The 72,089-nt window shown below is 42.6% G+C and overlaps 2 pseudogenes; both read right to left on the bottom strand.

Annotated features, from left to right (window-relative positions):
- Positions 1–33,245: 33,245 nt before the first annotated feature.
- Positions 33,246–33,812, bottom strand: LOC132418223 (ferritin heavy chain pseudogene; annotated as a pseudogene).
- Positions 33,813–47,542: 13,730 nt separating this feature from the next.
- On the bottom strand, positions 47,543–51,478 carry LOC138413965 (ferritin heavy chain pseudogene; annotated as a pseudogene).
- Between the last annotated feature and the right edge of the window lie 20,611 nt (positions 51,479–72,089).

The raw sequence follows: 72,089 nt of genomic DNA, 5'->3' as shown, positions 1-72,089 counted from the left end.
AGTCTTTATTTTAATATCTATTTTGTCTGATATGAGAATTGCTACTCCAGTGTTCTTTTGGTTTCCATTTGCATGGAATATCTTTTTCCATCCCCTCACTTTCAGTCTATATGTGTCCCTAGTTCTGACGTGGGTCTCTTGTAGACAGCATATATATGGGTCTTGTTTTTGTATCCATTCAGCCAGTGTGTGTCTTTTGGTGGGAGCATTTAATCCATTTACATTTAAGGTAATTCTTGATATGTATGTTCCGATTCCCATTTTCTTAATTGTTTTGGGTTTGTTTTTGTAGGCCTTTTCCTTCTCCTGTGTTTCTTGCCTAGAGAAGTTCCTTTAGCATTTGTTGTAAAGCTGGTTTGGTGGTGCTGAGCTCTCTCAGCTTTTGCTTGTCTGTAACAGTTTTAATTTCTCCATCAAATCTGAATGAGATCCTTGCTGGGTAGAGTAATCTTCGTTGTAAGTTTTTCTCCTTCATCACTTTAAATATGTCCTGCCACTCCCTTCTGGCTTGCAGAGTTTCTGCTGAAAGATCAGCTGTTAACCTTATGGGGATTCCCTTGTGTGTTTTTTGTTGTTTTTCCCTTGCTGCTTTTAATATGTTTTCTTTGTATTTAATTTTTGACAGTTTGATTAATATGTGTCTTGGCGTGTTTCTCCTTGGATTTATCCTGTATGGGACTCCCTGTGCTTCCTGGACTTGATTAACTATTTCCTTTCCCATATTAGGGAAGTTTTCAACTATAATCTCTTCAAATATTTTCTCAGTCCCTTTCTTTTTCTCTTCTTCTGGGACCCCTATAATTCGAATGTTGGTGCATTTAATGTTGTCCCAGAGGTCTCTGAGATTGTCCTCAGTTCTTTTCATTCTTTTTTCTTTATTCTGCTCTGCAGTAGTTGTTTCCACTGTTTTATCTTCCAGGTCAGTTATCCGTTCTTCTGCCTCAGTTATTCTGCTATTGATCCCTTCTAGAGTATTTTTAATTTCATTTATTGTGTTTTTCATCATTGCTTGTTTCCTGTTTAGTTCGTCTAGGTCCTTGTTAAATATTTCTTGCAGTTTCTCTATTCTGTTTCCAAGATTTTGGATCATCTTTACTATCATTATTCTGAATTCTTTTTCAGGTAGACTGCCTATTTCCTCTTCATTTGTTAGGTCTGGTGGGTTTTTATCTTGCTCCTTCATCTGCTGTGTGTTTTTCTGTCTTCTCATTTTGCTTACCTTACTGTGTTCAGGGTCTCCTTTTTGCAGGCTGCAGTTTCATAGTTCCCGTTGTTTTTGGTGTCTGTCCCCAGTGGCTAAAGTTGATTCAGTGGGTTGTGTAGGCTTCCTGGTGGAGAGGATTAGTGCCTGTGTTCTGGTGGATGAGGCTGGATCTTGTCTTTCTGGTGGACAGGTCCACGTCTGGTGTTGTGTTTTGCAGTGTCTGTGGCCTTATTGTGATTTTTGGCAGCCTCTCTGCTAATAGGTGGGGTTGTGTTCCTGTGTTGCTAGTTGTTTGGCATAGGGTGTCCAGCACTGTAGCTTGCTGGTCGTTGAGTGAAGTTAGGTGTTTGTGTTGAGATGGAGATCTCTGGGAGATTTTCGCCGTTTGATATTGCGTGGAGCTGGGAGGTCTCTTGTGTACCAGTGTTCTGAAGTTGGCTCTCCCACCTCAGAGACACAGCACTGACTTCTACCTGGAGCGCCAAGAGTCTTTCATCCACACGGCTCAGAATAAAAGGGAGAAGAAGTAGAAAGAAAGAAAGAAAGAGAATAAAAGAAAATAAAGTAAGATAAACTAAAATAATGTTATTAAAATAAAAAATAATTCTTAAGAAAAATTTTTTTTTTGAAAAGTAAAAAAAAAAAAAAACGGATGGACAGAACCCTGTGACAAATGGTGAAAGCAAAGCTATACAGACAAAATCTGACACAGAACCATACACATACACACTCACAAAAAGAGGAAAAGTGGAAAAAATAATAAATCTTGCTCTCAAACTCCACCTCCTCCATTTGGGATGATTCGTTGTCTGTTCAGGTATTCCACAGATGCAGGGTACATCAAGTTGATTGTGGAGGTTTAATCCGCTGCTCCTGAAGTTTCTGGGAGATATTTCCCTTTCTCTTCTTTGTTCGCACAGCTCCCGGGGCTCAGCTTTGGATTTGGCCCCACCTCTGCGTGTAGGTCGCCGGAGGGCGTCTGTTCTTTGCTCAGGGAGGACGGGGTTAAAGGAGCCGCTGATTCGGGGGCTTTGGCTCACTCAGGCCGGGGGGAGGGAGGGGCACGGATACGGGGCGAGCCTGCGGCGGCAGAGACCAGCAGAAGGTTGCACCAGCCTGAGGCGCGCTGTGCCTTCTCTTGGGGAAGTTGTCTCTGGATGACGGGATCCTGGCAGTGGCGGGCTGCAAAGGCTCCCGGGAGGGGATGTGTGGATAGTGACCTGTGCTCGCACGCAAGTTTCTTGGTGGCAGCAGCAGCAGCAGCCCTAGCGTCTCATGCACGTCTCTGGGCTCCGCTCTGTTAGCCGCGACTCACGCCTGTCTCTGGAGCTCCTTAAAGCAGCGCTCTTAATCCCCTCTCCTCGCGCACCAGGAAACAACGAGGCAAGAAAAAGTCTCTTGCCTCTTTGGCAGCTCCAGACTTTTTCCCAGACTCCCTCCCGGCTAGCTGTGGGGCACTAGCCCCCTTCAGGTTGTGTTCACACTGCCAACCCCAGTCTTCTCCCTGCGATCCTACCGAAGCCCAAGCCTCAGCTCCCAGCCCCCGCCCACCCCGGCGGGTGAGCAGACAAGCGTCTCGGGCTGGTGAGTGCTGGTCGGCACCGATCCTCTGTGCGGGAATCTCTCCACTTTGCCCTCTGCACCCCTGTTGCTGCGCTCTCCTCCGCGGCTCCGAATCTTCCCCCCTCCGCCACCCCTGTCTCCGCCCACGAAGGGGCTTCCTAGTGTGTGGAAACCTTTCCTCCTTCACAGCTCCCTCCCACTGGTGCAGGTCCCATCCCTATTCTTTTGTCTCTGTTTATTCTTTTTCCTTTTGCCCTACCCCGGTACGTACGTAAGGAGTTTCTTGCCTTTGGGGAGGTTTGAGGTCTTCTTCCAGCGTTCAGTAGGTGTTCTGTAGGAGTTATTCCACGTGTAGATGTATTTCTGATGTATCTGTGGGGAGGCATGTGATGTTCGCATCTTACTCTTCCGCCATCTTTCCCCTCTCTGCCCCTACTCTTTTCTTTCTCCTTCTTCCCTCTTCCTTTCCATCTCCCCTTTCCTACTAGTGGAGCCTGTTAACCACTAGTTTGTTCTTTATATCTGTGAGTCTGTTTCTGTTTGTTACATTCAATCATTTGTTTTATCTTTTAGGTTGAAATATAAGTGATAACATACATTATTTGTCTTTCTCTGTCTGACTTATTTCATGAAGCAGAATACGCTTCAGGTCCATCCATGTTGTTGCAAATGGCAAATTTCATGTTTTTATAGCAGAGTGGTATTACATTTTAGTATTACGTACACACATCTTTATCCATTCATCTGTTGATGGACACTTAGGTTGCTTCCATGTCTTGGCTATTGTAAATAATACTGCTGTAAACATTGGGGTACATGTATCTTTTCAAATTAGTGTTTTTGTTTTCTTCAGATATATGCCCAGGAGTAGAATTGCTGGGTCATATGCTAGGTCTATTTTTAGTTTTTTGAGAAACCTCCATACTGTTCTCCATGGTGGCTGCACCAATTTACATTCCCACCAACAGTGTATAGGGTTTCCTTTTCTTCACATCCTTGCCAACACTTCCTATTTGTGGTCTTCTTGATGGTTGCCATTCTGACAGGTATGAGGTGATTTCTCAAGGGTTTTTGATTTTCATTTCTCTAATGATTAGCTATGTTGAGCATCTTTTCATATGCCTGGTGGCCATCTGTATGTCCTCTCTGGGAAAATGTCTACTCACTTCTTCTGCCCACTTTTCAATTGGGTTGTTTGGGTGTTTTTCTTTGTTTTTTTTTTGGATATTGACTTGTATGAGCTGTTTACATATTTTGCATATTAACCCCTTATCACTCATATCATTTGAAAATATTTTCTCCCATTCATTTGGTTGTCTTTTTGTTTTGTTGATGGCTTCCTTTGCTGTGCAAAAGTTTTAAGTTTAGTTAGGTCCCATTTGTTTATTTTTTCTTTTGTTTCCTTTGCCTTAGCAGACAGGTCCAAAATACTGCTACCATTTATGTCAGGTAATGTTTTCTCTTCTATGAGTTCTGTGGTTTCTGGTCCTGCATTTAGGTCTTTAATCCATTTTGAGTTTGTTTTTGTATATGGAGTGAGGAAATGTTCTAATCTCATCCTTTTACACATAGCTGTCTAGTTTTCCCAGTACCACTTATTGAAGAGACTGTCTTTTTTCCACTGTATATTCTTGCCGCCTTTGTTCTAGATTAATTGACCATAATGTGCATAGCTTTATTTCTGGGCTCTCTATTCTGTTCCATTGATCTATGTGTCTGTTTTTGTGCCTATTTTAGCTACTGCTTTGATACTGTAGCTTTGTAGTATAGTCTGAAGTCAGGGAGCATGACAGCTCCAGCTTTGTTCTTTTTTTCTCAAGATTGCTTTCGCTATTCAGTGTCTTTGTGGTTCCATATGAATTTTAGGATTATTTGTTCTAGTTTTGTGAAAAATGTCATGGGTATTTTGATAGGGATTGCATTAAATCTGTAGATCGCTTTGGATGATATGGACATTTTAACTATTAATTCTTCCCATCCATGAACATGGGATATTTTTCCATTTCTCTGTATCATCTTCAGTTTCCTTCAGCAGTGTTTTTATAGTTTTCAGAGTGTAAGTCTGTCACCTCCTTGGGTAAGTTTATTCCTGTGTATTTTTTGATGTGACTTTAAATGGGATTGTTTTCTTGCTTTCCCTTTCTGATAGTTCACTCATTACTAATTCAAGTTTACTACTAGTGACCAGTCTGTTCACATTGTTTATTTCTTTCTGATTCAGTCTTGGAAAATTGTGTATTTATACAAGTTTATCCATTTATTCTAGGTTGCCCAATTTGTTGGCACATAACTGTTCATAGTATTATGATTTTTGTATCTTTGTGGTATCGGTCATAATTTCTCCTCTTTCATTTCTTGTTTTGTTTACTTGGGTCCTCTCTTTTTTTTTCTTGAGGAACATGGCTAAAGACTTATCAGTTTTGTTTATCTTTAAAAAAAACAGCTCTAGGTTTTATTGATCTTGTCTACTGTGTATTGAGTCTCTATTTCCTCTCTGATATTTATTATTTCCTTCCTTCTACGGACTGTGGGCTTTGTTCTTATTTTTATAATTCCTATAGATGGTAGGTTAGGTTGTTTCTTTGAGATTTTTCTTGTTTCTTGAGGTACGCCTCTATCACTATAAACTTCTCTTGTAGAACTGTTTTCGTTGCATCCCATAGATTTTTGTTGTTGTTATTTTGGGGGGGCATGCACTGCGCAGCATGTGAGATCTTAGTTCCCCAACCAGGGATCTAACCCACACGCCCTGCATTGGAAGCATGGAGTCTTAACCACTGGACTGCCAAAGAAGTCCCCTCATCCCATAGATTTTGGAAAGTTGTGTTTCCATTGTCATTTGTCTTGAGGTATTTTCTGATGTCCTCTTTGATTTCTTCATTAACCCATTGTTTTAGTATTTTCCCATTTTTCTTCCTGTAATTGATTTCTAGTTTTATACTACTGTGGTCTGAAAAATGCTTGATATAATTTCTGTTCCCTTAAATTTGTTGAGGTTTTTTTTATGGCCTAGCATGTGATCTATCCTGGAGAATGTTCCGTGTATACTTGAAAAGAATGTATATTCTGCGGCTTTTGAGTAGAATGTCTTATAGATATCTAAGCCCAACTCTTCTAATATGTCATTTAAGACTACTGTTTCCGTATTGATTTTCTGTCTGGATGATCTGTCCGTTGATATAAGTGGGGTGTTAATGTTCCCTACTATTATCGTATTATTGTCAATTTCTCCCTTTATGTCTGATAATACTTGCTTTATATATTTAGGCGCTCCTATAATAGGTGCATATATATTAACAAATGTTATATCCTCTTCTAGTATTGACGTTTTATCATTATATAGTGCCCTTCTTTGTCTTTTGTTATAGACTTTGTTTTAAAGTCTCTTTTGTCTGATGTGAGTATTGCTACCTCCACTTTGTTGTCATTTCCATTTGCCTGAAAAATCTTTTTCCATCCCTTCACTTTAAGCCTGTGTTTGTCTTTAGCTCTGAAATGAGTCTCTTGTAGGCAGCATATAGATGGTCTTGTTTTTTTTTTTTTAATACAGACATCCACCCTTTTTCTTTTGATTGGAACCTTAAGTCCATTGATATTTAAAGTGATTTTTGATAGGTATGTACTTATTGCCCTTTTGTTATTTGTTTTCTGGTTGTTTTTATAGTTATCCTCAGTTCTTTTCTTCTTTTAGTTTATTCCCTTGTGGTTGGATGGTTTTCTTTAGTGACATGCTTGTGTACCTTTCGCTCTAGTTTTTGTGTATATGTTGTAGGTTTTTGATTTGTGGTCACCCTGGGGTTCAGATATGTTGACCTGTAACTATATCTACTTGTTTTAAACTCGTAGTTATTTAAATTCAAACACATTCTAAAAGATCGACAGTATGTTAACTCCCCTCCCCTACATTTTGTGTTTTTGATGTCATATTTTACATCTTCGTATTTATACCTTAATGGTTATTGTATTTATATTTGATTTTTCAATTTTTTGTCTTTTAACATTTGTACTAGCATATTTAAGTGGTTGATCCGCAGCCTTTACTATATATTTGCCTTTACTAGTGGGATTTTTTCCTTTTCTATAGATTCTTACTTCTTGTTGTAGCCTTTGATTATCTACCTAGTGGAGACTCTTTAACATTTCTTTTAGGGTAGGTTTAGTATTGATTAATTCTTTTAGTTTTTGCTTCTCTGGGAAGTTCTTTATCTCTCTTTCAATTCTGAATGATAATCTTGCTGGGTAGAGTATGTTACGTTGTAGGTTTTTCCCTTTCATCACTTTAAATATATCATGTCTCTCCCGTCTGGATTGCAAAGTTTCTGCAGAAAGATCAGCTGATAGCATTATAGGTGTTCCTTTGTATATGACTCTGTTTTTCTCTTGCTGACTTTAGAATTCTTTCTGTGTAACTTTTGCCATTTTAATTATGATGTGTCCTGGTATAGGTCTTTTTGCTTTCATCTTGTTTGGGACCCTCTGTGCTTCCTATGCCTAGATAACTGTTTCCTTCTTCAGTTCTGGGAAGTTTTCATCCATAATTCTATCAAATTCATTTTTGACCCCCCCCTTTTTTTTACTCTTCTCCTTTTGGGACCTCTATAATGAGAATGTTAGTACACTTGATGTAGTCCTAGAGGTCCCTTCAATTGTTCTCATTTTTTAAACCTGATTTTTTTTTGTTCTGATTAAGTGGTTTTCATTATATCATCTTTCAGATTACTTATTCATTCTTCTATATCACCTTGTCTGCTGCTAATCCCTTCTAGTTTTGTTTTTTTTGTTTTTGTTTTTTTTCATTTCACTTATTGTATGCTTTGGCTCTGACTGGTTCTTTTTATATTTTCTAGTTCCTTGTTAAAATTCTCACTGTGTTCATATATTCTTTTTTTTTCATATATTCTTTTCTGTAGTTCAGTTAGCATTTTCATTACTAATTCTTTGAACTCTTTATATGGTAAATTATTTTTCTGTTTCAATATTTTTTTCAGAGTTTTTTTCCTTGTTCTTTTGTGTGAAACAAATTCCTTTGTCTTCTCATTTTGTTTAATTTTGTCTCTATGAAATTAAGTGAAACAGTTACCTATCCATTCTTTAAGGAGTGTTGTTGTGTGGGAGCATCCCTGTGCAGTTTGTGTGTGCCCAGTAGCTTTGGTGGCATAGCTGAATCTGAAATGAGCACAAGTCACATCTTCCCCCAGGGTTTCCTGGCAACTATCACCTTGGTGGGCAATGGGGCTGGAGATGGAGGAGCTCGAGTCAGAGCCAGATATGAGGTGGGGCTTCTGCCGTGCTCAGTGGCCAACACCACCCTATTAGGGGTGGGGTTGTGTCCCAAGGTGCTGGAGCAGAAGACTAGAAAGTCGGCTCTGAGCTAGTTATGTTCCCTCTAAGTGTATGCTATCCTTTCTCCCAGCATCGGCAGTTTTGCCCTGGAAGGGAGCAGTGCTGGATCAGGAGGGGCCAGAGTGGGTTCCTGGTGTGGGCTGGGCTTCTGCTAGGGTGGTCCCAGCACACCAGTCTGAGTTCCAGATGTTCCTGATCTGCTGCCTCCTGTATGCCAGCAGTGGCTGCCCTTTCCCCACTGAGATGTAGTGCTGGTTCTGAGCCAGCTCCATACCCCCCAACTATGCACTCTCTTCAGCAATGGCAGCCTTTGCCCTAGTGGGGTGCTGCACCATGGAGCAAGATGGGCCAGAGCAGGCACTTTGTGTGGACTGGGGCATGCACTGGGGTGGTCACAGGGAACTGGCCAGGGTCCCAGTCAGTCTCAATCTGCTTCCTCCACCTTGTTATGACAGCAAGCAAACGTGTACATGAGTGAAATCTAAGTTTCTCACAGCACCCTTGCCAGTACTATTGGTCTTCAAACCAGCCAAGGGGACTCATCTTCCTGGTGTCATACCCTAGGTCTGGGGTGCCCAATATGTGGTTTGAACCACTCACTCCCCAGGGAGGACCTCCAAGCACGTGTAATCCTCCCCCTTCTGTGTTCCCTACTAAGGGCACAGGTCCCAATCCTATTGCTTCTCTTCCCTTCCTTCCTGACTGTGTGTATCTTTCTTCCAGCCTTCATTGTAGAAGAGCCTTTCTGCCAGTCTCCAGTTTGTTTTGAATGAGAATTACTCCACGTGTAGATGTATTTTTCATCTGTTCATGGGGGGAGGTGAGCTCAGCCTCCTCCTACTCTGCCATCTTGATCTCCCAGTAGCCTACTGCAGGTATTTAAAATTCTCTGGTTTTATCATTGTGAAAGCATCTCCTGTTTTTATCTTCCAAGCATTCCTCACAATCTCTGGTTTGCTAACTATATCCTTTGTCATTTGTGTACGTGTAGATAGTAGTTTTTGTGTCTAGTCCACCACTATGAGTAAGTTATCACTTTTTACTTTTTGAAAATACAAATACTTATTTTTTGAAAAGTTAATGCATCTGTATGGCTTAAAACCCACATAGTTTTCTCTCTCTAGTCAATCAATGGCGTATTACTTGTTGTAATCAGGAGAAGAAAGAGGAAGAAAAAGAAGAAATAATACTCATGTTAAGAAAATCATAGACACATAAGAGAGGAATCTTTAGAAACATATTCTTCAGAAGCATATTATTTTTGAGTACATGTGGAGCATTTACCAAGACAGACTGTATTCTGGGCCACACAACAGGTCTCAATAAATTTTAACAGATTCAAATCATGTGAGATATGTTCTCTGACCACGATGGAATTAAACTAGAAATCATTAACAGAAAGATGTCTGATAAATCCCCAAATATTTGAAAACTAATAGTAAAGTACACTTCTAAACAATCCAAAGGTCAAAGAAGAGATTAAGGGGCATTAAAATTATTTTGAATGGAATGTAAGCAAAATACAACATATCAACATTTGTGAGATGGAGCTAAATCAGTGCTTAGATGGAAACGTATAGCCCTAAATGCCTATATTTTAAAAAAAAAGGAGTCTCAAATAAATTATCTAACTTCCAACCTTAAGAAACTGAAAGAATGAGGAACAAAATAAATCTAAATCAAACAGAGGGAAGGAAGAGTTTGTTGCAAGCCAGGAAGTGTTTTATAACCTGGGACAAAGCTAAGATGTTGAGGACTCTGAATAAAGCAACGGTGAAGCATGTCTACTGTTATTGGGGATTGGCCCCAGGGAGAGGCCAGTGGACCATATTTAGGGTCTGTGGTTGAGCTGGTCATTTCAAATAGAAGTCTCAGTGAGAACTCTTTCTACCATATGGTGACAAAAGATACTGGATCAAAGACCTAGGACAGACTGAGGGTTCCTTTTAGGCTTTGGGCCAAGGTAAATTGAGGTGACTACCCAAGGCTTGGTCCTTTGAATGACATGTACCTGTATGCCTGGAAGCAAGTGACTGGACAAAAAGAGCCAATTCAAAATCATATATCCTTCTTGTCAGTTATCTTTCTAACTTCCTGCCCCTAGGGAAAAAAATGGAAATCCAACCTTCATGCTAAGATTGCCCTTGAATAATGATACTTCTCCTTTCTAGATTTTCCTTGATGTTTCTTTTAATGTTATTTTACCTGTGTCAAAGTGTTCAGAGTAAGAAGAGAGCTAACAGCATAATTTTACTTAGGCTCTGCCCTGGCCCTCTCACTGGGGAGGATCTACATATTCATATAAAAAATGAAGAAGAATAGACATGTGCTGCTGCTTTCTAGAGGTGATGTAATGGTTTCTCCCCAGGCCAAATTCGACATAGAATGTAAATTTAAAAGAGGAGTGGTAGTGATGGTGGTGGTCATAATGGTGGTTTGGTGCATGTCAGAGAGAGAGAGTGTGTTTGTGTGTCTGAGTGTATATAGGCTAAAGTCACAGTCCAGGGAGTTCTGGAGAGTTCAAGTTGACAGTCTTAAGAGCTGTGATAAGGACACAGAATTTAAGTTAACAAGTCAAGATTGCTTAGATATTATCATATATGCCCATCAGAGCTGAGATTATGTTCACCTTTCATTCCTTTAGTTTCACTCTCTCTTTCCTTTATTCTCAGTTTTACTCTTCCTCTTTCCTTCAGTGAGTAACTAGAGATCCAGAAAGTGAAGTGATTTGGGGAAAGATGAAAAAATCATATTTATTTAGCAACAGAACAACCTAAGGAAAGTGGAAGAATTAAAGTGGCATAGTGTCAGAACCCGAACCAGACAAAGCCATCACAAGAAAAGAAAATCACAGACAAATAACATTAATAAACATTGCTGCAAAAATTCTGAACGGAACACTAGCAAACTGAATTTAGCAACATATAAAAATGATTACATACCATGATCAAGTGGGCGTTATCCTAGGAATGCAAGGCAGTTTCACCATATGAAAATCAGTCAATGCAGTGCATCATATTAATAGTATAAAGGACAAAAACAACATCTCAATAGATGGGGGAAAAGAATTTAACAAAATCCACCACGCTTTTATAAACAAAACAAAACCAAAACCAAAACCAACTAAGAAGAAAAGGAAACTTCCTAATCCCCCACAATTAACATCATACTTAAAGGTAAAAAACTAAGTATTTCCCCTAATGTCTGGAACAAGCCAAAAATGTCTGTTCTCAGCACATCTATTCAACATTGTAGTGGAGGTTCTAGCCAGGTATATTAGGCAAGAAAAAGAAATAAAAGGCATTCAAATAGGAAAGAAAGAAGTAAAATTATACTTTTTCTTGGAATCATATGATATGTAATTATATCTCAGTAAGGTTATTTATTTAATCAAAGGAACAGTGTGTCAGCCAAAGATCAGGCTGTGCAATGGAGATGAAATTCAGAGTAGTGACTACGCAGCTCATTTGTCATGAAATAATATTACTTTCATGATTTGGCAATACTGAAGGAAGCAAATTTTCATGTTAATGATGGCTTCTTTTCTACCACCCAGCAGTATAATAAGATGAAGAAAGCATTCAGAAAAAGGGGCTTAATACTTCTTAAGGGAAAAGGAACCTGGTAAAATTGAATTCATCAATAGTTACTTGTTAATTTCTGTATGTGAGGCTCTGTTCTAGGTATACCATAGAAGAAAGAAATCCTTGAGAAACAAATTCCTAGCCTATAAATATTTTGTCCTTAACATAGGTTAAATTTGACTTTTCGGCCATAGTCATAGTAGATGTACTGTTTGTTTTCGCTTTTGTTTTTCCTGTAACATGCTTTATTCATCCGTCTTGAACAGTGGCTCTTGGTGGCCACTAGATGGAAGCCTAACAACACCCCACATTTTCAAATGCTTTTTTTTTTTTTTTTTTTTTTTTGTAATCACTTGATTTGTTCAAACTAGATTTGAGGCATGAGCAAAAGCTGTCATTGGCTTTTTTTTTTTTAAGCTGTCGTTGGCTTTTAAAGTCTGAATTGTCATCTGTGTTTATTGCATAATTGCCCAGTGTGAGTACTTTATTGTTGCTGTCACTCATTGCAGTCATCCAAACCATAAGTCAGTCTAGGTCTGCCACCTGTTTGGAGACCCAAGATAGAGTGAGCTTGGGCTCTTACCATTCACCTTCTCCATGCCACTCCAGGAACTCTGTTGTACTCTCTTTCCTTGTGGTAGGTTGTATTATTTACTCACATTTCTTTCTTCCCTCCCTGTCCTAATCATGACTTCACTGGTGGTGGTAAATACTTCCTTGCTCCCTGATTTTGGGTGTCCCAAGTCAACTTTTTTAGACAGTAGTATGTGAGAAGACATAAGGTTTGCCAAATTTGACCAAAAGATGTAAATGTCCCTGCATGGTTGGGCTTGGCCTCTTATGTATCTTGCATCCACCATTTGAAGAACATGTCCTGGGCACATTGCAGAATAATGGGACATGTAGAACAGACATGAATCCAGCCCAACTAAACTCAACCCATACATAGCCAAACCTAGCAGGTACCAGCTGACTCCAGCAAAAGTCATTCTGTAGACCTGTGAATGAGATTTTGAGGTTGCTTGCTAGACAGCTTTACTGCAGCAAAATTGCCTAAGGCAGCTCCCCCAAAATGCAAGTTTCATACCTGTTATACTAACAGCAGCCAGAATTTTGTTACTCTCAGTTATGCATACAGTGGCTATTAGCCATTGCAGATTGGTGCCTGGTAAAGTCAATTTTCATGTTCTAATTCACCTTAGCAAATGGTTTAATAAAAATTTGTCAAAGAGGAACTTTACCTTTATGTAGTTTCTAAGACTCAGTTACCATGAAAACCAGTAAACTTCAAGGAGCAACATGGCACTGTATTATACACACAAAGAAAAAAGTACCTCCTAGGTGCAAGTTATTTGGCTTTATTTCTTTTTTTTTTTTTTATAGAACATGTACAGTCTGTTTCATTTATAAAGTAACTTGCGGTGGAGATGGTAGACAGGCACATGAAAAGATGCTCAACATCACTAATCATCAGGGAAATGCAAATCAAAACCACAATGAGCTATCACCTCACATCTGTCAGAATGGCTGTCGTCAAAAAGCACAGAAGTAACAAATGTTGGAGAGGGTGTGGAGAAAAGGGAACCCTCGTGCACTGCTGGTGGCAATGTAAATTGGTGCAACCACTATGGAAAACAGTATGGAGGTTCCTCAAAACACTAAAAATGGAGCTACCATATGACCTCGCACTTCCACTTATGAGTATACATAGGAAAGAAACAAAAACACTACTTCGAAAAGATACATGCACCCCAATGTTCATAGCAACATTATTTACATTAGCCAAGATGTGGAAGCAACCCAAGTGCCCATCAACAGATGAGTGGATAAAGAAGATGTAATGTATATATGTATATATATATATACACACATACATATATATGTATATGTATATACAATGGAATACTACTCAGCCATAAAAAGAATGAAATTTTGCCATTTGCAACAACATGGATGGACTTGGAGGGCATTATGCTAAGTGAAATAAGTCAGACAGAGAAAGACAAATACTGTATGGTATCACTTATATGTGGAATCTAAAAAATAGAGCAAACTAGTGAACATAACAAAAAAAGAAACAGACTCATGCATATAGAGAACAAATTAGTGGTTACCACTGGGGAGAGAGCAGGGAGGAGGGGCAATATAGGGGTAGGGGATTAACAGGCACAACCTGGGCTTCCCTGGTGGCGCACGTGGTTGAGAGTCTGCCTGCCAATGCGGGGGACACGGGTTCATGCCCTGGTCTGGGAAGATCCCACATGCCGCACAGTGGCTGGGCCCGTGAGCCATGGCCGCTGAGCCTGCGCGTCCGGAGCCTGTGCTCCGCAAAGGAAGAGGCCACAACAGTGAGAGGCCCGCGTACCGCAAAAAAAAAAAAAAAAAAAAGAGGCACAACCTATTATATATAAAATAAGCTACAGGGATATATTGTAAAACACAGGGAATATAACCAATATTCTATAACAACTATAAATGGAGCATAACCTTTAAAAACTGGGAATCACTACATTGTACACCTGCAACTTAGGTAATATTGTATATCAACTATATTTCAATTAAAACAGGAAAAAAAAAGTAGCATGTGGTAGGCAGAATAATGTCCCCCCAAAGATATTTACACCCTAATCCCTGGAATTTGTGAATATATTACTTTACATGCCAAAAGGGAATTAGTCTGTGTGATTAAATTAAGAGCTTTGAAATGGGGAGATTGTCATGAATTACGTGGGTGGGCAAAATCTATTCACATGGGTTCGTAAAAGAGGAGAGATTTTCCCAGTCAATAGTCAGAGGAAGATGTAACTACGGAAGAATAGTGATAGAGATGGTCATTGCTAACTTTGAAGACTGAGGAAGACGGATACAAGCCAAGGAATGTTGGAAACCTCTAGAAGCTGGAAAAGACAAAGAAACAGATTTTACCCTGGAGCTTCCGGAAGGAATTAAGTCCTGATTACACCTTAATTTTAGCCCAGTGAGACCTGTGTTAGACTTCTGACCTACAGAACTATAAGAGAAATGTATGTTGGTTTTTTTGGTTTTTTTCCCATGGAACATGTTCCTTGATTTGATTTGATTCACAATGTTGTGTTAGTTTCAGGTGTACAGCAAAGTGAATCAGTTGCACATATATCCTTTTTTTTTTTTTTTTTTGTGGTACGCGGGCCTCACTGATGTGGCCTCTCCCGTTGCGGAGCACAGGCTCCGGACGCACAGGCTCAGTGGCCATGGCTCACGGGCCCAGCCGCTCTGCGGCATGTGGGATCTTCCCGGACCGGGGCATGAACCCGTGTCCCCTGCATCGGCAGGCGGACTCTCAACCACTTGCGCCACCAGGGAAGCCCTATCCTTTTTTTTTTAAAGATTATTTTCCTGTATAGGTCATTATAGAGTATTGAATAGAGTTCCCTGTGCTATACAGTAGACGCTTATTAGTAATCTGTTCTATATATAGTAGTGTGTATATGTCAATCCCAATCTCTCAATTTATCCCTCCCTGCTGGTAACCATAGGTTTGTTTTCTACATCTGTGACTCTATTTCTCTTTTGTAAATAAGTTATTTGTACCATTTTTTTTAGGTTCCACATATAAGCGGTATCATATAATATTTGTCTTTCTCTGTCTGACTTACTTCACTCAGTATGACAGTCTCTAGGTCCATCCATGTTGCTGCAAATGGCATTATTTCATTCTTTTTTATGGCTGAGTAATATTCCATTGTACATATGTACCACATCTTCTTTATCCATTCCTCTGTCAGTGGACATTTAGCTTTCTTCCATGTCTTGGCTATTGTAAATAATGCTACAGTCAACATTGGCATGCATGTATCTTTTCAAATTATGGTTTTCTCTGGATGTATGCCCAGAGTGGGATTGCTGGATCATATGGTAGTTCTCTATTTAGTTTTTTAAGGAACCTCCATACTGTTCTCCATAATGGTTGTACCAATTTACATTCCCACCAACAGTGTAGGAGGGTTCCCTTTTCTCCACACCCTCTCCAGCATTTATTGTTTGTACACTTTTTGATGATGGCCATTCTGACTGGTGTGAGGTGATACCTCCTTGTAGTTTTGATTTGCATTTCTCTAATAATTAGAGATGTTGAGCATCTTTTCATGTGCTTTTTGGCCATCTGTATGTTTCTTTGAAGAAATGTCTATTTAGGTCTTCTGCCCATTTTTCGATTAGGTTGTTTGTTTTTTTTGATATTGAGCTGCATGGGCTGTTTGTAAATTTTGGAGATGAATCCCATGTCATTTGTTTCATTTGCAAATATTTTCTCCCTATCTGTGAGTTGTCTTTTCGCTTTGTTTATGGCCTTTTATGTTACCCTTGATTTCAATACTGTACTTCTGACTTACAGATGACATTTCTGTATATATATGGAGGTGGTTTTCCATCCTTTTTCAATGGGAAAGATCAATAGCATATTGTCAAGGTAAAGAAGAGATTTGGATTGCCTTTCCTTGTTGGACTAAAACTAGTTTTAGGGAAAGGTGTTTGACCCCCTTCTCCTAACCTAGTTTTCCTTGGTCAATTCAACTAATAGGCATTACTATTTCTATATGCTTATTTCCAACGAGAGTGTACTTTGTGAGGGCTGCACAGTATTTTATCCCCCCCTCCCCTCTCAACAGTTTGGAACACATAATAGGTCTCAAATAATTGTTTAGTAGATTAACTACTAGTTACTTGGATTAACTAAACCAGCACTTCAAATGTGGCCCACAATTACCCACTGCCATTTTTTTCTATTATTATTATTTTTTAATTGAAGTACAGTTGATTTACAATGTTGTGTTAATGGCAAGTATTCCAAATTACAGGTAAGAATTTTTTTTTCTATTCATGCTGGAGTCAAGGGAATAAATAAATAAGCTCTTTGTTTCCCTCTTGAGCCAAAAACCAGTTGAGACATAAGACACAAGAATCAAACAGATAAGCGAGAAAAATAACAGCTTTGTCACTCTAAGATTGAATTGTACAATGAAATGGAACATATGGCCATAATGAGTCCCCCAGAACCTCCCTGCCTGACAGCATGTCTGAGAATGCAGCCTCCCACTTGCAGGGGGAAATCATTCCCGGGGAACTTACCACAGGGAGTTTGTGAGAGAGGGTGAATCTTTGGGGTGGCGGAGGAGAGAGAGAGAGACAGACAGACGGATGGACAGAGAAGGGGTAAAGCTACAGAGCCACACTGTGTTTGTTGGGTCTCCTGAGAGGGCGACTCTGAGACACAGGAGTGCAAAACTTTTATTGAGAGGTAAAGTTTTGAAAGATAAAAGAAGGAGAAAGCACAATTGGGCAGGAGAGCCTGGGATCTCAATGCACATTTGACAGAACGTCTGCCAACCCATTGGGGAGCTCCACAGCAAGCACTGTCTATTAAAGGGGTACCACCTTGGGCTGAAATGCCAGGCCTTGGAACTTCTCCTATGTTCAGTCATTGGTTGGGGCTGCCCAAGAAGAACATGGCTTTCAAAATCTGGAGGCTGTCAACTAACTTCACTCGTTGCAACTCACTGTCAAGTTCTTTCTTGAAGGGGGATCTGAGTGGCATCCCTCCAGGGCTGCCACACAGACCTACTGTGTTCCTTTTCCTACTGTCTCTGATTAGAAAAGTTACTCTTTCATCCCTGAAGAGGAATGGACAAGGGAGCAGAGAGAAGCTGGCTATGTTGCTCCCATGTGTTTCTTTCTCAAGGGATAAAGTGGAAACACAGAAAGAAATACCAGTTAAGGAAAGGTCCTTTACACAAACGTGAGACATAAGAAATAATTCCCTCTGCTTCTTGCAACCAATACCATGTCATCCCACTTGCCTTCTCAAAAGGTCCTGTTAACTGGAGACCTTTTTATGTTGCCGAGCTAGAGATCTGGAGGGGACTCTGCGTAGCAAGAGGAAAGAGAAAATAAGTAGGGGTGAGGATGACAAGAATGGAGCCAATGACGCTGGGCACTGTATGGAGGAAGGACAGAGAGAAAATCATTGTATCAAAGAAGGCTAAGAAGGGATTTGGGAGAAGATAAATGTCAGAGATATTAAAGTTGATTACTTTGGGTAGCATGATATCAATTCCTTCTTGATCTCCACTGTGGAATCTTAAGAAAGGCTACATTGCCCTCAGCTGCCCTTGTGCGAGTGGATTCTTCACAGGATCCTCGATGAGGTATTGACATGTATGCCTGGAGGAATAGACCACGCAACAGAACTGAGTAGCTGAGACACAGTCTACCTTAGGTCTGCGTGATGCCCAAACCTATGCTCTCAACTGCTCAGCTTATACTGCTGTTGGTTGGCTTCCAAGGAGGGTGGCAGTGGTTCACAAAGTCAGCGGAACAGCTTAAACATTCTTTTGCCCTGAATATGCCAGAATTGTGGAGTTCCTTCTCTAATGGGCTTGTGTTCCAAAACCCGGGGTGTGGACCCAGAGAGTAGAGACACACTCTTCGTTTTCCATAGTTGCTCCAGAGTAACTCTGCCTGGTTAGTCAACCCCCAAGGGTTGACGTGACTTGCCAAAGAAGATAGCCGTGATCCTTCCTATCGTTGCATTCAGCCGTTACCGTGGAGTTTCTCCTGGGTCCCCCCTGGAACAGGTTACAGGTGATCAGAAGCAGTCCCTCTGGGCGGAACTACAAGGCCAAACAGCCAAAGCAAAGGAAAGAAGATGCAGTCTCTGGTGAAGAGCAACGGAGAGAAGCTAAAAGCACAGATCCTGGATATAGAAAGTGAATACCCTCCAATCCTCCCATCACCGCCATTATTGTTATGACTAATAACAGATCAGTTGGAGGAGTCAGAAAAGGTCTGTTTCTATCTCTTCCTTTTCCCCTAGGCTGCAGTGAGTATTGCTCGCCCTGCTTCTGTCCAAACCCCGCTGCGTCTGATTCTCTCCGGTCCTCATCCCCTGGCCTCATTGCCCACTTTTCTTCTTCCGCCGCTAGTCCACTTTCTCCTCTTCCATAGGCCAGCCTTTGGTCTCCTCTTACAATAAACATGGCAGCACAGAGCACGTAGTGTACTGAACTGCCACAGACAGAGGCCAAACAAGAACGGGACAAGTATTGACCTCACCTCTGGTGAGCAAGCCCCATGTTTCCTTTTTATTTTATATATATCCATATATATATTTTAAAATTGCAGTATAGTTGATTTACAGTGTTGTGTTAATTTCTGCAGTATAGCCAAGTGATTCAGCTATACATTATATATATATATATATATATATATACACACACACACATATATATATACATATATATTCTTTTTCTTTACATTCTTTTCCATTATGGTTTATTATAGGATATTGAATATAGTTCTCTGTGCTATGCAGTAGGACCTCGTTGTTTATCCATCCTATATATAAAAGCTTACATCTGCTAATCCCAGCCTCCCACTCCATCCCTTCCCCACCCCCTCCCCCTTGGCAACCACGAGTCTGTTTTCTACATCCGAGATTCTGTTTCTGTTTCATACATAGGTTCCTTTGTGTCCTACTTTAGATTCCACATATAAGTGATATCATATGGTATTTGTCTTTCTCTTCCTGACTTACTTCACTTAGTATGATAATCTCTAGTTGCATCCATGACGCTGCAAATGGCATTATTTCATTCTTTTTTATGGCTGAGTAGTATTCTATTGTATATATGTACCACCTCTTCTTTATCCATTCGTCTACCGATGGAAATTTAGGTTGTTTCCATGTCTTGGCTATTGTAAATAGTGTTGCTATGAACATAGGGGTGCATGTATCTTTTTTCATTATAGTTTTGATTATATATGCCCAGGAGTGGGATTGCTGGATCACGTGGTAATTCTATTTTTGGTTTTCTGAGGAACCTCCATACTGTTCTCCATAGTGGCTGCACCAACTTACATTCCCACCAACAGTGTAGGAGGGTGCCCTTTTCTCCACACCCTTTTCAGCATTTGTTATTTGTAGACTTTTTAATGATGGCCATTCTGACTGGTGTGAGGTGGTACCTCACTGTAGTTTTGATTTGCATTTCTCTTACAATTAGTGATGTTGAGCATCTTTTCATGAGGCTCTCGGCCATCTGTATGTCTTCTTTGGAGAAATGTCTACTTAGGTCTTCTGCCCATTTTTGGATTGGGTTGTTTGTTTTGTTGTTGTTGAGCTGTATGAAGCTCCATGTTTCCTTAATTCTCAAAAAGGAAACCATTGAACAAAATATAAGCCAACAAAAGTAAGCTATCATCATGACAATTCTAACATGTTCCATGTTAGGATTCCATGAAGTATGGTTGCCTCATGAGGCGTACTTCAGAAAAGAGGTTAGCTGTTTAAAATATGTATTAGTACGCATCCAACACCATGGAGAGGAAGGTTGGTTGGTTTCTACAGGACCAGTTCCACTTATTCAGAAAAATTCCTATAGTAGAAAATTTACTCATTAATTCATATTACCTTATTGTGACTATCACTTGGGAGAAAAAAGGAGTAGCAGATGCTGTTGATGCCCCACTCATATCGCCTTGACATCTCCCATGTCCATCCATGCTGCCCAACTTCCAGCTGCCAGCACCTGCCACTCTTTGCCTGAATCCTCTGTCTGGACACTGGAGCCCTGTCTGCCCTCTGCCCTCCCAGAAGCAGCCCTCACCCAATGGCCGATGGAGTTACTGGATAAATATCCCCACTCCCTTGCCTCAGGAGTAGAATAAATCTGAGGCCTGTTCTATCAGGAAGTTGCCCTTAGTGATCCTTGTCATCGATGCAAATTTTACTGGCTTCCTTCCCTTCCCTGCTTTTTACACTTCTACTTGTTACTGGTATTTCCAGGGATTTTCTGCCAAGTAAATACTTGGCATTTAAACCGTTTTCTCAGCGTCACTTCTGGAAGAACAAAAACCAAGAAAATTTGCCTGACCCACTGCTTACTAAGCAGCCTTTTGATGTGTAGTAGAGTTACATTAATGGCTAATTCCTGGTAGGACGTTCTTGGGAGGTAATCTGTCCTGGTCATATGTGAGTCTTATCTGGCTGATGAGTGACTCTTGGAAATACTGTTGGTGTAAGTCAATCTTCTAGAACAGGGATTGGCAAACTACAACCTGTGTGTCAAATCTGACCAGCCAGCTAGTTTCATAAGTAAAGTTTTATTGGGACTGCAGCGACACCCATTCATTTACATATTCTTTGTGGCTTTCACACTACAGTAACAGAGTTGGATAGCTGTGACTAAGACCATAGGTCTGTAAATTCTAAAATATTTACGCCTTAGAGAAAAAGCCTGCTGATCCCTCATGTAGAACTGTTCACATTTGGGTTCACTGAGAAAAAGCAAGCCATGTATTTGTAAAGACGAGGGTCAGAACTTGGACCAGTGGCTTCTCACCAAATGGCAGCAGCTCAGCCTGAAATCCAGACTGATCACCACCCTCTCAGTTTGTCCCAGTGTTTGGTTATAGCATGTCCAGAATCATGTCTTGAGAATTCTAGAGTAAAAATGAGCAGGAGGGCATGGGCTAGAAAGGAGTATTGAGAAAGTGTCTTTGATTTGATTTTACTTTTTTGTTTTGTACAAAGATAAAACCATTTTTATGTTATGTATTTTTTCACATCTTTATTGGAGTATAATTGCTTTACAACGTTGTGTTAGTTTCTGCTGTACAACAGGGTGAATCAGCTATATGTATACATGTATCCCCATATCCCCTCCTTCTTGAGCCTCCCTCCCACCCTCCCTATCCCACCCCTCTAGGTGGTCAGAAAGCACCGAACTGATCTCCCTGTGCTATGCAGCAGCTTCCCACTAGCCATCCATTTTACATTTGGTAGTGTATATATGTCCATGCTATTCTCTCACTTCGTCCCAGCTTCCCCTTCCTCTGCTGTGTCCTCAAGTCCATTCTCTACGGCTGCATCTTTATTCCTGCCCTGCCACTACGTTCATCAGTACCGTTGTTTTAGATTCCATATATGTGCTTTAGCGTATGTTATTTGTTTTTCTTTTTCTGACTTACTTCACTCTGTATGACAGACTCTAGATCCATCCACCTCACTACAAATTAACTCAATTTCGTTTCTTTTTATGGCTGAGTAATATTCCATTGTATACATGTGCCACATCTTCTTTATCCATTCATCTGTCGATGGACATTTAGGTTGCTTCCATGTCCTGGCCATTGTAAATAGTGCTGCAGTGAACATTGTGGTCCATATCTCTTTTTGAATTATGGTTTTCTCAGGGTATATGCCCAGTAGTGGCATTGCTGGGTCATACGGTAGTTCTATTTTTAGTTTTTTAAGGAACCTCCATACTGTTCTCCATAGTGGCTGTATCAATTTTCATTCCCACCAACAGTGCAGGAGGGTTCCCCTTTCTCCACACCCTCTCCAGCATTTATTGTTTCATAGATTTTTTGGTGATGGCCATTCTGACGGGTGTGAGGTGATACCTCATTGTGGTTTTGATTTGCATTTCTCTAATGATTAGTGATGTTGAGCATCTTTTCATGTGTTTGCTGACAATCTCTATGCCTTCTTTGGAGAAATGTCTGTTTAGGTTTTCCACCCATTTTTGGATTGGGTTGTTTGTGTTTTTGATATTGAGCTGCTTGTGTATTTTGGAGATTAATCTTTTGTCAGTTGCTTCATTTGCAAATATAGAAAGTGTCTTTTCAAATGTGGTTCATCCGCACACTTGAAAATTTCTCTCCAAAAAACGTTCTTTCTTGATTGACATGGTGCTTGCTTATCATCCCATTGTGCTATACCCTCTTGGATCTTAGAGGCTCAGCATTAATTATTAACCAATTTGAAACTGGTTAATGGAGGTCCTCTGTATGTGATCCTACGCTGTGGATGCCCTGATTCTAGCTAACTTGAGCTCCTTCTGCATAGAGACACTTTCTGTTCTTTCTTGTCAACTGTCTAACCCCCAACAATTGATCAAACAGTATTCTATATATAATAAATGCTCAGTAAACTTTGTCTCATGTCCATGACACACAGACTCCTACCCTTGAGCCAACATGGTAATAAAACTGGAATCATATGCCAAATATGAAGTAATTGTGCATAACGGGTGAGCGATAAGGAATATAGGTTGGAAATATGTGAACACAGTGGGTGAAATCCTTCGTCCTGGCCATCCAGGCTTATATTCAGACATTCGAATGGAACAAATTGCTAAGTCACAAAATTTTAATCCTGAGCCCTTCCTGAGTAGGTAATAATGAAACTAGAAAAGAAAGAATAAATCTGACCCCTTTGGGAAATTAACCAGATTCCATAAACTTTATGTCTTGTTATGAGATCCTTTTGGCCAGAGACTAATTACTAAAAACTTGTTTTTGCTCTATCATCCACAATCTAGTAGGGGGATAAAATAGGTACGCCAATAACGACCTTTAGAAAGACATTTAGAAACGACGTTGGAAAGAATAGCCTAGCACTACATTTATTGTCTCGTCTGTCTCACTTCTATGCATTTTTTAAACCACTGTGATCTGGCCTTTATGTTCAGTTAGGTTCAGCTTACCATTTTTTTTAAAGTTCCTATTACATGTATACTAGTGCTTAAGGAGAGGGGAAAAGACCCCACATACTCCCTGCCGTCAAGGATTCTATAGCCTATTAAGGAATGTGTATAATGTGCACGTGTATAAAAAAATTGTCATACAGAGTGGTAAGTGTGATTGAAAGAAATGAAGTAGGAGTTGTATTGCCTGTGTTTAAGGGTGGATTTTAGGTTGAGTGTTCTGGAAACAGAGCCCGAGACAGGGGTTTATTGAAGGAGTATACTCAGGGGAAAACTGTATACAAGTAAGGGAAGCCGAATAGGGCAGGAGAAGGAATCAAGAAAGGATACGATCTTAGGCAAAATCTAACCTTGGCTTGACACAAGGCAGATTCTGGAGCACAAATCTCACTGCAGAGACAGGGCAAAGAGTTCAGGCTCTTTTGCCTCTATCATTGGCCATCCCAGTTAGCCAGGGGCACTCCTGAGAACATCACAGACGTAAGCTGTCAGCTGCAGCACGCACAAGCAGCTGGGGGTTTGGCTGTCCTGGCTGGTCAAATTGATCTGGGCAAAGCACCAATAGCATCTACAAAAGGAGGGTTAGAAAAAACTAGATGATATGTTTATCCCTTTGGACAGCTCAACATCTGAGCACCCTTCCTGTTTGGTGAAAAATGTGAAGGCTGGAAACACTCCCATTTACCATTGCAACAAAAAGAATACACCTAGGAATGAACCTACCTAGAGGAGGTAAAAGACCTGTACTCAGCAAACTACAAGACACTGATGAAAGAAATCAAAGATGACACAAACAGATGGAGAGATATACCATGTTCTTGGATCGGAAGAATCAATATTGTGAAAATGACTATATTACCCAAAGCAATCTACAGATTCAGTGCCATCCCTATCCAATTACCAGTGGCATTTTTTTACAGAACTAGACCAAATAATCTTAAAATCTGTATGGAGACACAAAAGACCCCGAAGAGCCAAAGCAGTCTTCAGGGAAAAAAACGGAGCTGCAGGAATCAGACTCCCTGACTTCAGACTATACTACAAAGCTATAGTAATCAAGACAATATGGTACTGGCACAGAAACAGAAATATAGATCAGTGGAACAGGATAGAAAGCCCAGAGATAAACCCATGCACCTATGGTCAACTAATCTGTGACAAAGGAGGCAAGAATATAAAATGGAGGAAAGACAGCCTCTTCAATAAGTGGTGCTGGGAAAACTGGACAGCTACATGTAAAAGAATGAAATCAGAACACTCCCTAACACCATACACAAAAATAAAGTCCAAATGGATTAAAGACCTAACTGTAAGGCCAGACACTCTAAAACTCCTAGAGGAAAACATAGGCAGAACCGTCTATGATATAAATCACAGCAGGATCCTTTTTGACCCACCTCCTAGAGAAATGGAAATAAAAACAAAACTAAACAAATGGGACCTAATGAAACTTCAAAGCTTTTGCACAGCAAAGGAAACCATAAACAAGACAAAAAGACAACCCTCATAATGGGAGAAAATATTTGCAAACGAAGCAACTGACAATGGGTTAATCTCTAAAGTATACAAGCAGCTCATGCAGCTCAATATCAAAAAAACAACCCAATCCAAAACTGGGCAGAAGACCTAACTAGACATTTCTCCAAGGAAGATATCCAGATTGGCAACAAACACATGAAAGGATGCTCAACATCACTAATCATTAGAGAAATGCAAATCAGAACTACAACGAGGTATCACCTCACACGGGTCAGAATGGCCATCATCAAAAGTCAACAATAATAAATGCTGGAGAGGGTGTGGAGAAAAGGGAACCCTCCTACTCTGTTGGTGGGAATGTGAATTGGTACAGCCACTATGGAGAACAGTATGGAGGTTCCTTAAAAAACTAAAAATAGAACTACCATATGACCGGCAATCCCACTACTGGGCATATACCCTGAGAAAACCATAATTCAGAAAGAGTCACGGGCTTCCCTGGTGGCGCAGTGGTTGAGAGTCCGCCTGCCGATGCAGGGGACACGGGTTCGTGTCCCGGTCCAGAGGATCCCACATGCCGCAGAGCGGCTGGGCCCGTGAGCCATGGCCGCTGGGGCTGTGCGTCCGGAGCCTGTGCTCGGCAACGGGAGAGGCCACAACAGTGAGAGGCCTGTGTACCGCAAAAAAAAAAAAAACAAAAAAAAAGAGTCATGTACCACAATAGTCATTGCAGCTCTATTTACAATAGCCAGGACATGGAAGCAACCTAAGTGTCCATCGACAGATGAATGGATAAAGAAGATGTGGCACATGTATACAATGGAATATTACTCAGCCATAAAAAGAAATGAAATTGAGTTATTTGTAGTGAGGTGGTTGGACCTAGAGTCTTTCATACAGAGTGAAATAAGTCAGAAAGAGAAAAACAAATACTGTATGCTAACACATATATATATGGAATCTTAAAAAGAAAAATGGTTCTGAAGAACCTAGGGGCAGGACAGCCATAAACACGCAGATGTAGAGAATGGACTTGAGGACACGGGGAGGGGGAAGGGCAAGCTGGGACGAAGTGAGAGAGTGGCATGGACATATATACACTACCAAATGTAAAATAGGTAGCTAGTGGGAAGCAGCCGCATAGCACAGAGAGATCACCTTGGTGCTTTGTGTCCACCTAGAGGGGTGGGATAGGGAGGATGGGAGGGAGGGAGACGCAAGAGGGAAGAGATATGGGGATATATGTATATGTATAACTGATTCACTTTGTTATAAAGGAGAAACTAACACACCACTGTAAAGCAATTATACTCCAATAAAGATGTTAAAAAAGAAAAAAAGAGGGAGGGGATATGGGGATATATGTATACGTATAGCTGGTTCACTTTGTTATGCAGCGGCAATTAACACAAGAACGTAAAGCAATTATAGTCCAATACAGATGTTAAAAAAAAGAAAAAAGAAAACAAGGCTCTGCTCCATATGATGCTTCCCATTTTCTGAGCAAAGTTCTAGGGCTTCCCCATCGGCTACCAGACATCCTTCTAAAATGCCTTTTCTGTTTTGATGAGCCAGGGTCCCATTTTGTGGTTTGCCACCAAGAACCCTGACAAGTACAGAGATTATGGAAATTGTTAGATCATAGATGATTAGAGCCTGCAAAAGATGGGGGTGTCAGGTAAGAGAAGAGCTAATGGAGAGGAAAGAGATGTTCAGACTGAGTAAGACCAGAAGTCTAGGGTCGACTCTGAAATGTTTTACTTGTGACACTCCCAGAAGGTGTGTCAAATCTAGGGGGAGTTTAGTGAAGGGGCAGTGAGTTCATCTGGGGACTTGGGGAATCTGAGTTTTCTGGCGACATCCAGAAGGAGATGTTTCACAGATGGCTGTGCAAGTGTTATAATCAAGGGAAGTGTCTGGGAGTGGGGGCAGAGAGAGAGAGAGAGAGAGAGAGAGAGAAAGATTGGCCCATGGATGTGGCTGAATTGGAGGGGAAATATATATTGAACAAGGGTTGAAGAGGCCAACAGCAGAATGCCGGAGAATGGTTCGCTTTATATAGTTCTCTATAGATAAACCTTAGGTAAACCACGAAAGGACAAGGAAGGTAAGAAAAGAAGGACACTGTTAAGAACTGCGGAATGATCAAGCAGAGCAAGTGCTGAAAAGGACTTTTGTGATGTGAATTAGTAAGCCAGTGATTACTTTTGAGAGAGGAGTTTTGGGAGAGTTCCTTAAAGGGGAAAACTCTCTCCCTCCTCCTGTGTCACGTAAATCCACTGCCTCTCCCCTGTCTCCTCTGGGTCTTCTCTCATTAACTGTATCCCAGTCCACTCCTGAATTTGTAACCTTTCCCACTCTGTTGGCTCCTCTGCAGTAAATGAACATAGCTAAAATACCCTTTCCACTCTTCTCCACTCGTAGAACTCCAGTTCCTCTCTGAAGACTCCGTGTTACCTCCACAGCGGATGTTGCCTTCGACCCAGGTAAGATCCAGACTCTACCCTTTCCTCTCCTGCACTCACACGGCACCTTGTAAGCCTCCTCTTTTAGCTCTTACTCAGATAGATGGGTGGTATCTCTCTGTGTGTGCATCTTTTCCACCACGCTTGTGAGCAGGAACTGTGCCCTAGTCATATTATATTCCTAGTGCCAAGCATAGCGCAGAAAACTTCCAAGAATCCAAGATAATTTGTTGAAAGAATTTGGCTAAAAATTCTTGGCTATTTTAATTGGGCCATTTGGCTAAAAATGTCAAAAGCTGCATGAATGCTCCCTCCTAGAATGTTTTCTTTTAGGTTTGTTTCTTGAATTACGGTTCTAAAACATATTTTAAGGTGGAACTTTTACTTCTCCATCAACTTTATAGAAGAATTAAACTTTGGGGAGAAAAAACAATCATGCCCAGGGAATTAGCGCACAGAAAAAAAAAAGAGAATAAATCTCCTCGTTGCATATGGCATAGTTAATATCAGATATAACATGTTGTAAACCAAAAGTAATGTTACCAAAAAATAAACGTTAAAATACAGATGAAAGGGAAGGAGTCTATTCCTCCTCAGGCAAGGCAGTCGCTTTGCATATTAATGAACCTTAAATGCCTCACAGTAAGAAAAATGATTGGAATGGATTGCAGTAACTTAAAAATGAGTACACTTTAAACAGCTTCTGTGATGAATATGTGATTATGGAGAATCAAAATGGCTAGTCCCACTCTGATGCTCCCAGAAGAGAGATGACTGCTGGCCCTTAATTAACAAAGCCACATGTGGAGCCCAGGAAACTGAAGACACAAAGAAAGTTGACAGGTTGACGTGCTGAAATTCGCAAAGATGTCAGTCTGGAAGGTGACAACTACAATTCTGGGGAGTGTGAGGGTTAGGGATGTGTATAAAATAGTATAAACATCCAAGCCATTCTAGAATATTCATTGAAAGCGACCCAAAAATGGAAGGAAACGGGAAAAGACAAAGAGCTGCATAAAGACAGGTGAAAAGTTTAAAATATTTGATGGCTTGAGATGACTTCAGGGCTTGCGGCAAATTACTGTAAAACATGGCTTGGCAAAGATTTCCTGTAACGTGTTAGGCTTTGCAGGCCACACGGTCTTTGTTGCAATGGCTGACTCTGCAGTTGTAGTGCTAGTGCGTATGTAGCCACAGACAATGGGTAATTGATTGGGTGCGGCAGTGTTCCAGTAAAACTTTGTTTATCAAAACCCTTTGGGGCCAGATGTGGCTTGCAGTCTGTAGTTTGCCAAGCCGTACTCTAAAAACACCAGTTTGTGACAAAACAGCACATTGCGCAAAAGCCGGTATGTAAATATGTGTGTGTGATCGATAATTGCTGGTTCAATCATTGTTGTTCGGGTTTTTATTGTGCTTGGTATGTTTTTGTTGTGCTTGGTCCCGTACTTACATGAGGGTATGGCTGAGTGAGTTGGTTAAATCGAGGCATCAGTGTTATTTTCCAGCGTCCCAGGCGATTCCAAGGTGCAGCCACGTGTAACAAATAGGATGCTGAAGAATGCTGCGCAAAATTCAATGTGCATATTATTCGTCACCTGGGGTTTTGTTAAAATGCAGATTCTGATTCGGGAGGTCTGCGGTAGAGCTTGGGATTGTGCATTTCTAACAAGCTGTCAGATGACACTGACCTGCCGGTCCAGGGACCACATTTTGAGTAGCAAGGTGTGCTTGCACTGGCTTTCAATACCTGGGATGTCGTGGTCCTGCCCCTGAGACTGATGTAATTGGTCCTGGAGGTGGCCTGGGCATTGAGAGCTCTAAAAACTCCCAGGTGGCTCTAAGGTGCAGCAAAGCTTGAGAACGTCTTTGCTAAATCAAGTGCGTGGTGACATACATTTTCGTTATTATGTTATCAGTAGCCCTGTTGCCCGTTCTCCCCTTCCAATCCACCCATTCCTCTCCTTTTCAGGTCCAAACATCCAGAAGATGGGTGGGATCAGGATTAGCTTTTCATCCTTTCAGTCTTTCCCACCTCTGAGGAGTGGACTGTAGTTCAGGATGGAAAGAGGAGGGAGGCTCAGGCAACCTGGGTCTGGGAAGAATAAGCAAAACAATTGTTCTAGGGGCCGACTTAAAGGGGAGGCTGATTGAGACAAATGGGGAATTACCACAGAGGGTTGTCACAGCAAAACTCACCTCCAGGCTTGGGCCTGAGTTTGGGGCACTGAAAACAGCAATCTGCCCTCCCTGAAGCCTGGCAGCAACTGGCAGCCAAGCAGCTAGGAAGGATTTCTCCTTCTTGATATGCAGAGTGACACAGTTGGTCGAGATGCAAGAGAGCCCCCTAGTGGCAAAGTATAAATGTGAAATCCTTTCATCAACAAATCATAAACACCACAAATGAACTTAGAAGTAAGTGAATGATAATGATGGTAATGATGATAAATGGTGGCTTACAAATATATGTACTATATGTGCCAGGCACTGTTGTAAGTATTTAGAAAATATTAACTCATTTAATCTCAGCAACCCAATGGGGTTGATGCTTTTTAAAAATTTTAGTTGATTTACAATATGTTTCTGGTGTACAGCAGAGTGATTCAGTTATACATATATATTCGTTTTTCTTATTGTTTATTACAAGATATGGAATATAGTTCCCTGTGCTATACAGGAGGACGTTGTTGTTTATCTGTATTGTATAGAGTAGCTTGAATCTGCTAATCCCAAACTCCTAATTTATACTGCCTCCCCCCTTCACCTTTGGTAACCATAAGTTTGTTTTCTATGTCTGTGAGTCTGTTTTTGTTTTGTAAATAAGTTCATTTGTATCATACTTTAGGTTCCATATATAAGTGATATCATATGACATTTGTCTTTCTCTGTCTGACTTAACTTCACTTAGTATGATAATCTCTAGGTCCATCCGTGTTGCTGCAAATGGCATTATTTCATTCTTTTTTTACGGCTGAGTAATAGTCTATAGTATATATATATATATATATACACCACATCTTCTTTATCCACTGATCTGTCGATGGCCACTTAGGTTGCTTCCATGTCTTGGCTGTTGTAAATAGTGCTGCTATGAACACTGAGGTGCATGTCTCTTTATGAGTTATAGTTTTGTACAGATATATGCCCAGGAGTGGGATTGCTGGATCATGCTGTAGCTCTATTTTTCGTTTTTTAAGAAACCTCCAGACTGTTCTCCACAGTGGCTGCATCAATGTACATTCCCACCAACAGTGTAGGAGTGTTCCCTTTTCTCCACACCCTCTTCAGCCTTTGTTCTTTGTAGATTGTCTGATGATGCCCATTCTAACTGGTGGGAGGTGAGACCTCATTGTCCTTTTGATTTGCATTTCTCTAAGAATTAGTGGTGTTGAGCATCTTTTCATGTGCTTCTTGGCCATCTGTATGTCTTCTTTGGAGAAATGTCTTCTGCCCATTTTTTGATAGGGTTGTTTGTTGTTTTTGTTACTGACTTGTATGAGCTGTTTGTATATTTTGAATATTAAACCCTTGTCAGTCGCATCATTTGCAAATATTTTCTCCAATGGGGTTGACACTTTTATTATCCCTGTTTTACATCTGAGGAAACTGAGGCGCAGAGAAGTGAAATAACATGCCCAAGTTCCCCCAATTTCGTAAGTGGCGAAACTGGGATTTGATCGAGTCACCCTGTGGTGAAGGATCCAAGACACCGAACTGCTTCTCCAAAACAGGAGAGTAAGAAGGATCTTCAGTCAATTTATAGCTGTAAACACTGATGAACAGCTGCTCAGCCTGTGCTTCCTCATATCTAGAGGAGAACAGTTTATATACATATATATGTATACATATATATGTGTATATATATATATATGTATGTATGTATTGAGACTGTAACAGAGAGAGAGCAGGGACCTCAAAGCAGACAGAGAAAGAGTGAAAAAAACAAGTTTGACTAAAAAGAGTAAAGGGGGAAATACCATTCAACACCATTTTCTGGAAACTAAACTCAAAGGACCATAATCCTCATTTTTAAGAAAGTATTGAAGCAGAGTTATAGGGAAATGTAGAAAGAAATTACTCCTTAGCTACACTTGTTCATATTTCAGTAAATGTTAAAACAATCTAGTTAACTCTAAAATGACTCAAGCTACTCATGTGTCTTTGAAGATAGGATACGAAGTCTGAAAATTTCTAACTCTGACCCTTGTAAACTATACAGGACACAGAAGAAATTATATGTTTTGAGTATTTTTTCTCAGACCTAGACAGCCTTAGGGTTTACATGGGAACAGATTTCATCTGCTGAAATAGAGAATGGACTGAGAGAGGGGAAGAGTTGTAAAAGGGGAACGGAAAAAAAACCAAAAACCAAACGTAGAAAAGCAGGTCTGTCGTTTCCTTGGGAAATCCTTTTACTGGGAAATAATTGTCTTTCTACCTATAGTCAAGAAGACAAGGTAATAGGCTAACGCCTCTCCACGTCTAGAAAGGAGAAACCAGAGACCATGCTGAGATTAAGAACAGGCTGATTTTGAGATAATCTCTGAGCAGACACAAGTGGCCACAGTCTGGAATGAGGCAATGGTCCAAGCGGGACCAGCAGCTCTCTAGGTGTTCCAGTGTGTCATCCCATCCTCTGAGTGCTGGCTGCTCTGGGTTTGGGGCCGCCTGTGCCATCATCTCTCTACTTTCTTTCTGGTGAGCTTATCTACTCCGTGACCTCAACCCATGTATGTATATATAGGCTAATATGTCCCATATGTATTTTTCCAAACCTGACATCCCCCCCGAGCTCCAGTTTCATTTTTCTGGCTACCTGCATGACAGTTCCACTTGGGTATCTAATAGGCACCTCAGATTTTACATGACATGCCTTCCCAGCTCCTCGAGTCCCCCTGCAAATACGCCCAGCTTAATAAATAGCACGACCAGCAGCCAGGGTGTTCAGATCCAAACTTGAGCCTAGATTATTTTTGTCCTTTCCCATTCCTCACCTCTGGTCCATATAGCAGATCCTGTAGACTCATCCAGTTCATCTGCAATTTGTCTGCATCTCTTCATTTCCTCTACCAACACGCAGTTCAAGCCACCATTGTCTCTCTGGGCCTGCTACAGTGATCTCTTAACTGGCCGTTCAGCTTCAACTCTCCTCATCCTCTACATTCTTCACAGCAGCCAGAGTCAGAGTAACGTGGCTTAACATTCAGAGAGCTTTATTCTACTTGATATTCGATATCACAAAGTGACCTTCAGCCGGGACCTTATATTTTTCAGTCCTTCTTTTGAGGTAATTTGGGGTTTGGGGTACCATGTTACCTTAATGGAAGAAAGAGTACAGTAAAAAAACCTACATTTGCATGTGTTGTAAGGGCAATATGCATGTCCAGCATGGTGACGAGGGAGTCACCCCTGTGTTTGTGTGCAGGCCAGCCTGAGGCTCAGTTACCATTATCACTGTTGCTCAGGGTGAGCTTGTCAAAGAGGGACCCTGCCAAGCTGGCTTCTGGGGTCTCCATCTTGCTTCCCAGAATCAACAGACACTAACATTTACATATTTTAGTAAACTCGAAGTTTACAGGTAAAGTTTTAAGGACGCTTTATTTTAATCCCTGTCCCACCCCATTCCCTTCTTTCTTCCTCCAGAAGCCACACTACTGTGATTTTTATACCGCGTTTTTATACTCCTGCTATTCGCAGGCACCCGCATTCAGCAGCGCCTCACCTCACCACCCCTATATACCCACATTGTTTATAAGGGGAAGATGGATTTTGCACTCTCCAGGGCCCCATGGAATGCCTTCTCCCTCCCTCTGTGGAGATCCTGAGCGGCATGTGGGTGGGGCATGGGTGCGTGGAGAGCCTCCTGGATACCTGTTTTAAAAAGTGAGCGATTTGCACACAGGAACCAAGGAGAGACCTTTATTTCTTTAGGACCCAAATAAGTTTATTGGAAGAAGTGGCAAAGCTGGAAGAAAAAACCTTAAGTGAACTTCTTCTGCCAGGGCACTATTGCCGTGTGCATGGCAGGCACGGTGACCAGCGCTCTGGTCACCCCGTGGCTCTGGGGAAGTCCAGTCCACGCTCAGTTCTTGTCACTGTCGCCCAGGGTGAGCTTGTCAAAGAGGGACCCTGCCAGGTCGACGTCCGGGGCCCCCATCATGCTCAGGCTGGTGACATGACCCTCCAGCTCGCTGACGAACGCCACCTGCTGGCTGGGGTAGTGAGTTGCCAGGAAGCGGTGCAGGTGGGGGTCGCTCTTGTCGATGGCCAGCTGGTGCAGGTGGAGCAGGCTGTGGTTCATGAGCTTTTCCAGGAACAAGGTGCACTTCATGGCCTTCAGGCCGCTCTTCCAGTTGACACTGACTGGGCTCCTGATGTCTTGGAAGTCGAGGCAGCCCCCGCGCTGGTTCTGCAGGCGCATCAGGCACCGGGCCCGCATGCTGTGCTCGCGGGAGCGGCGCAGGAAGAACCGGGTGAAGTGCTTCAAGGCCACGTCGTCGCGGTCGAGGTAAAGGGCCGTGGCCAGGCACACGAAGGACGCGTGGAACTCCAGGGTGAAATGGCTGTTGACAGCGGCCTCGCAGTCGGGGTGGTAGTTCTGGCGCACCTGCGAGGGCGGCGCGGGCAGCAAGGTGGACAGCAAGGGCATCGTGGCGGGCGTGAAGGTGAAGCCGCGGGGCCTGCGGTAGCTGCCTCGGAGCGAAGAGGGCGGCCGCTCTGGGGTGGACCGGAAATGGTGTTCGTTTTGGGAGTCAGGCGGTGGGCTCCTGGTCCTGTTACCGGGAGAGGTCGCGTGGCGTTGGCGGGGCACAAACGCTGCACGCACGTTGCGTCACAGGCTGGGTGAGGCAGGGTGACTTTGACGTACGCACCTGGTATCTATTACGTTTTTAACGTTGCAAAAATATTTCTGTTTCCAAGGGCTTTCTCTTGTACTCCAGTTGCGCCCTCTTATAGCACCCTGTTCTCATTTTATAAATCCATTGTCTTCCTTAAAATTCTGAGAATATGAATTTGTAAGTTTTGGTAATGTTCTCTTCCGTTTCCTGTATTATAGTTGTTTTTTTCTCCAGAAATAGTTCTGTTTGTTCATCATGATCTTCTCTTTCACTTTCCTCAAGTATCTGGCAACCATTTGTCCATTCGTATTTGGGAGTAAAGGAGTCATGTGATCAGCCAAGGTAACTGGCATGGATCTGATCTACAGTTGGGACGCCATTTCACTAACAGTCTTCTGCTGTGAATGGAGGGGCTCAGTGTGTCAGTTAGGGAGTCTTTTCTATTTGGGGTACATGGTGTGGAGCTTGTAGGTAAGATAGGGACCATCCCAAGTGCCCAAAGCTTGGCATTTTCTGACATTAGAAGACTTTCGTGTATCTCTTCTGTAATAGATCGTGTCGTTCTCTTTTGTTTCTTCCTCTTCTGCTGAGCGGGTCTGCGGTTATCTCGAACCTGTTGTCATATGGGTTCCCTTCCTGAGCCTTTGAATGACACAAGGAGACTATCACCCCATCGCCTGCAGCACCACTGTGCACTGGATCTTGGTAAGAACAAAAAATAAAAATGTACTGTCTTAGGCCAGCAAGACTTGGGATATTTGTGACAGCAGTGAGCCTACCCTGACTAGTTACCCAAAGGAAGTTCTGGCTGACTACGGGTTATAAGCCATTGTAAGCTTATAGCATTTCCTCTTGGTGGAAATGCAGATGCAAAAGTTAAAAAGTCTAGATAGAGCCGAATCATCTTGCTCTTCTTTCTTTTGCTAAATTCATCAATAATATGTATCAGTCCTGCTCCCTTTTTCCCTCATGGAGAGTGGAATGAAAAATCCCTCAAAGACCCATGAAGCACAAGGAGTAAGTTTTTCCGTTTCCCTCAGTGCTGGGGAAGAAACCCAGGCTGGTCCTCAGGTGGCCGGCCTTAAGCCGACAACAGGAGGCGTAAGGGGTGGGAGTGGGACTGGCTGACTCCTGAACCAGTCAGCTGTGGTGAGGGAGATGTGGGTCACGTAGGAACGGGGGACGGCCCCGGAACCACATAACCGGAGGATGTGTTTGTGTGGGGCAGCTCCCCCGAAGAGGAGGATACTGGTCCAGAGCTGGCAGCGGAGCTAGGGAGATGGTCCAGGGATTGTACCAGTTAGCCTTCCCGATTGGAGTGTGAGGGCTGGAGGCTGGAGGGAGTCCCAGACCTGTGTGTGTCCTCTCCACCACACAGCACGCCGGGCGCTGAGCACCTCATTCCCTGAGCAGTTGTTCGCCTTTGGAAAAGAGTAGAGAGAGAGAAAGGAGCAACAACAGTGGGCTCAGAAAGGCCTGGAACAAGGAGTTCGAGCCATCTGTGGGGGTGGAAAATGGCTTCAGCTCCCAAACGCAGCCTCGGGAGGCCCTGGGGCAGCGCTCTCCACGAAGGGCAGGGTTCGGGAGCCTGGCCGCAGTGAGCACCGGCTAACCAAGGGGACCAGGTTGCCATTCCCAGGGAAAGATTTGATGAGTCCCCACCAGACCCGGTGATTCCCTGCCTTCTCACTAATCCTCGCGATTCTGTGAGGGAGGATTGTTTTTATCATCTCCCACACGAGGAAACTGAAGTCTGCGATATAAACTTCTTGAGCAAGATGATGTGGAACCTGGAGTTAAAGTCAGATCTGACTCTCAGCTACACCCCTGGTGACCTCAGTCAATAAAATGGGGTATACACAGGACACTGTCATGTGGTTTCTTGAGGCCTCTCCCAGGTTTCCATAATGAGAGAACAAAGAGGTGCAGACAAACAGCTGTTCTGCTTCTGTAGCAGCTCAGTTACCCGCCTGCCCTCCTCTCGGCACAGTCCTAACCTTCAGCAAGGCCAGGTTTCCCGTACGCGGCCATACAGGACAGTCTTTTCTTGCTCAGCTTCTACTAGGAAAGAAGTTTAAGTAAATTTTTGAAAATTTGTGGAGGACCACAGTTTGAGATGGAACAAAACTTTTCCTCAGCAGGCCGCCAAGCCCCTGACCATGGCTGGACGGGGGCGTTGAAGTTGGGCATCACTCCTGTCATGTGCCTCCTGGCCAACGCCTCCAGCTGGGTTGTTCTTGATTTACATTCTGCTGGTCTAATTGATAGGTGACATTTCCTCTGAAGTTTGTGATCTCTCATCCTCTTTCAATGGGGGTAATCAATATTTCATCCTAGGGTTAGAACAGAGACTTGGCCTGCCTTTCCACGTAGACTAAAATCAGTTTTCTAGAGAATTATTTAGCACCTCTCTCCCAAACTCCTGTCCCTTGGTCGATTCTCCAAATAACCATTGACACGTGTGTATGCTTCTTCCCAACCAGACTGTACTTGGTGATGTCTTGTGAAGATCACCACCCGTCTCCCTCTCTCCACAGTTTGATGCACGTAAATCCCCCCAAATTGCTTACTGGTTCTGTGTACCTGTTTGGTGTAAGTAAACCACACTTCTCAAATGTGGACGGTAAATCTTCACACCTGAGTTTTTAATCTGGGGTAGGGGTGGGGCTGACATGTCCGAAAACCACCCATGTTCTGCACTTAGTGGCCAGCAATGGACTCAGACCCATTTCTTGGAGAAACGAGTGCAAAGAGCGATGAGGATCATCCCTGGTCCTCCGTGCATTCCTCACCGTTACTTTATGATTGAGCACGTGTTGTTCAAAAATCCAGTACCTCAGTTGTACTTCTTCATGCAGAAGGAGTTCAAATGATTCCTCTGTCACGTGTGGCCAGAGACTGTGACTCTCTTGTGGAGAGTTGTAGTCTAGCTGTGGTCCTGTGGTTACTGACTGCTATCAAAGGATCCATTTGACCCAAGGAGGGGTGAGGAAGAACCCCTCCAGGAGGAAGGTAAACAACAGAAGTCTTGGGGGTGGGCTCAGCCTCTCAGTAGTGATAGTGTCGTCCAGAAATGCCTGGGGCACTCACCTGGGCCATACTGCTTGAGGCAGCCCTCACAGACATTTCCCCTTTGGGAGCCAGTATTGTGATTAGACCCGCCGTTCCCCCCCACCCCCCACTCCCGCCACCTTGCGGATCTTATTATGATTGCAAGACACACTTCAGTAACAGCCATCAGAGAACTTTGAAGAAAAAACATGATTTATTACTCACAGGTCCCGGAAGACACATGGCATGCGTGGAAGCACGCAGCGAGGTCATGGGTAGAAAGAGTACGTGTGCAGGCCTGGGCTTCTTTTACTGGGGTCTAGCACGGGATGCCTAGGGGTTCACAGGTTCAGTCTTTATTGGTGAATTTAAAACATGAGCGGGAATTACAATGCCAGAAGGGAAAAACAAGTGGTCAGGTGGTCAGTTCCCTCAGTGGACCAGAGATCTCGGAAACAAAGGAAGCTTCTGGGGCGGGGCCGCCTGACTCTTCCTCTAGTCCTGTAGCTGGCAGTGTGTTTATTCAAGATAGCTGTCTTTGATGTGGGTGCCTAGGCAATCCGAAGCTTAAGGTCAGGCACTTGCATTACAATAAAAAAAAATTAAAAAAAATACTAACTCAGCTGCTTATAGTAGAATCCCCCCTGTGATGCTGAAGCATCTGAGTTAGTGGTGAGGACGTTAACACCCTTCAGTCGCTTGTAGGTGGGGAGCTGTCTGGTTTGGAGCGCACATTGTGGCCTGCTTCCGTGGGGAAATATGATACAGCGCTGTCCTGCTGTCGGCGGGGGACAAACTCACAGTCTGGCGAGCCTCTTGGTATAGGGTAGGGTCAGCCAGCAAGGACCTAGCAAGTTCTGCAAAATCATATCATAGTAGGTCATCCCCCGATGCCATCAGGGCAATGCGTTTACTCTACTGTTTCTGGGAAGTCTTAGTCTCCGTGGCAGTGTTCCGCAATATAAACTTTACCTTTTTGAGCTTAACTTTCTACGTATGTAGTAATGTATATCTTCGAAGGTTAACTGAATCACAGGGAGATTGTCATTGAAGGCTGTTTTCCCTAAGCAAGTGGGCAGCTGCGCATCCAAAACATATAATAAATACAGAGGCACATTGTAAATCAAACTGAAATAGGGCAGCCTAGTGTAGTGGCTAAAAGGATGGATTCTGGAGCCTGATGCCTTGGTTTCAAATCCAAGCTTTATCATTTAACAGATGTGTGGCTTCAGGCAACTTATTTCATCTTGTGGCTCCAGTCTTCTCATTTATAAAGTGGGAATAATGATAGTACATACCTCAAAAGCTTGGTGTGAGGATTAAATGAATTAATACGCTATAACACTTAGCACAGTGCCTGGCACATACTAGGTGTTCAAGAAGGCTATCTCCTCTTATTATTGATACAAGTGTTGTTAACACTACTACTAATAAATAAATAAGTAAAGATGATAGATGTAGAGATTGAGATAAAGGATGATACCTTGGTCTCTAGCTTCAGCAACTGGTTCTGTAGTGGTACCATTTATTGAGATGGAGAAAACCGGGAGAGGAGTAGACTTGGGCATAAGTTTGGGGAATGGCAAAGTTTAGTTTTTGATGTAAATGTGAGGTGCCTGTGGAATATGAATATAAAAGTTTCAAATAGGCAGTTTTTCTACAGGTCTGGGGTTCACAGAATTATGGACCAGGGATATACTTTTGAGAGTAGTCAATATACTGTATTTTTAAGATTATGACACTGGATGACATAACCTAGAGAGAGAATTTAGAAAGAGAAGGAATGAGGGTGTCCAGGATCAGTCTCTGGGGGTATGGCTAATGAAGAACCAGTGAAGGAGATGAAGAGGTATGGCAAAAATAAAAGAAGGAAACCTACCTTTTACGTAGGTTTCAAGAAGGAGGGCATTGTCAACTGTATAAAGTGAGGGCAGAAATATCCATTGAATTGGACCCTTCTGAGAAGTTTGGTTATGAAGAAGCATAGACTAATGAGGATGATAGCTGGATGTGTCATCAAGGAAGGATCTCTTTTTTAAAATATCGAAAATTGTGGCACATGTTCATATGTCAGCAGAGGTGATCTGTTAGAGAAGGAGCGATCAAGGAAGAGAAAACAGGAGGAGACAGAATCCAGAGCATAAATGGAGAGGTTGGCCTTTGACAGCGGCAAGAACACTGCCTTTATTTCTATGAGATAAAGCGCATAGCACAATGCTTGACATATAGTAACTGCTCAGTAATTAGTAGCTGTTATGCTTGTTGTTTTTGTTGTAAGCTCAAGAGCCATGCTGACTTGGACATGGAAAAGGCAGTTTGAGTATGCTCAGAGCCCAAGCCTTAGTGGAAGGAAAGCCTGGGCAAGGAGTTGGCATTTAGGGTGTGCTATTCTAAACAAAGACCCAAGAAATGTGAATTTTGAGATATAAATGCATTTGGCTAGGCTGCCCCACCTAACGTAGCCGTATTTTATATATCAGGGGAGGGTACGAGGCATCTCTGATTATGACATGGACAAAAGACAACGTACTTTTATTTTATCAAGTATACTTCAAAGACGTGGCTCTGAGAAATGGGCAGATTGAGCTCCATTGAGATTCACTGATCAGCATCTCTCATAGTGCGTGTTGTCCCTGTGACACATGTAATTAAGGAGAAAGTGTTCCCATCCATTATATGTACCTCAGCAAAATGTGCTTCCATATGATGACATTAAGCAGTAAGTGCTTTGTGATTTATGCTGTTTCTATGATGTCATTGTCTGTGCTCTCACTACAATAAGCTGAAGGCGTTTTAGCTATTATTCCTTTAGAGACAAGTACCTTTTGTTAAGGGCCGGTTTTTCCCAGCATCCTGAAATGCCTTTTGCCTAATCATCTCTGAGCATAAATGCAAGCTTTGTGATTTTTCAAAAATGCTTCAGAATTTCCTATAAATGTGTGCTTTTTAATTCTTTCCTCTAGTGGTCTTTGTGCAACCAATAGAAGTCTAAATGTTTGATTGTTTTTTTCACCCTATGTTTTTTAGATTAAAAAAAGAGTTTGATTGGCATTAGATAGGAAAGATAGAATACGCTTTAAAGCTTTCAAACTGTTCTTTGAGATCAGTATTAGAGAGAGAGGCTCTTTCAACAACTATCTGTCGTCCTGGTTAAAGTGTGTAAGAAGCTACCTGGCCAGGAAATGGGCTGCATTGGTTTTGAACTTGCCTTGTTATTGGTACCATCTGTCTGTTCTCCTAAATACTGAGCCTGGCCCTTTGGTTTCTGTGAATTTCCAGATTCCTGCATATTTGCCTTAGTCTCTAGGATTTAGGCCTTTCTAGTTCCCATATCTTTGCTTGATCTGGCCTGTCATGCTTTGTCCTGTGTGTTTTCAGACATGTGTGTGCTTGCCTGGTTTAATTCACTAACTTTTCTCAAATGCTCAATCAGGTATGCCTTCTGACTTTTGATCCCGGGACTGATCTCTGTCCTGGGGTACCAGCTTTTTACCCTGGCCTCCATGTTATACTGTAACTCCCAGCACCGGCATTGAGAGCTGAATAAATCACCGATCTGACCCAGTACAGCATTTCTGATTTTCATAGCAGTAGTCGTAGAAGGTAAAGGATGCTGTGCTTGACGTTTGAATCTCTGGGGTTAAACTCTGGCACTGTCAGAAACTCACTAAGTGTCTATGAGCAAATAGCTTAGCTTCTCTGAATTCAGTCTCTTCTTTTGTAAAATAGGGATAATTTTTGCTTCATTCACTTTTGTGAGGATAAAATGAGAAATAAGATATCATATGTTGCAAAAAAACCCTAACATGATAACTAGCACATGTCTGTTGAATCTGATATTTTCATACACAATTGTGTGTCATTAAGTAGTTTCTTTTTACAGGCAAGTACTTTGTTTTCAGAGCAAATACTAGCCCATAAGTAAAAAGTATCAGTGACAAAAGTTTCCTGCTTAAAAGTCAGAAAGACATTACCACACAAGTTCATTTTAACAATGATCCCAAGTTTCCCAATTAATTTATCTTCAATTCTTATGTATTCTGATCACCAATTGCATTATGTCCCTTCTGAAAACAATTCATAGGACAACTTGTAAATTTCTTGCAGAGAAACTGGATATTCAGAACTGAACAAAAACATGACAGTGATCATAAGAACAAATATTTGTGTATTTGGTGGGGAAGCTTTTTGTTATCCAAGAAATCATTTGAACTTTTGTCCATTTATAAGATGTGATTTGCTTCTTATGTTCAATGTGCCATTCATTAAAACAGCAACATAACATGCCATTTTAATCTATATATTTTTGGTGAAGTCATGCTCTTGAAATACAACTTCATGTGATTACAATGATTGCTGTCACGTTATCTAACCATAAAGAAGATGAGAAAGTAAATCAGCTCTTTTCGAGTACTTGGTGCATAGAGAGGTATTCAATATACAGCATTCTGTTCAAAGTTCAGGGAGGCAAATATCATTATTCCTGATTTACGGATGTGAAAACTGAAGCTCAGAGAATTTGAGTAACCTATGTTTATACAGCTAGTTCAGAGTGTAGCTGAGATTCGAACTCATGTCTTCTTTATTCCAGTTCCATGTGTCCTTTTCACTACTTGAGGTAAACTACTACTGTCTCCTGATGCCAGAATGGTAGGGAAGACCCCCTGTACTTGGAGCTGTTCAACGGTTAATCCGATTCCTGGCAGTGAACACATACAACTGAGTGTGAAAGGATAGGTTAGTAAGGGAACAGAGAACAGGCAAAGGCTGAATAGCTCACATTCAGAGGCATGTTGTATTCAGCTAATCCATAAACACTGCACATTGGACCTGCAGGTACGTAAAACTCAATGATTGCAACCTCCCGTGTTCAAAAAAGGGAAGGTCAGTGTAGAGGAAGTATATCATATGTGGAATGAATCTGTAAGTCATTTTAGTGTCATGTCATTCCCGTTACTGTTTACTAGGGCATGGCAGCAGTGTTCTTTACTCAATGTGTGCATATGTGCAGTTGTTTTCACTGGGAAATAAATCAGCGATGCTATAGTCTTATGACCCTAAGAGAAGTGTATAGGTTTGTAATGCATCTATCATGGATCCTACAGAGAACTTTGCCCAGGACAATTCAGCCATCAGTTTCATTCTTGTTGTTAACATATACGACATCCATAATGTTATAGTGTAGATCAGGTTTCGTATTTCAGCTCTTCCATTTTTGTTTAAGTGTCCATGATCAATTACTTAATGTCTCTGAATCTCAATTCCTTCTATGAAATAGGGCTAAGACTACCTTATAGATGTATAATAAAGAGGAAATGAGGAAAAATAGATGGACATATTCCCTTATATTCTGTTCAAATGTTACATGGAGATGAGTGAAAGCCAGTTCCATTGCTGTTCATGACAACACTCTTGTAGTAGCTTAAGTTCCACTAGCTCTGCACTGCTCATGGAAGCTATTATGTGTCTATGTGTGTGTTTTGTTTCCGCATCTAGACTGCTTTGCTCTTGAGGACAGGGCAAGTGTCTAATAACATTTTTGTATCTCTAGAGCCTTTCATAAGTATTTAATACATGGCGGTTGCTCATAATGATTACAAAGTGTGTGCCTACAACAGCAGTGTTCAGATCGCCTTTCTTTGTTGTCCACATTCCATTCCATAAACGACCAAAGCTGATGCAGAGATGGAGCTCCTTTAGGCCTACTCATTCATTCATTCATTCGTTCATTTATTTATTTATTTATTTATTTCCATAGCTCTTTGCAGTGACTATCCTAGAAAAGTTATATCGTTATATTTTGAAGATATATTATTTTGAAGATAATTATTAAAATTTTAAACTATTTTTACTAGGTATTTTTTCTTCAATTAATGAAAGCTATAGGTGGGAGTGACTTTCATTATGTCATGTGGTTTGACTAATAGCCTTTTACTGCAAGAGTAGTTTATTGAAGACATTTTTTTCCAAAGATGGAAATTCCTATTTAAATAGCTAAAATTAAAGATTCTTAGTAAACACGGTATTTTAAAACTAGCTAACTAACAATTATCAAGTAGTAATTATGTGTCAGATTCTATACTAAGTCCTCTGTGCACATTAAATTATTTAATCCTGATAATACCTCTGTGAGGTAGAATATTGCTGTGATCCACATTTTACAGATAAAGAAACTAAGGCACAGAGAGGTTAAGTAACTTGCCCAAGCTCACACAGCTAACATGGGCAGAGATTCACACATAGGTGATCCAATTCCAGAATCTGCTCCTAGTTTCAAAATTATGCTGCCTCTTACTATACCTTGGTACTAGGTTTTTAAATGAAATGAACTCTGGCTGTCATTATCATTGATGCTGAAACATTATGCATTTATTCCAGTTCTTGGTCTCAGTCATAGACCTTAATTAGGATTTTTCCTTTATAATTTGCTTTGCTTCTCTTAGCTGGGAATCCGAAACTTTTGTTTTGTTTTGTTTTTCCCAACTTTGCATCAGAATCCATTGCAGGGATGTGGAATATTCTCATCACAAGAAAAAACTGTGAATATGTGTGGTGACAGATGTTAACTGGGCTTAACTACGGTGATCACTTTGCAGTATATACAAATATCAAGTTATTATCTTGTACACCTGAAACTAATATAATGTTATGCTAATGATACCTCAATAAAAAAATCTATTGCAGTTACCTTTCTTCATGGGCTGCCTAATTAAAATATTCCACTTTGACAGTTCCTATATTTTAAAGCTATGTTTATAAATATACTTATATATTTATCCATCCACATTTTCTGATATTTTCTTGCTATTCTGCCTATGTGAAATTGAAGCTCACAGGTGTCTGTCTCATGGAGACTTGACATTGACATGCAGTTAGATATGCAGTCAAAAGAGAGCAATTTTAAATTGTTTTCTTCAAGAGTATCTCTTTGCCTGTCTGCCTGTATAGGAATCTGTCTGTTGTGTTCAGTGTTATTTGGCATTTCTATACAATGTGTTAGCCTTTTATAGCCTTGGCTACATACTGCTTTAGAAACGCACTTGTCATATGAATTTAAAAACCAACAGATATGTATGCCTCCCAGACAAAAGATATTTTGAGGATACATGTAAAGCATTTTCATCATAACGTTTGAGTGAGTCCTTTGGTTTCCAGACACTAAAACATTAAACATGTCTGTTCAACTCCAGTTGCCTTTTATTAATCATTATGATGTTTTCAAAAATATTATTTAAAGGTAGCTAATATCTGATTTTAGGTTCCACATATAAGTGATATCATATGACATTCGTCTTTCTCTGTCTGACTTAACTTCACTTAGTATGATAATCTCTAGGTCCATCCGTGTTGCTGCAAATGGCATTATTTCATTCTTTTTTATGGGTGAGTAATAGTCCGTAGTATATATATATACACCACATCTTCTTGATCCACTCATCTGTCGATGGCCACTTAGGTTGCTTCCATGTCTTGGCTGTTGTAAATAGTGCTGCTATGAACACTGAGGTGCATGTCTCTTTACGAATTATAGTTTTGTACAGATATATGCCCAGGAGTGGGATTGCTGGATCATGCTGTAGCTCTATTTTTCGTTTTTTAAGAAACCTCCAGACTGTTCTCCACAGTGGCTGCATCAATGTACATTCCCACCAACAGTGTAGGAGTGTTCCCTTTTCTCCACACCCTCTCCAGCCTTTGTTCTTTGTAGATTGCCTGATGATGCCCATTCTAACTGGTGGGAGGTGAGACCTCATTGTCGTTTTGATTTGCATTTCTCTAAGAATTAGTGATGTTGAGCATCTTTTCATGTGCTTCTTGGCCATCTGTATGTCTTCTTTGGAGAAATGTCTTCTGCCCATTTTTTGATAGGGTTGTTTGTTGTTTTTGTTACTGACTTGTATGAGCTGTTTGTATATTTTGAATATTAAACCCTTGTCAGTCGCATCATTTGCAAATATTTTCTCCAATGGGGTTGACACTTTTATTATCCCTGTTTTACATCTGAGGAAACTGAGGCGCAGAGAAGTGAAATAACATGCCCAAGTTCCCCCAATTTCGTAAGTGGCGAAACTGGGATTTGATCGAGTCACCCTGTGGTGAAGGATCCAAGACACCGAACTGCTTCTCCAAAACAGGAGAGTAAGAAGGATCTTCAGTCAATTTATAGCTGTAAACACTGATGAACAGCTGCTCAGCCTGTGCTTCCTCATATCTAGAGGAGAACAGTTTATATATATATATGTATACATATATATATGTGTATATATATATATGTATGTATGTATTGAGACTGTATCAGAGAGAGAGCAGGGACCTCAAAGCAGACAGAGAAAGAGTGAAAAAAACAAGTTTGACTAAAAAGAGTAAAGGGGGAAATACCATTCAACACCATTTTCTGGAAACTAAACTCAAAGGACCATAATCCTCATTTTTAAGAAAGTATTGAAGCAGAGTTATAGGGAAATGTAGAAAGAAATTACTCCTTAGCTACACTTGTTCATATTTCAGTAAATGTTAAAAGGAATCTAGTTAACTCTGAAATGACTCAAGCTACTCATGTGTCTTTGAAGATAGGATACGAACTCTGAAAATTTCTAACTGTGACCCTTGTAAACTATACACGACATAGAAGAAATTATATGTTTTGAGTATTTTTTCTCAGACCTAGACACCCTTAGCGTTTACATGGGAACAGATTTCATCTGCTCAAATAAAGAATGGACTGAGAGAGGGGAAGAGTTGTAAAAGGGGAACGGAAAAAAAACCAAAAACCAAACATAGAAAAGCAGGTCTGTCGTTTCCTTGGGAAATCCTTTTACTGGGAAATAATTGTCTTTCTACCTATAGTCAAGAAGACAAGGTAATAGGCTAACGCCTCTCCACGTCTAGAAAGGAGAAACCAGAGACCACGCTGAGATTAAGAACAGGCTGATTTTGAGATAATCTCTGAGCAGACACAGGTGGCCACAGTCTGGAATGAGGCAATGGTCCAAGCGGGACCAGCAGCTCTCTAGGTGTTCCAGTATCTCATCCCATCCTCTGAGTGCTGGCTGCTCTGGGTTTGGGGCCGCCTGTGCCATCATCTCTCTACTTCCTTTCTGGTGAGCTTCTATCTACTCCGTGACCTCAACCCATCTATGTATATATAGGCTAATATGTCCCATATGTATTTTTCCAAACCTGACATCCCCCCCGAGCTCCAGTTTCATTTTTCTGGCTACCTGCATGACAGTTCCACTTGGGTATCTAATAGGCACCTCAGATTTTACATGACATGCCTTCCCAGCTCCTCGAGTCCCCCTGCAAATACGCCCAGCTTAATAAATAGCACGACCAGCAGCCAGGGTGTTCAGATCCAAACTTGAGCCTAGATTATTTTTGTCCTTTCCCATTCCTCACCTCTGGTCCATATAGCAGATCCTGTAGACTCATCCAGTTCATCTGCAATTTGTCTGCATCTCTTCATTTCCTCTACCAACACGCAGTTCAAGCCACCATTGTCTCTCTGGGCCTGCTACAGTGAACTCTTAACTGGCCTTTCAGCTTCAACTCTCCTCATCCTCTACATTCTTCACAGCAGCCAGAGTCAGAGTAACGTGGCTTAACATTCAGAGAGCTTTATTCTACTTGATATTCGATATCACAAATTGACCTTCAGCCGGGACCTTATATTTTTCAGTCCTTCTTTTGAGGTAATTTGGGGTTTGGGGTACCATGTTACCTTAATGGAAGAAAGAGTACAGTAAAAAAAAAACCTACATTTGCATGTGTTGTAAGGGCAATATGCATGTCCAGCATGGTGACGAGGGAGTCACCCCTGTGTTTGTGTGCAGGCCAGCCTGAGGCTCAGTTACCATTATCACTTGCTCAGGGTGAGCTTGTCAAAGAGGGACCCTGCCAAGCTGGCTTCTGGGGTCTCCATCTTGCTTCCCAGAATCAACAGACACTAACATTTACATATTTTAGTAAACTCGAAGCTTTCAGGTAAAGTTTTAAGGACGCTTTATTTTAATCCCTGTCCCACCCCATTCCCTTCATTTTTCCTCCAGAAGCCACACTACTGTGATTTTTATACCGCGTTTTTATACTCCTGCTATTCGCAGGCACCCGCATTCAGCAGCGCCTCACCTCACCACCCCTATATACCCACATTGTTTATAAGGGGAAGATGGATTTTGCACTCTCCAGGGCCCCATGGAATGCCTTCTCCCTCCCTCTGTGGAGATCCTGAGTGGCATGTGGGTGGGGCATGGGTGGGTGGAGAGCCTCCTGGATACCTGTTTTAAAAAGTGAGCGATTTGCACACAGGAACCAAGGAGAGACCTTTTATTTCTTTAGGAACCAAATAACTTTATTGGAAGAAGTGGCAAAACTGGACGAAAAAAACTTAAGTGAACTTCTTCTGCCAGGGCACTATTGCCGTCTGCATGGCAGGCATGGAGACCAGCGCTCTGGTCACCCTGTGGCTCTGGGGAAGTCCAGTCCACGCTCAGTTCTTGTCACTGTCGCCCAGGGTGAGCTTGTCAAAGAGGGACCCTGCCAGGTCGACGTCCGGGGCCCCCATCATGCTCAGGGTGGTGACATGACCCTCCAACTCGCTGATGAACGCCACCTGCTGGCTGAGGTAGTGAGTTGCCAGGAAGCGGTGCAGGTTGGGGTCCCTCTTGTCGATGGCCAGCTGGTGCAGGTGGCGCAGGCTGCGATTCACGAACTTCTCCAGGAACAAGGTGCACTTCATGGCCTTGAGGCCGCTCTTCCACTCGATACTGACTGGTCTCCTGATGTCTTGGAAGTGGATGCGGCTCCCGCGCTGGTTCTGCAGGCGCATCAGGCGCCGGGCCCAACCGCTGTGCTGGAGGGAGCGGCGCACGAAGAACCAGCTGAAGTGCTTCAAGGCCACGTCGTCGCGGTCGAGGTAAACGGCCGTAGTCAGGCACATTAAGGAGGCGTGGAACTCCAGGTTGAAATGGCTGTTGATGGCGGCCTCGCAGTCGGGGTGGTAGCTCTGGCGCACCTGCGAGGGCGGCGCGGGCAGCGTGGCGGACGGCAAGGGCATCGTGGCGGGCGTGAAGGCCAAGGTGAAGGTGAAGCCGCGGGGCCTGCGGTAGCTGCCTCGGAGCGAAGAGCGCGGCCGCTCTGGGGTGGACCGGAAATGGCGTTCGTTATGGGAGTCAGGCGGTGGGCTCGCGGTCCTGTTACCGGAAGAGGTCGCGTGGCGTTGGCGGGGCACGAACGCTGCACTCACGTTCCATCACAGCCTGGGTCAGGCAGGGTGACTTTGACCTGCGCACCTGGTATCTATTACATTTTTAACGTTGCAAAAATATTTCTGTTTCCAAGGGCTTTCTCTTGTTCTCCAGTTGCGCCCTCTTATAGCACGCTGTTCTCATTTTATAAACCCATTGTCTTCCTTAAAATTCTGAGAATATGAATTTGTAAGTTTTGGTAATGTTCTCTTCCGTTTCCTGTATTACAGTTGTTTTCTTCTCCAGAAATAGTTCTGTTTGTTCATCATGATCTTCTCTTTCACTTTCCTCAAGTATCTGGCAACCATTTGTCCATTCGTATTTGGGAGTAAAGGAGTCATGTGATCAGCCAAGGTAACTGGCATGGATCTGATCTACAGTTGGGACGCCATTTCACTAACAGTCTTCTGCTGTGAATGGAGGGGCTCAGTGTGTCAGTTAGGGAGTCTTTTCTATTTGGGGTACATGGTGTGGAGCTTGTAGGTAAGATAGGGACCATCCCAAGTGCCCAAAGCTTGGCATTTTCTGACATTAGAAGACTTTCGTGTATCTCTTCTGTAATAGATCGTGTCGTTCTCTTTTGTTTCTTCCTCTTCTGCTGAGCGGGTCTGCGGTTATCTCGAACCTGTTGTCATATGGGTTCCCTTCCTGAGCCTTTGAATGACACAAGGAGACTATCACCCCATCGCCTGCAGCACCACTGTGCACTGGATCTTGGTAAGAACAAAAAATAAAAATGTACTGTCTTAGGCCAGCAAGACTTGGGATATTTGTGACAGCAGTGAGCCTACCCTGACTAGTTACCCAAAGGAAGTTCTGGCTGACTACGGGTTATAAGCCATTGTAAGCTTATAGCATTTCCTCTTGGTGGAAATGCAGATGCAAAAGTTAAAAAGTCTAGATAGAGCCGAATCATCTTGCTCTTCTTTCTTTTGCTAAATTCATCAATAATATGTATCAGTCCTGCTCCCTTTTTCCCTCATGGAGAGTGGAATGAAAAATCCCTCAAAGACCCATGAAGCACAAGGAGTAAGTTTTTCCGTTTCCCTCAGTGCTGGGGAAGAAACCCAGGCTGGTCCTCAGGTGGCCGGCCTTAAGCCGACAACAGGAGGCGTAAGGGGTGGGAGTGGGACTGGCTGACTCCTGAACCAGTCAGCTGTGGTGAGGGAGATGTGGGTCACGTAGGAACGGGGGACGGCCCCGGAACCACATAACCGGAGGATGTGTTTGTGTGGGGCAGCTCCCCCGAAGAGGAGGATACTGGTCCAGAGCTGGCAGCGGAGCTAGGGAGATGGTCCAGGGATTGTACCAGTTAGCCTTCCCGATTGGAGTGTGAGGGCTGGAGGCTGGAGGGAGTCCCAGACCTGTGTGTGTCCTCTCCACCACACAGCACACCGGGCGCTGAGCACCTCATTCACTGAGCAGTTGTTCGCCTTTGGAAAAGCGTAGAGAGAGAGAGAAAGGAGCAACAACAGTGGGCTCAGAAAGGCCTGGAACAAGGAGTTCGAGCCATCTGTGGGGGTGGAAAATGGCTTCAGCTCCCAAACGCAGCCTCGGGAGGCCCTGGGGCAGCGCTCTCCACGAAGGGCAGGGTTCGGGAGCCTGGCCGCAGTGAGCACCGGCGAACCAAGGGGACCAGGGCGCCATTCCCAGGGAAAGATTTGATGAGTCCTCACCAGACCCGGTGATTCCCTGCCTTCTCACTAATCCTCGCGATTCTGTGAGGGAGGATTGTTTTTATCATCTCCCACACGAGGAAACTGAAGTCTGCGATATAAACTTCTTGAGCAAGATGATGTGGAACCTGGAGTAAAGTCAGATCTGACTCTCAGCTACACCTCAGTCAATAAAATGGGGTATACACAGGACACTGTCATGTGGATTCTTGAGGCCTCTCCCAGGTTTCCATAATGAGAGAACAAAGAGGTGCAGACAAACAGCTGTTCTGCTTCTGTAGCAGCTCAGTTACCCGGCTGCCCCCCTTCTCGGCACAGTCCTAACCTTCAGCAAGGCCAGGTTTCCCATACGCGGCCATACAGGACAGTCTTTTCTTGCTCAGCTTCTACTAGGAAAGAAGTTTAAGTAAATTTTTGAAAATTTGTGGAGGACCACAGTTTGAGATGGAACAAAACTTTTCCTCAGCAGGCCGCCAAGCCCCTGACCATGGCTGGACGAGGGCGTTGAAGTTGGGCATCACTCCTGTCATGTGCCTCCTGGCCAACGCCTCCAGCTGGGTTGTTCTTGATTTACATTCTGCTGGTCTAATTGATAGGTGACATCTCCTCTGAAGTTTGTGATCTCTCATCCTCTTTCAATGGGGGTAATCAATATTTCATCCTAGGGTTAGAACAGAGACTTGGCCTGCCTTTCCACGTAGACTAAAATCAGTTTTCTAGAGAATTATTTAGCACCTCTCTCCCAAGCTCCTGTCCCTTGGTCGATTCTCCAAATAACCATTGACACGTGTGTATGCTTCTTCCCAACCAGACTGTACTTGGTGATGTCTTGTGAAGATCACCACCCGTCTCCCTCTCTCCACAGTTTGATGCACGTAAATCCCCCCAAATTGCTTACTGGTTCTGTGTACCTGTTTGGTGTAAGTAAACCACACTTCTCAAATGTGGACGGTAAATCTTCACACCTGAGTTTTTAATCTGGGGTAGGGGTGGGGCTGACATGTCCGAAAACCACCCATGTTCTGCACTTAGTGGCCAGCAATGGACTCAGACCCATTTCTTGGAGAAACGAGTGCAAAGAGCGATGAGGATCATCCCTGGTCCTCCGTGCATTCCTCACCGTTACTTTATGATTGAGCACGTGTTGTTCAAAAATCCAGTACCTCAGTTGTACTTCTTCATGCAGAAGGAGTTCAAATGATTCCTCTGTCACGTGTGGCCAGAGACTGTGACTCTCTTGTGGAGAGTTGTAGTCTAGCTGTGGTCCTGTGGTTACTGACTGCTATCAAAGGATCCATTTGACCCAAGGAGGGGTGAGGAAGAACCCCTCCAGGAGGAAGGTAAACAACAGAAGTCTTGGGGGTGGGCTCAGCCTCTCAGTAGTGATGCTATTGTCCAGAAATGCCTGGGGCACTCACCTGGGCCATACTGCTTGAGGCAGCCCTCACAGACATTTCCCCTTTGGGAGCCAGTATTGTGATTGGACCCGCCGTTCCCCCCCATCCCCCACCCCGCCACCTTGCGGATCTTATTATGATTGCAAGACACACTTCAGTAACAGCCATCAGAGAACTTTGAAGAAAAAACATGATTTATTACTCACAGGTCCCGGAGGACACATGGCATGCGTGGAAGCACGCAGCGAGGTCATGGGTAGAAAGAGTACGTGTGCAGGCCTGGGCTTCTTTTACTGGGGTCTAGCACGGGATGCCTAGGGGTTCACAGGTTCAGTCTTTATTGGTGAATTTAAAACATGAGCGGGAATTAAAATGCCAGAAGGGACAAACAAGTGGTCAGGTGGTCAGTTCCCTCAGTGGACCAGAGATCTCGGAAACAAAGGAAGCTTCTGGGGCGGGGCCGCCTGACTCTTCCTCTAGTCCTGTAGCTGGCAGTGTGTTTATTCAAGATAGCTGTCTTTGATGTGGGTGCCTAGGCAATCCGAAGCTTAAGGTCAGGCACTTGCATTATAATAAAAAAAATTTAAAAAAAATACTAACTCATGTTGTCACAAATGGCAGGATTTCCTCCTTCTTTATGGCTGAGTAATATTCCGTTGTATATACGTATCCCATGTCTTTGTCCGTCTACAGATGAAAGGATAACATTTAGGTTGTTTCCATGTCTTTGCTATTGCAAATAATGCTGCTCTGAGCATGGGGCGTGGGGTAGGGACAGGTATCTCTTCAACATAGTGTTTTCACTTCCTTCGGATGTATTCCCAGAAGTGGAATTGCTGGATCATATGGTTGTTAATTTTTTTGAGGAATCTCCATACTGTTTTCCATAGTGGCCGTGCCAGTTCGTAATTTCGCCATCAGTGCATAAGGGTTCCTTTTTCTCCATGTGCATGGTGGCATTCGTTATCTCTTGTCTTTTTGATGCTAGCCATTCTAACTGGTATGAGGTGATATCACATGTGGTTTTGATTTGCACTGCCCGTGCTGTTGAACATCTCTTCACATAGCTGTTGGTCATTCATGTATCTTCTTTGGAAAAATGTCTATTCCAGTCCCTTGCCCATTTTTTAGTTGGATTGTTTGTTTGCTATTGAGTTGTATGGGTTCTTTACATATTTTGGATATTAACCCCATATCAGATATTTGGTTTGCAAGAATTTTTTCCCATTCCATAGGTTGTCTTTTCATTTTGTTGGTCGTTTCTGTTGCTAAGCAGCTTTTTAGTTTGATGTAATCCCACTTATTTATTTTTTAAATTTTGTTTGCTTGCGCTTTAGGTGTCATGTACAAAAAATTCATTGCCAATACCCATGTTAAGGAGCTTTTTACCTGTGTTTACTTCCAGTAGTTTTATGGTTTCTGGGTTTACATTAAAGTCTTTAATCTATTTCCAGTAAATTTTTGTGAGTGGTGTAAGATAGGGGTCTCATTTCATTCTTTTACACGTGAAGATGCACTTTTCCCAGCCACAGTTATTGACGAGACCGTCTTTTCTCCACTGAGTATTGTTGCCTCCCTTGTCAAATATGACTTGACCATATACATTTGGGTTTATTTCTGGGTTCTTGATTCTGTTTCAGTGGTTGAGGTGTCTCTTTTTATGCCAGCACCGTACTATTTTGAAGAAAGTAGCTTTACAACATAGCTTGAATTCAGGAAGTGTGACGCCTCCCGGTTGGTTGTTTTTCAGGATTGCTTTGACTATTCAGGATCCTTTTTGGGTCCATCTAAATTATAGGATTGTTGCTTCTATTTCTGTAAAAAATGCCATTGGACTCTTGGTATGGATTGCATTAAATCTATGGATGGCTTTGGGTAGTGTGGCAATTTTAACAACATTAATTCTTCCAGTCTATGAACGAGGAGTCTCTTTCCCTTTATTTATGTCATCTTTGATTTTGTTCATCAATGTCTCATAGTTTTCAGTGTAGAGATGTTTTGCCTGCTTGGCTGTATTTTTTCCTAAGTAATTTATTGTTTTTGATGCTATTGTAAGTGGGATCATTTTCTTTGCTTCATTTTCAGATAATTCTTTGTTAGTGTATAGAAACGCTACTGATTTTTGCATGTTAAATTTGAATCCTACAACTTTATGGAATTTATTGATTAGATGGTAAGTTTTTGGTGGAGTCTTTAGGAATTTTTTTAGATATAAAATCATGTCTTCTGCAAATAGAGACAATTTTACTTTTTCCTTTAAAATTCTGATGCATTTTATTTGTTTTCCTTGCCTGATTGCTCTGGCTTAACCATCCAGTACTATGTTGAATAGAAGTGGTGAGAGTGGACACTCTTGTCCTATTTCTAATTTTAGAGGAAAGCTTTCAACCTTTCAACCTTTATTATTATATTAGCTGTTGGTTTGTCAACATTATGACCATGTTATATATTGTTATTAAGTTGAGGTAAATTCTTTCAATACCTAATGTGTTAAGAGTTTTTTTTTTTAAATCATGAACAGATGTTGAATTTCATCAAATGCTTTTTCTGCATCTATTGAGTTGATCATATGATTTTTATTTTTCATTCTATTAATGTGAGGTATCACACTGATTAATGTGGATGTGTTGAAACATCCCTACATCTCAAGATAAATCCCACTTGATCATAATGAATGGTCTTTTTAATATGCTGCTGAGTTGAGTTTGATAGTATTTTATGGAGAATTTTGAATCTATATTTATCAGGTATATTGGCCTGTTATTTTCTTTATTGGTGGTGTCCTTTTCTGGCTTTTGTACCAGCGTAATGTTGGCCTCGTAAAATGAGTTTGAGAGTGTTCCCTCCTCTTTGATTTTTTTTTGGAAGAGTTTGGGAAATATTGGCGTTAATTTTTTTATTTTTATTTCTTTTTATTTTAAAAAATTTTATTGGAGTATAGTTGATTTACAATGTTGTGTTTCAGGTGTACAGCAAAGTTATTCAGTTATACATGTACAGACACGTATTCTTTTTCAAATTCTTTTCCCATTTAGGTTATTGCAGAATATTGAGTGGAGTTCCCTGTGCTATACAGTAGGTCCTTGTTGCTTATCTTTTTAAAGTATAGTAGTGTGCATGTCTGTGACCACCAAAATCCCAGTTTATCCGTGAGCCCCACCTTTCCCCTTTGGTAACAACAAGCTTGTGTTCTAGGTCTGTGAGTCTGTTTCTGCTTTATGCATAAGTTCATTTGTATCTTTTTTGTAGATTCCGCATATAAGCGATATCATCTGATATTTGTCTTTCTCTGTGTGACTTACTTCACTTATGAAGTAAGTAGGAAGTATGATAATCCCCAGGGTCACCCATGTTGATGCAAGTGGCATTATTTCATTCTTTTTAATGGCTGAGTAGTATTCCATCATAGATATATGTACCACATCTTCCTTATCCAGTCATCTGCTGATGTACATTTAGGTTGTTTCCATGTCTTGGCTATTGTAAATAGTGCCACAGTGAACATTGGGGTGCATGTATCCTTTTGAAGCATGACTAACTTTACTGTTGTGTTTGGGTTCCTTATTCTTTTTTGTGTTTGTATCTATTGCAGATTTTCAGTTTGTGGTTACCATGAGGTTTTGACATAGCAGTCTATATACAAATAAGGTTGTTTTCAGTTGCCGGTCTTTGAATTTCAAATGCATTTCCAATATCCTGCATTTGTACTCTCCTGTTCTCACGATTGCCGGTTTTGATATCACGTTTGTGTGTGGATGGTTTCGTACCTTTACTTTATGTTTGCCTTTACCGGTGAGCTTTCCCATTCGTAATTGTCTTGATTCTAGTTGTGGCCTTTTCTTCTCCTCCTAGAGAAGTTCCTTTAGGATTTCTTGTAAAGCTGGTTTTGTGGTGCTGAATTCTCTTAGCCTTTGCTTGTCTGTAAAGCTTTTGATTTCTGTGTCGAGTATGAACGAGAGCCTTCCTGGGTAGAGTATTCTTGGCTGTAGGTTTCCCCCTTGTATCACGTTAAATGTATTGTGCCACTCCTTTCTGGCCTGCTGTGTTTCTGCTGAAAAATTAGCAGATAACTTTATGGGGATCCCCTTGTATGTTATTTGTTGCTCTTCTCTTGTTGCTTTTAATATTTTTTCTTTGTATTTACTTTTTGTCAGTTTGATGAACATGTGTCTCAGCATGCTCCTCCTTGTGCTTATCTTGCACGGGACTCCCTGCGCTTCCTGGGCTTGAGTGTGTTTCCTTTCTCATGTTAGGGACGTTTTGGGCTATATTCTCTTCAAATATTTTCTCAGCCCTTTTGTCTCTCTATCCTCCTTCTGGGACCCCTGTAATGGAAATGTTGGTGCGTTTAGTGTTGTCCCAGAGGTCTCTGAGAGTGTCCTCATTTCTCTTCATTCTGTTTTCTTTATTCTGTTCCATGGCAGTGATTTCCACCATTCAGTCTTCAAGCTCACTTATTCGTTCTTCTGCCTCAATTATTCTGCTACTGATTTCTTCTGATGTGGTTTCCTTTTTAGTTATTGTGTCCTTCATCTCTGTTGGTTTGTTCTTTAAATCTTCTAGTTCTTTGTTAAACATCTCTTGTATCTTCTCGATCGGTGCCTCCATTCTTTTTCCGAGACCTTGCATCGTCTTTGCTGTCATTACTCTAAATTCTTTTTCAGGTAGGTCGCCTATCTCCACTTCATTTAGTTGCTATTGTGGGTTTTTATCTTGTTCCTTCATCTTCCACATATTTCTCTGCTGTCTCATTTTGACTGACTTTCTGTATTCGTGGTCTCCTTTTTTTTTTTTTTTTTTTTTTGCAGTACGCGGGCCTCTTACTGCTGTGGCCTCTCCCGTTGCGCAGCACAGGCTCCGGACGCACAGGCTCAGCAGCCATGGCTCACAGGCCCAGCTGCTCCGCGTCATGTGGGATCTTCCCGGACCAGGGCACAAACCCGTGTCCCCTGCATCGGCAGGCGGACTCTCAACCACTGCGCCATCAGGGAAGCCCCGTGGTCTCCTTTCTGCTGCTGTAGGATCATGGCTCCTCTTGCATCTGGTGTCTGCCCCCCGGTGGGTCAGGTTGGTCCTGAGGCTTGTGCAGGCTTCCTTGTTGGGGGAGGACTGGTGCCTCCCCATTGGTAGGTGGAGCTTGTCCCTCTGGTGGGCAGGGCCGTGTCAAGGGGTGTGTTTTGAGGTGGCTGTGAACTCAGGACAACTTTAGGCAGCCTGTCTGCTGATGGGCAGGGTTGTGTTCCTGTGCTGCTGGTTGCTTGGCCTGAGGCGTTCCAGCACTGGAGCCTGTAGGCTGTTGGGTGGGGCCAGGTCTTGATGCCAAAATGGTGATCTCTGTGAGAGTTCACACCAATCAGTATCCTCTGTGTCCTTTGCCACCTGTGTCCTTGCCCCCCCACCAAGTGAGCCACAGCTGACCCCCACCTCCCTAGGTGATCCTCCAAGACTCATAGGTATGTCCAGCCCAGGCTCTTATGGAGTTACTGCCTTGTGCTGGGTCCTAGTGCATATGAAACCTTGTGTGCACCCTTCTGCAGTGGCATCTCTGTTTCCCCCAGTCCTGCACTCAAGCTCAGCTGGCCTTCGAAGGCAAACGCTGTGGGAGTTCCTCCTCCCGATGCCAGACCCTCAGGCTGGGGAGCCTGACGTGGGGCTCAGGACTCTCACTCTTGTGGGAGAACATCTGTGATATAATTATTTTCCCGTTTGTGGGTCACCCATACCTGGTGGGTATGGGATTTGATTATGTCATGAAAGTGCCCCTCCTACTGTCTTGTTGTGGCTTCTTCTTTGTCTTTGACTGTAAGGTATCTTTGTTGATAGGTTCCAGTCCTTTTTGTCAATGGTTGTTCAGCAGTTAGCTGTGGTCGTGGTGTTTGCATGAGAGGAGGTGAGCTCAAGTCCTTCTGCTCTGCCGTCTTTTCCAGAATCGAGGGGCTGCTTTCAGTTTGCATGCTTGCTGCCTCTTTCCTCCGTGTGTGCTGGCAGTTCTCCCCTTGATATGGGGTGTGCAGGTGCAGCAGCCCTTGCGTGCTCCCAGGATGGCGGGGGCAGGGCTTGGCACCTGCTCACAGGTCTCCTAGGGTCGGCTGCGGTCCATGCACTCCCGGGACCTCAGGCGTAGGGCTTGGCGCCTGCCTGTGGGTCTCCTAGGGGCAGCTGCTCTCTGCGCTGTCCCAGGGCAGCAGGAGCAGCGCTTGGCACCTGCCTGTGGGTCTTGTGGTGATATCCTGTGCCCACTTCTGGAGCCCACAATAGCGTTGGTGACTCGCTCCTGCCCTGGGAGCTCCTGTAGTTGGTGTCTCGTTGCCTGGGAGTGCTCACAGGGAAAGAAGCTCTTATAGTGGTCCCACCCCTCTTCTCGTGTGCCCCCCAGTAATGGCACCTTGCCTCTCTGGCAGGCCCTGGCTTCTTCGGAGTACACCCTCAGTTGCCACAGTCCAGCCTCTTCAGGCTGTCTCCGCACAGCCAACCCCAGTCCTGTCTCTGGGCCTGACCTCTGAAGCCTGAGCTTCAGCACCCAGCCCCCTCTGCAACAAGTGAGGCAGGGAGACTGCACTGAGCTTCTGGCCGGATCTTTTTAAATGTTATTCACGAATGTAAGTGCAGGCGTTTTGAGTTAATCACTTGCGTGATTTCTTATTTGAATAGTGCCCTAGTGTGATTCTTTCCTTAAACTGTTCTTAAAATAATAATACTCTTGAATGGTTATATTCGTACTAAGGGGTGATAATGGATGGTGTTTCTCAGATATTTTATACCTCAGCATTACTTCCTAGGTAAGTAGGTAACAGTAGAATATATGTTATCGCTAAGAAAAACCTAAAACTTAAAAACTAACTTTTCTAAGGGAAAATCAACAAACAAGCATGGACTGGGACCTCAAATTTCCACAAAGGAAATATGCATATGTATAAACAAAAGCCTTTCATCCAGTGTTCCGTTAACGAAGAATGTAAACTAAGTAGAAAGACAGAGTGAGAAACCTTCAGAGCAGATAGATTGTATTTTTTTTAATGTGATTATAGGACCATAAAATGAAATGTTTGTGGTCAGTATTTGTATTAGTCAGTGTTCTGCAGAGAAACAGAACCAATAGGATTGATTGATTGATTGATTGTAAGAATTGGCTGACGCAATTAAGGAGGCTGACAAGACCCAAGATCTGCAGTCAACAAGCTGGAGACGCAGGAGAGCCTGAGTAGAAAGAGAAGCCAGAGGAGCTGATGGGTCAGTTTAAGTCTGAAGTCAAGAAAAAAACTGATGTCCCAGATCGAAGGCAGTCAGACAGGAGGCGTTCCCTATTGCTCAAACGAGGGTCAGCCTTTTTGTTCTTTTGAGGCCTTCAGCTTATCCACACTAAGGAGGGCAATCTGCTTTACTCAGTCTACCAATTCAAGTTTTGTTTTTTTTTTTTTTCCCCTTGCGGTACGAGGGCCTCTCACTGTTGTGGCCTCTCCCGTTGTGGAGCACAGGCTCCGGCCGCGCAGGCTCAGTGGCCATGGCTCACGGGCCCAGACGCTCCGGGGCATGTGTGATCCTCCCAGACCAGGGCACGAACCCCTGTGCCCTGCATCGGCAGGCGGACTCTCAACCACTGCGCCACCAAGGAAGCCCTCAAAGCATTTTTTAAAATATATTTTCTTGGCCGCTGCGCCACGCAGCACGTGCACTCTTAGCTCCCCGACCAGGGATCAAACCTACGCCCCTTGCATTGGAAGCACGGAGTCTTAACCACTGGACCACCAGCGAAGTCCCTCAAAACATTTTAAAAAGTAGGTTCATTGGCTTATTCATATTGGGGAACGAATTAGGGACAACCAGTTGTCAACCATCACCTGCAAAAAATGTTCACATAAAAATAGCAAAAATTGGGAATTCCCTGGCGCCCCAGTGGTTAGGACTCAGTGCTTTCACTGCCGAGGGCGTGAGTTCAGTCCTTGGTTGGGGAACTAAGATCCCACAAGGCACACAGCAAGGCCGGGGGAAAAACAAAAAAAAAAAAGCAGAAATTGTAGAAGAGGGAAAAGACTAAAGAAAATACAGAGTGACTGCGGAGGGGACAAAGATGTAAAAAACTGGGGTATTGTGTGATGTTGGGACAATGCAAATCACTGGACTTCTGTATTACATTTATTTTATCACAGGTCCCTTGGTGAAGAAAATCTTTGCACATGGTCACTTCTATCTCAGTGTGTCTTCTTCAGACAGTGACCACCAGGCAACTCTTTAAAGGAGCAGTTGCACAAATTAGTTGCATTCAAGGACTTTCATTTCTTCAGTTTAGCCCAAGGCTCTTAATCTCAGCAACAAAGTATATCTGAGACTGGTGCACTCAAGGAGTGTGTCATCTCAAGACAAAAACGCAGAGTACCATTCATCCATTGCTTTCTGTGCCACTGCCCACCTTCTACGCCTTAATACCTTTGATCTATGGCCAGGGCTCCTTATCTGGTTGACTTCCCTTTAGTCTCTTTCTCACCCCTCCAATAAATCCTCCATACTGACTCTAATTGTGCATCTTTCCAGAACCAAGACCCAGCATGGCGTTCTTCCTTCATTGGATTTCTGCAGCTAGAAAAAAACCCAGCTTCTCAGCCGGCCGTTTAAAACCTTCCACAGCCTTCTCCTGACCTGCCTTTTCTACTTTGTCTTCTTTACTCCCTGCGTTCTATACAACTCCATGCTGTTGTAGCTACTGTTTCTGAATGCATCCGCTCTCATCCACTTTCTGGGTCAAGCTCAAGCTTGCTTCTCAGCCTTGCTGCTAACCCCATCCCTTTACTGCCATTCTGACAATGGAGTCCTATCCATCCTCCGTGACCTTGTTCAAATAATTCCCTAGAGAATCCTCCTAGATGTCTGCAGTTGGAAGCAACCTACCTTTTGCTTATGTTCCCAGAACACTTTGCACCTTTTTCAGAAAACTCTTCAGCAGCTGGCCTTTTTAGTCAATTACTACCACTGCCTCCCTTTCACTAGATGATGAGTGCCTTTGGGGCAAAGCCTGTGTTGTAGTCATCATTGTGTCCCTGATAGTACCTAGCACAGTATGAACATTTGATGGGGATTCAGGAAACATTTGGTGACAACCTAAGATAAGATTACAGCAAGAATATCACACAAGTAATATCCAGGAGGTAATACTGAACATCCTGTTAGTTTTAATGGTAACCTTATCTCTGGCCCTATTTGTAAGACTGTTAGGCAATAAAGAACTTGCTAGATAAAACATTTCTATCCCCTTTACTGAAGATTGTCATTCTATCCATTTATGCTAAATCTTTATTGGGGGGGTCAAAGTCAAATAGCAGAAACAGTTGAGATTGGCATTTTAAATAGAATTTGGTGTTACCCAGGTGTAACGAAAATTTCTAGTATATGATTATTGAAAGTCAGTTCTCCTACCATTGTGTAATATATTTTTTAGCGCATTGGTCAAGTGTTCTTCCCTGTTTGTTTTTAGAACCCTCTCCCTCCCGTACCATGGCAAACAGACCAGAGAGAGTTAGTAAAGAGTACTGATAACTATCACTTATGTATATATCTTTTTATCATGTTCTGAGCACTATACTGTATTTTAGGTTATTTAAACCTTCTAAAATCTCTTCAAGGAAGGATTTGTTTCCTTTCTGTGAATGATGAATATTAGGCTCAAAGAGCTTAAAATTTCTCGTCTCAGATCTAACAGTCAGCAAATGGCAGAAGCAGGTTCCAATCCAGATTTTCTGACTCAGAATAGCCTACTCGACCTTGGACGAGAGAAAGAAGAAGAGTTGGTCTATAGAAATATCATTTGCAGTCCATCCCCAGACCCAGCCAATATCCCCAGAATGTATCTAACCTCGAAAAAATCCGTGTAATGACTAGATTTCCCTGTATAACCAAACTTATCTATTTGTGTTTCAGCAATACCTGTATTACACTGAAAACTATCTGTGACCATTTTCCAAGATTAGTGTGGTTTGTTCTCTGAAAGAAAAACTTATACCAGAGCTTATTAGAGCTCCAAAATGGGGAAGATGGAGCTAATGCAAGTCTTGTTGTAAATTATCTAATTATCTTGACCTTCAAGAAAAGTTCAGAAGGAGCTTCCTTCATTCTCTCTTTCTATTATTTTACATTTTCACCGTTTTCTCAATACCAAAGAAATGTTTCTAAGGAGCTCCACTCCCGAGAACAGCCTGTCCGGGTCCTTTAGCTCCATCTTCTCCTGTATTCAGAGCCATCCCTATCTTTGCCTTCATGATCCTCAAATTCAGTATTTCTTAGCGAGCCTTTAATTTGCTCTCTTTTTGTTCTTCTCCTCACGGGACCAGCAGGTCATTAGATGCCCTCTCTGTGTGTCTGCCAACCTAGCTGTACTTCCCAAGTCAAAATTGGGCTGTGTGGTTTGACAAATACAAGCATGCTCTTCGAGGTAAGGGAAATGGACATTAAAATTGAGATTGTCCCAAACCCTTTGGATGTATGGCCCCATACCTATCTATGTATATTTTGTGTTCCTTTATTCTGTAGCTGTAACTTACCTTCACATGAGAGCAGAGGAGAGGGACTTGGATACCCCCGTTCCTGACTAGATACGCGATTTAATTCTGTTACTTCTTCTTATTCACAACACCTCTCCACAGATTCCCTTGGAAAATAGAGACTGGCTAATTTAGAAGTGTTTCACGGATATGTCATCACCCTGTTTAGAGTGATCTTACTCCAAATTCTTGCACATAGCATTCAATAAGTATTGTTGAATGAATGAATGAACGAATTGAAATGAAACTGAGTTTATTTTAACTGTAGCACACAGGTACTCTTTGTGGTTGATATTCTTCTGTTGTCCATTCTCTGATTCTTGGCATGTGCCGCAAAGGTGAGGCAAAAGCTAACCCAGACGCTGAATTTTCCTGATAGTGTCTCTGATAAGGTTGGGCTACTTAGTGACATTAGTGAGATGTAAAAATCTCAAATGTTTCTGATGTGCATATCTCTCCCTCATCACCACAGATGATTCAGCCCCAGTTTTATTTGATCGGGACCCCGTGGATGTTGGGGATTTCCCCACTATGCATCTTTATCGCCGCAGACTTACACCAAGACTCAAGGTGCTTTTGTTTTATGACTTAAATCTGTAATATCCAGATCCTGACATATTTTTCTCTGCACTAAGTGAACTCAGACTTGCCCCGAAACTCAAGATGTGACCCTAGAAATGCAAAAGGAGCCTTTATGAGAGGCAAAAACACATCTTCATTCTGCTGCCTGCACATCAAATTCATTAGCTTGTTCCCGAGTCTAAAAGGAGGGTAAATGCTGAAGGTAGATGATTCACTGTGAAGTGTAGAGTTAATTAAAGTCGTTGGCAGATGTTATATGACAACAGGGGACTCTATGGAGTCTTAGTACCTCCTCAGTACCTTTCATATGTCTTGTGGTTGGGTGACCAGACATGATGCAGCCTAAACTTGAGTTGTCTCTTGCTCCTTTTCATTTCTTCCAGTGGTCATGCAAGATTGTTAATGTTGTTTTCAAAGAAATTCTAGATCGGTTACTTATGCCACTGAATTAAACTAGCTGGAGGTCATGATCCTTTTGCTTTCCCTTGTCAGTGATGTTACGACCGGGCCCGAGGCTCACAGTTTTCAATGTTCGCCGTCTCAGGACGTCTTTATTCCACGTTCCTTCCTTAGGTCTTTTGTGTGAGTCTCACGTGATGGTGAGGAGATGGCCAAGATGAAGGGAAGCCGAAGGGGGTCAGGAGTGGGCATTCTGAGCTAAGCAAGGAGCATAAACAAAGGTGTCAGAGAGGAACAGCACAGGATGCTTGGGAAACCGCAAACAGTTGCGCGACCTCTGTAATTAGTCCAGAAATGGGAGGAGATGAAGCCGGACAGGTCGGCAAAGCCAGGTGGGGAACGACCAGGCCAGGTGGGGAGGGGCAAGGACGCGGTGCGGTGCTGTGTGGGGGCCTCCTCATGTAGTACAGGGAGCCTCCCGGGGGTGAGCCAGGAGCGATGCTGTTAGAGTTACACTTACATGTGTGACTTGGGCAGCTGGGCGGAGGTTGGGGGGACTTTGAAAAGCACAGGCCTGGAAGAAGGAAGCCAGATGGGGAGGGAGCATGGAAGCCCAGGAAAGAGATGATAAGGGCCCACAGGAGGGTATTAGAAATGGGGAGGATGGGCTGAATCTGAGGGATATTTTAGGGGAGGGGAGAAGCGGGGCTGTTTGGCTGGCTGGTTGGGCGGATCTGGGGAGGGAAGGAATGAACCCCAGTTCTGGCGGGTGCAGGGCGAGACCACGGTTGTTGGCAGCTGGGACTGACAACTCAGGAAGAGCGGCAGCAGGGTCATCCTTCAGTTCAGCAGGATTTACAGAGGGCCTTCCTCAAGGTCAAGTAGCTGGAAGATGGTGAATGGGGTGCAGGAGACGTTGAGTTTGAGGTTCTGGTGGCATACCCACGGACAAATGTCTGACGGTGGGAAATGGAACTTTGAAGCTGGAAGGAGGGGTGTGGGCCAGAGATAACAGATCTGTGAGTCCCCAGCTCATAACTGGTAGTCGAAACTGAGAGTCAATTTATCTACCCAGGGAGCACGTGGCAGAAGGGGAACAATGGGCTTGGTAAAACTCTAGAAGATGTAAACATTAAACTGTTTATAGAATTCCCTTTATCGTTTAATGGTAATCCATGCACATTATATGAAATCCAAAGGGTCGGAAAGGCACGTAGAGCAAAGTGAGTCTTTCTCCAACCTCATCCCCTGGCTGTAGTGCTCCCAGCGCTGGGGGCTGCCACCTTTATTGGTTTCTTGTGTACCGTTTGAAAGATATTCTCTACATATGCACATATTTGCAAATATGTTTGTGGTTGTTGGGGTTATTTCACACAGTGCCGTCTAGTGTTCAGTCTGGTCGAGCTGCGGTCCTGGGGACCCACCCATGTGCAGATGTCTAACAGTCAGTGAGAAATAGACCTTTGAGGCTTGCAGGAGAGGTGTCAGCCAGAGATAACAGATTTATAAGGCATCAGCTCACAGGTGGTAGTTGAAACCCTGAGAGTGGATTATCTAGTCACGGAGTGCTTATTTCCTCCTAGAAATGCAACAGAGAGGGGAAGAGAGGAGTGAGCGATAGAAAGAAAAAGGGGGAGAGAAAGGGTGTGAACCTGAGGAGAAGTGAAGAAGGGGAGGGACGTTATTGCTTTTAAGAAAATAAATTATTAGAGGAAAAAAAGAGAACAGTTCAAGTTGTGTTTTGTTCCAGATAGCTAACGGGGTGGGGGAAATAAAGCATTATGATAAAACGGACAGCATAGGGCTTTTGGAAGAGGTGGAGGGACAGACAGCACAGAGACACCCTTTCTCTGCTTGTTTAATTTCCTTAAGACTTACATTCTGGGAAGTCTCGCGAAGCCTTCAAACCTAGAGGCCTCTCAGTAGTATGCATTGAAAATACATGGGACGTTTTCCTTTTAAAAGCATTCTAGCAACACCCTCCTCCTTTTGAATGAACCGGCCTCATGATGTCAGAAGCAGCGGCGCACTCCAGCTCGGAGGTTCTGGGCAGTGGCTTGCTGGCCTCTAGTGGCCAGGAAGGAGCCTCGCCGCTCCCGGCTCCGCCTGGCTTCACTGTGACTTCAGCGAGGAGAGGGGGATGTGGACAGGGGTTTATGCTAATAAGGGTCTTAGTTACTAACCACGTGGAGGGCTTCTTGGGAATACTGGAGACGATTGGCTTCTTCATGCAAACCCCCATTTACCTGGATAACAAACTTGCTTTGGCCCAGAACAGATTATGGAGGCAGCATTTAGGCCCAAACTCGAATTCCTTGTTTCTAAGACGTAGAAAATATTCTAAAGATAATGCTTTCCAGTTTCTCTGGTGAAAGGTGCAAAAGTAGATGGCAGGTAAGATAGGTTTGGAGCAGACTCGTGAGCATGTGAGGAGGCAGATCAAATGGAAATAACGAAAACCAAACAAGTGTGTAAACTCTAAAGGAGGATGTACATAGCATTATTTTGAGGAAAACTCAGTGATCATGTGGCCTCCGTAATAGTTTCTTGAGCAACCTTTGCAACTTCTCCAGGCTTCAGCTTGCCCATCTGGGAATACCGGTACGTCCCACGTGTATGCGTTGCCAAGATTACACGAGTCAGAACGTGAAGGGCTTACTTTACCTTTCACTGTGCAGCAGTGACACTTATTAAGTTTTAATAAATTTAGCTATTATTATTATTTTACTGTTTTAGTATTATTATTCTCTAGGAGATACAGTCCCATCTTCAGTTTTAGGACGGACTGGGAGAATCTTGCCCTAAATTGAAATTCTGCTTGACAGTTTATACAGGTCTTCAAGTACATGTTGATCCCACTTAATTAAGGCAGCGCCTAAAATTCCTCATAAACTTCTCCTCAAATAGATGGAATGCTCCTTCTTCTAAGGGGAAAGATGTACTTGAATGGCCTCTTTTTTTTTTTTTTTTCCCGCGGTACGCGGGCGTCTCACTGTTGTGGCCTCTCCCATTGCGGAGCACAGGCTCCGGACGCGCAGGCTCAGCGGCCATGGCTCGCGGGCCCAGCTGCTCCGCGGCATGTGGGATCTTCCTGGATCGGGGCACGAACCCGTGTCCCCTGCATCGGCAGGCAGACTCTCAACCGCTGAGCCACCAGGGAAGCCCTGATAGCACTTTTTGTTATTTATTTTTATTATCCCACTAGACTATAAAGAAAATGGTTGTTAGAAAACTCCGTTTTTAATAACTCAGTTTTAATAAATTCTCAAATACATAGGGACTTTAAAGGAAAAGCTTTTCATCTAACTTATATCATTATTTGTGGCGGTAAAGAGTGGGTTATCAATTGTTAAAAAAGAGAAAAGCCCTACCTGAAACATTGCACGATGAATGTTGAAGCTAATCCAAGGTTCCCTGTCAGCCATTCTGTAGGGTTCCATTGATCACTTAGGAGCACGAAAGCGAGTGTCTGGATACTGTTTCGAATGTGACTGCCTTTCGGGACTTCCGTGGTGGTCCAGTGGTTAAGACTCCGCCCTTCCAATGCAGGGGGCGCGGGTTCGCTCCCCGGTTGGGGAACTAGGGTCCTGCATGCTGTGTGGCGTGGCCGAAAAATAAAAAATAATTTAAAAAAAGAATGTTACTGCCTCTCAACTTTAAATAAACCTCGTCAATTACCTTTATTTTTCCAGAAGGAATTAACTTCTAGTTTTCAACTAGCTTGGCATTTTCATCTTCATTTCTAATATTTCCGGTATTCTCCAGCACAAGGGTCCTCACTTTTCTCCACGTATCTTCAGAATAGAACTCCTGTCTGTCCTCATGACTAAGCTTCGAACCACACGTCATCATATCCCAAAGACAGATTCATTCCTAGTTAGACACAAATCAAAAGTTTGTGAGTGATTTGACACTTATAATGTCCTTTATTATTTTGAATAAGTACATTATCACCAGGTACACCAAAAAACTGATATTGACATTACTTGTTTGCATTCAAGGCCACGGAACCAAGAGTAGGATGAAAACTGGAAGTGGAGAGAACGGGAGAGGATGACATCTTCCTGACTTGGCTAAGGAGCCAGACTTGGAGGAGTCGCAAGAAATCCGTCTGTCTTTGACTGCTGTGTCACTTTCCATGTATCTCCCAGTGCCCTAAGCCAGAGTTTCTTGCTCCCCGACGCACACTCCCCTGCCCCCCTCCCAATCAGAAGTCCTCTATTCTCAGTCTCTGTGGTCTTTGCTCCTTGTACCTGATCACACTCATGGGGTGGACAGTGCTTGCTACATTGTGCAGTTCATCTGTGGTGCCTTAATCTTCAGGCCTTTAGAAGAAAAGCAAAAACTTGTGGATAATGATGCCATCATGGATCTTTGTTTGAACATGGGCAATTCCTTGTGCCACAGTGTTGGTTTTGGCAGCCAAATGTATCTGATTCTTCTTCAGACTGTGAGTAAATCTGGAGATTTTACAGGGCTGCTAGCTCACGAAGTGTTTCATGTTAGACTTGTGGAGTCCTCGCTCACGTAACTTCCTAGTTACCCTAGACAAGCAAATCTGCGCTCCCCGTGACTTTCATGACAACAAAGGGAAGGTTCTTCTAGTATGGCAGAGGACCCAGGGACAATTCTCCTGGTGATTTTAAGTTTTCCAAACACTGCTGAGTTTTCCTTATTATTCTCTTGGCCTTCTCTCTGAGTGGTGAGGTTACGCTAGAAGTGGAGCTTCTTAATCATAACATCACTACCTCATTAGCAGAAAGAAGTCAGGCCCAAAGAGCATGAGTCCTAGAAAGTTGTTTGCAAGCAGCCTCAGTAGTGGTGCTGCTGTCCTTGCCTGTCAGTGTAGAAGCCCAGCCGGAGAAGGCCTGGCGGGGACAGTAAATTAAACAAGGAGGCCCCTGGGCTGAGGTGGCTCGGAGGCCACTGTGAAAGTGAACTGAAGTCTAAGCCTGCATATGCCTCAAGGCTACTAAATTGAAACCTAAGGGCAACCAATCACAACAGGCCAACTAGGCTTTAAGCTGTAACCCATCGAAGCATTTCCTTTCTTTGCTTCCACACTTCTCTGTATAATCTTTCAGCAGAGCACCCCTAACAACTTCCGGTTTGGCACTGTGCCATTGGAATCAATGTTTGCTCGGATAAGCTCTTAAAATTTTTAATATACCTCAGTTTATCGTTTGACAACACCAAACGCTGAACACCTTCAGACAGGGACATTTATTTCCTCCCGAACATTCAGTTCAGTGAGCAGATTTGATTTCTGCTACGGTAGAATTCTGGCAAACAGGGAAAATAATCATCTTCTGTTTTCAATCTTTCTATGTTTTGCATTATATTTTTGATGTACCAGGGCGTAAAAGGCTTCCGACAGTAATAGGGACATTCCATGAGGTGGCAGTAATTTTACTGAAGCAAGTGCATTGAAATTCACTTGAGGTTTTTCTCATTATCAAATTCTATGCCAAATGAGTATTCCATAAATCCAAATGGATTACCAGTGGGATATACACTTGTTATAGAACAACATTACATATTTGGTCTACATCAGAAATAGTAAGCCTTGTTTGCCATTGAAAATGTCTTTATATGTTCCTTTTTAAACTTTTTAAACCATTTTTAATTGAAGTATAGTTAATTTACAATGTTGTGTTAGTTTCAAGTGTACAGTAAAGTGATTCAGTTATTCATATATATATATATATACACACATATACATATTCTTGTTCAGATTCTTTTCCCTTCTAGGTTATTACAAGATATTGAGTATAGTTCCCTGTGCTGTACAGTCGGTCCTTGTTCGTTATCTATTTGATACATAGTAGTATATGTATTTTAATCCCAACCTCCTAATTTATCCTGCCCACCCCCACCCCCCCATCCCCTTTGGTAACCATAAGTTTGTTTTCCATATCTGTGAGTCTATTTCTGTTTTGTAAATAAGTTCATTTGTATCATTTTTGTAGATTCCACGTATAAGTGATATCATATGATAGTTGTCTTTCTTTGTCTGACTTCCTTCACGTGATAATCTCTAGGTCCATCCATGTTGCTGCAAATGGCATTATTTCATTCTTTTTTGTGGCTGAGTAGTGTTCCATTGTGTGTGTGTTTGTATATATATACATACACACATACATACACACATACCACATCTTCTTTATCCACTCCTCTGTTGATGAACATGTATTTTGCTTCTCTGTCTTGGCTATTGTAAATAGTGCTGCTCCGAACATTGGGTGCATGTATCTTTTCAAATTAGAGTTTTGTCTGGATATATGCCCAGGAGTGGGATTGCTGGATCATATGGCAACTCTATTTTCAGTTTTTTTGAGGAACCTCTATACTGTTTTCCATAGTGGCTGCACCACTTTACATTCCCACCCACAGTGCAACAGGGTTCACTTTTCTCCACACCCTCTCCAGTATTTATTGTTTGTAGATTTTTTAATGATGGCCATTCTAACTGGTGTGAGGTGATACCTCATTGTGGTTTTGATTTGCATTTCTCTAATAATTAGTGATGTTGAGCATCTTTTCATGTGCCTGTTGGCCATCTGTATGTCTTCTTTGGAGAAATGTCTGTTTAGGTCTATTCTTCCTGAGAGGCGCGTCTTAACTATCTAGGGCCCATTTTTCCAAAGCACAATGCTGTTGCATACTTAATAGACTCCAGCATAGTGTAAACATAACCTTCGTATGCATGAGGAAACCAAAAAATGTGTGTGACTGACTTTATTGCAATATTGGCTTTATTGCAGAGGTCTGGAACTGAACCTGCAGCATCTTCGAGGTACACCTGTGTTTGTAAAAAAGACTGCAGTAATATCCTCCCACTGTCCATACCCATGAGCACTTCCCTCCCACACTGGCTCTGTGCTTGCCCGCGTGACTTACTTTGGTTAATGGGGCAATAGCAAATGTGACATAAACGGAGACTTGAAAAGTGCTTGCCCTCTTTTGCTGCTCTTGGGAACCCTGTAATCACCACCATGCAACAGGCCCAGACTAGCCTGCTGGATGATGAGGGACACATGGCCAAGTCATCCCCTGCCTCTCCTGACAGAGAGCCAACAATCAGACACGTGAAGGAGGCCATCTGGAACTAACCAGAGAAAGAAAATTTAAGATAAGATCTGAAGCCTACTAGGAGTTAGCCAGCAAGTCTCTCTGTGCCAGCCAGTGCCCAATATCAAGCCAGGAACTGCCTCTCAAAGAAGGTGGGCTGGTGCCAGACACGTAACAAGACCCTCCTCAGGAGGATAATAGTTATGTATAATGCCTGCACTAAAAGATCCTGGTAGATAACCTTTGATCAAGTGGTCACCTGGCAGTCCTGTGTGTAATACTCGTGTGATAAACTGTATTCAGCATTTGAAGCTATAGTAAAATGATAGCCCAAAATTAACTTAAATTTGAGATACTTTATTCTTTAATAAAAACACAGGATCATACTATACAGAATTTAAATATGCGTGAATCTGAACAATTTCTTTTATCACAGTGAGCATGCAAGTGTCTACAAGATGAGCACTCTTAAAATTAGGGCCAGGTGATAGCTTCAGTTAGCTGGTTCCAAGTTTCTTTTAACTCTTAATGTCTTGGAATAGAATCTCGAGTGAAGAAGTCCTATATTTGGCAATATCTTAATACACTTATTTCTATCTCAAGAGACCTAGTTACTACTACAGATGTGAATAATTCTAAACAGCAATACATGATTTACTTAGCTTCTGTACTTGTAAACTGGGAAAGGGAAGAAAAACAAAAAGTGTGGAATCATTTTAACATCATTAATTGTTGACTCTTAGTAAAAGTTACATATGGCCAGAAATATACATGGGATACAAGAACAGTAAGGAAAAGTTCTGCATCTTATTCCACTTAATCATCACACATGTAACAAATAATTGTAACTTTTATTGATATTTCATAAAACCAACTTTCACTCCCTTTTAAGTCCTCAACTTCATTTTCTTTTTTTAAGGAAACTTTATTTATTTATATATAAACATCTTTCTTGGTATATAATTGCTTTACAATGGTGTGTTAGTTTCTGCTATATAACAGAGTGAATCAGCTCTATGTATACATATATCCCCATATCTCCTCCCTCTTAAGCCTCCCTCCCACCTCCCCCATCCCACCCTTCTAGGTGGACACAAAGCACCGAGCTGATCTCCCTGTGCTATGCGGCTGCTTCCCATTAGCTATCTATTTTACATTTGGTAGTGTATATACGGAACTTCACTTTTATTTATTTATTTATTTTTGGCTGTGTTGGGTCTTCGTTGCTGCACGCAGGCTTTCTCTGGTTGTGGCTCGCGGGCTCTAGAGCGCAGGCTCAGTAGTTGTGGCGCACGGGCTTAGTTGCTCCACGGCATGTGGGATCTTCCCGGACCAGGGCTCGAACCTGTGTCCCCTGCATTGGCAGGCAGATTCTTAACCACTGCACCACCAGGGAAGCCATCAACTTTATTTTCAATCCCTGCTGTTAGCTTCATGCTTGGGACTTGCCAGATTAAAAATTTTATAACCATAATCGTTTCAGAAGGAATTGGGATTAATTTTGGTAGATTGTATAGTGGATTACCACCATCTCTATTTCCTCTCCCCTACCGTTTAATTCAGTTAGGCCGTAAAGCTTGTGAAGGATATGTTTGCTGTTTCTTTTTTGGCCTCTCCAGCACTTACCACAGTGTTTGGTAGGAGCTTAGTAAATGATTGTTGAATACTCAGAGGAAGTGCCTAATCCGTCCCTTCTTCTCCCTCACTTCCTCTTAGTCCTCAGTAAATTTTGGCGAATATGACTAAGACATGCTCAGAATCTGCGAGGGGGTTTAAGTCGGGATGCTTTAATGTCTCTGCACTTTGTCTCCATATTTTACTGCCTGTAATTCCATGACTAGTGATACTCCCCTAGAGATCTGGACAGTATGCTTTCTTCTTTCCATTTCTCATGCTCTCTCTGTGAATCCCCATCCATCCTACGCATCAGGGCCAGGGCTGAATAACGTGTGTATCTTTACCTGGGTCAGTTTTGCAAATGTAAGGAATTTGTTGCTTCAGTGATTTGGACAAATCAATTCAGGTGGTTTCATGCACACATTCAAAACTGTGCCCATGTAATCATTGGAAAGAGTTAGCAAGGAAGGAGGCAAGCCTGGGAGAGATGGAATGCACTTACATTTTTCATTTCCCTCT

This window comes from Delphinus delphis, chromosome X, assembly GCF_949987515.2.
Source record: "Delphinus delphis chromosome X, mDelDel1.2, whole genome shotgun sequence".
NCBI lineage: Eukaryota > Metazoa > Chordata > Mammalia > Artiodactyla > Delphinidae > Delphinus > Delphinus delphis.
This window is presented reverse-complemented; position numbering and strand designations above follow the sequence as displayed.